The sequence below is a fragment of the Cajanus cajan genome, chromosome 4, assembly GCF_000230855.2.
Source record: "Cajanus cajan strain Asha chromosome 4, NIPB_CcT2T_4, whole genome shotgun sequence".
Taxonomy (NCBI): domain Eukaryota; kingdom Viridiplantae; phylum Streptophyta; class Magnoliopsida; order Fabales; family Fabaceae; genus Cajanus; species Cajanus cajan.
In genome coordinates this window covers 53,700,589-53,772,677 of record NC_138520.1, presented here as the reverse complement: position 1 = coordinate 53,772,677, position 72,089 = coordinate 53,700,589, and the positions used below count along the sequence as shown (strand labels likewise).

The following is a 72,089-nucleotide window of genomic DNA, read 5'->3' as shown; positions in this document are numbered from 1 at the left end:
GGCTTAACTCTAAAGAAAATAATAAGCTAACGCGAAAAATGATTTCCTCACTTTGAATGTACTTGTGCATCAGCCTAAACCACTAGCCTACCTTGACCAGCCATTCTTCTATAAACCATTTTTGAAAAAAATCCTTTCTACCAAAACTTTTACAAAAAATATATATATATCCTCTTCCTTTCTTTCCTCTTGACCTATATGGCATTAAGATAAATTTGAGAGATACACGGAGTATGCACAGTGAACACTCACAAGAAAAAGATGGAGGTGTCCTAGAACAGAGTCTTGGTACACCTAATCTAAGGGCTAACATATCATATCCGGTACAAGCGAGAGGGCTGAACTACACAAACCTTAGGTTAAAGAAGCAACACTGAATTCGACAAGGCTAAAGGATAACAATCCATGTCATTGATCAATGCGCATAGATTAATTTCTTGAAAGTAAAAATAAATTTGCATTTTGAGCATTAGCACAGAAGCATCATTGCATAACATGCATATGGCACAAGCGTGCACAAAAGGGTATAAGTTTTATAAAAAAAATTTGAAAGAAAAAAAATCCAAACCATTCCTGCTTTGCATTTTCTTGTGCATTCTTGCATTCTTTGTGTGTGTTTATCCATCCCTTGTCGGAGGAATCAAGAGGCCAAAGCACTCGTAAAAAAGATCAATAACTAGACAATGCCTTAAAGCCAAGATCATGTAAAAAAAAAACATAGCCCCAACAAGGGCATTCCATATAAGTGGTTTCATATAACCACCAAGAAACAAAAGACATGTCAACAACAAGACGGGATAGAACCGGACGAGGAAGAATGATCAAGTCCACAAGCATGAAGAGGCCATCGCGCCATACTCCTCAACTAAATGAAGGATGATCCAAGAGAATGCCAAGACTAGGAATGGTTTCCTTACCAAAGCCAGGAGTGGCTTCCGAAATAATACTCATTAATAAAGATTCAGCAAATAACATCATCATGGGATGGGATCCCTCCACCAATGATGACAACACAAAATAAAACAGAAAAAAAGGCAAGCTTCGTACATGTAGAAAAAGCCGAAGCATCTAAAAATAGCAGAAAAAGGCAAGCTTCAAATGTGAAAAAGCCGAAGCTAAACAAAGAAATGAAAAGAAAAAAACACCAACAAGAAGACATCAAGTACAAGTACAAAGTGGGTTACCTGACCTTAGTAAAAGGGTTGCTAGATCCCCAAAACTAGTACAAAGTGGGTTACCTGACCTTAGCGAAAGGGTTGCTAGATCCCCAAAACTAGTACAAATTGGGTTACCTGACCTTAGTGAAAGGGTTGCTAGATCCCCAAAACTAGTACAAATTGGGTTACCTGACCTTAGTGAAAGGGTTGCTAGATCCCCAAAACTAGTACAAAGTGGGTTATCTGACCTTAGCGAAAGGGTTGCTAGATCCCCAAAACTAGTACAAAGTGGGTTACCTGACCTTAGTGAAAGGGTTGCTAGATCCCCAAAACTAGTACAAAGAGGGTTACTAGATCCCCAAAACTAGTACAAATTGGGTTACCTGACCTTAGTGAAAGGGTTGCTAGATCCCCAAAACTAGTACAAATTGGGTTACCTGACCTTAGTGAAAGGGTTGCTAGATCCCCAAAACTAGTACAAAGTGGGTTACCTGACCTTAGTGAAAGGGTTGCTAGATCCCAAAAACTAGTACAAATTCTGACCTTAGTGAAAGGGTTACTAGATCCCCAAAACTAGTACAAAGTGGGTTACCTGACCTTAGTTAAAGGGTTGCTAGATCCCAAAAACTAGTACAAATTGGGTTACCTGACCTTAGTGAAAGGGTTGCTAGATCCCCAAAACTAGTACAAAGTGGGTTACCTGACCTTAGAGGAGGCCGGCTGAAGCCTTAAATATCAGTCCAGCTTGGAGAGGCTGAGCTACGAAACTACTTCAACAAAAAAAGTGGGTTACCTGACCTTAGAGTGGGCCGTCTGAAGCCCTAAATATCAGTCCAGCTTGGAGAGGCTGAGCTCAGAATATACTCCCTCGTTAACAAGCCACAAATAAAGAGACACACTACCATGAGACAAGCAGAAGCAGTAAGAAGCGTCTATATCAAGACCAGAAGCCTAGATGTTTCGGTTTACCATCCTTATCACCCGACAGAGCATAAACCAACACTCAGTTACTCTTAGGGACAAGGATACAGGTAAACACCATCTACCCGAAAGGAATGATGTGGGAGCATCTATACTGCTGAAGTAAAGGAGAGGATTCGGACACAGAAAGCGACATGGGGCATTCACATGGATCTTGAAGGCTGGATGTTTCGGTTTACCATCCTTAACTCCCAACGGAGCATACAACCTAACACTTAGTTGCTTCAAGGGGCAGGGATATAGGGAACACCGTCTACCCAAAGGAAACAATGTGAAGGTATCCATTGTCAAAGAAAGAGTGAAGATCCGAATTTTCACCTCACTATCACAAGAAAAACAATGGAGCTTCTACTCGAAGACTGAAGATAAGGTGTACAATTTGTCAGCCTTGTTACCCAAGAGTATGCAACTGCTCTAAAGGGTGATGATACGAGCAAATACATCTATCCAAGGGAAGCAACGTAGAAGCATCACACAAAGAGACAAAGAGAAGACCCGTACGAAATGTCTACGTCTTTACTTGCCTTTGGAAAAGCAACACAATTATTCCAAAAGACAAGTAAAGAGGGGCAGCTGTAGACACCCAATTTCGTCCGGGAGGTACAAAACAACAATATAGGACGTCAGGGACCCAAAAGACAAATTAGGGATTTTTTAGGGGCCCGGAACGGCCCGTTCCGAATTCAGAACGGGCTGTTCTGGTTCCCCCAGAACGGGCCGTTCCGATTTCAGAACGGGCCGTTCTGGTTACCCCGGAACGGGCCGTTCCGATTTTGGAACGGGTCGTTCTGGCCTCGGAACGGGCCGTTCTGAATCCAGAACGGGCCGTTCTGGTTCCCCCCGGAACAGGCCGTTCAGATTTCAGAATGGGCCGTTATGGGGTGCAAAATTTAGGCACAACGGCCATATCCAGAACGGCCGTTCCGGTTTTGGAACGGGCCGTTCTGGACCCCCTTCCTGAAGTCTATAAATAGACAGCTGGGGCTCGTTTCTCCGGACTCCGAAATTTCGTCCAAACTTCCTATAGCTCGAAATTTCTTTCTTTTTCTCTCTTCCCCTCTCTTTTTGTATTCCTTGAGATTTTTGTGAGGCATTGTAGTGTGAAGGGTTGCCAAAAAGCACCCAAATCTCCATCTTTGAAGATTAATAGAGCTCGTTCAAGAGGTATTCAAATCAATTTTCTTCTCTGTATTTTATTTCTTACATTTGATAAATATTGTTTATAATAAGAGCAATCATGTAGATATTTTAGAGTCAATTGTTAATTTAAATTTTAAATCATGTAAATAATCATCAATAAAAGGGGATATAATATTTAATTTATTATTTCTTATCGCATTAACTTCATCATAGGGTACCGATTTAGGGCGTTGTAAGGGTGCTTAATACCTTCCTTACACGTAACCGACCCCCGAACCCAATTCTGGTTATGAAGGCCATTATTGGATCTTTTAAAAATCTTTTCTTTTTCCAATGTTTTGAGTAAAACATTGGTGGCGACTCCATAGAACCTATTTTCAAAACCATTGATTAAGGATTAGTCTGGTGTCCGGGCATTCCTTAATTGATGAGATCTTTAAAAGGATATTTAAACCATTAATCGTAAGATCGGAAATTTTCGGGTTACGACACTCCCCCTTTGGCAACATCAAAAAGAATATAATAACAAAATAATCCAAAGGTAAAGATCAAGCCAAAGGGAAGTCCAAGGAAAAATTTAACTCGCCCATCATGGACATTTCAAAGTCACTTTGCATATCATTAGAAAACTCTTTGCACAAGTGATCATTAGTACTTCCAAAAATAAATCATAAATTTGCACTTTAAGAATATCATTCATTTTTCTTTTGATAAATTAATGTTGTATCAACCTTTCCTTTTGTAAATTCTTTTTCCAAAAGAAATTTACTAAGTCTTTCATACCATGCCATAGGAGCTTGTTTTAATCCATATATAACCTTTTTCAACTTAAAGACATGGTTTGGAAATTATAAGATTTCAAATATAGATGGTTGTTCAACAAATACTTCTTCTTGAATAACATTTATCCAATGTTCATCATTTAAGGCTTCATCAATGATTTTTAAATTCTATTTTAGAAACAAAAACCAAATTATTGCATGCTTCTTTGAGAGAGTATCTAGTAGTTACCTCTTTTGATATGTCTCTAATGATATTTTCAAGAGGATGATTTCTTGAGATTCTCAACTCTCTTTGAGGAATCATGTTTGTTTGATTCTCTTGAATTATAGAATCCTCCATTCCTTAATATTCTTTGTCCTTTTGAGTTTTCTCATGAAAATGAGTGTCTTCAAAACTTTCTAAAATATCATCAATAATATCTTTTCTTGAACAAACAAGGTTAGTTTCATCAAATATAACATGAATTGATTCCTCTATTGTCATGCATCACAAAGTTTATTTTTCTCAAATTTAATTTTTGGTAATCCTATTTCTAAATCTTTTGAGATTAATTTATTTAAGTGTTCCATGTTTATGTGAGCAATTCTTTTATTTCATAACCATGATTCATCATCTTCACTCAAGTCATTGAGAATAACTCATATTTTTCTCTAATTTTATCTTCTACATATTGTTTACTCTAAATCCTATTATTTTAACATGTTCATAATTTTTATGTTCAATAAGACATTTTTGTGAATCAAAAGATACAGGAAAACCTTTATCACATAATTGACTCACTTGATAAACTATGTTTAAGACAATTCATAAGTAAGACAATTTGTATGGAGGTTGAGAAATTTGTACCAATTCTTCCAATGCCAAGTATTTTTCCTTTGTTGTTGTCTCCATAGGTTACATGTCCACTTTTCTTAGGAGTATTGTCAATAAATTTTGAAGTATCTCTTATCATGTTCTTGGAACATCCACTATCAATGTATCAAGTTTGGTCTTTGGAATCCTTCAAGACAAAGAATGAATTGATTTTGGTACCCAAGTTTTCTTTGGGTCCTTAATGTTAGTAATAACAGAATAACCTTTAGGAGTCCAAACCATATTCTTGAGATTGTTAAAATTCTTTCTAATATAGCAAGTTGAAGAATTATGACCTTTCTTTCCACAATAAATGCATGTTGTTAATGGAGAACTAGTAACTTGTGTAGGAACAAAGAAATTTTTGTGTTTCTTTTGTTGTTTTTGTGGATTGTATCCTAATCGTACTTTATCAAAACCACATCTTTGTTTTCCTAACAGTATATCTAAATTATTTCTACCAATGGTAAATTTTGAAAGAGTACTCCTTAAGTTGTTAACTTCTTCTTTAAATTCGTGACATGATGTACATGGATGTGTAATGTTTGTAATTTCCAAGTTACTTGTAGAGCTATGATTTTCATTCTTGGAATTTAGCATTTTAACTTCTGATTTAAGACTATCTAATTCTTCATTTAATTTAGTAATTTCCTTTTCCATATTTGAAATTGTTTTCTTATAGGATGATACTAGTTTTGCAAGTTTAAAAGATTCCTGGTGTAAATCATTAAATGCATCTTGCAATTCATCAAAGGTAATAGAGATATCATTGTTAGACGATGTTACCTGTTCTTCGCTTTCGTAATCTTTGGCCATGAGTCCCAAATTTACAACTTCATTTTCTGAATCACTTGTAGAGTTCATATCATTTTCTTCCCAAGTGATATATACTTTCTTGCTTTTCTTATCCTTGAAGTTTTTGTTGTTTGACTTCTCCATCTTTTTTTTTGTAAATTGGACATTCCAATTTTAAGTGACCCAGTTGATTGCATTCATAGCATCTTGGAGTTGAAGAAGATTCTTCTCCTTTCTTCTTTATGTTGAAATTGAATTTTCTTCTATTTCCTCTATTCTTTAGGAATTTGTGGAATCTTTTTACAAAGAGATTGAAATCATCATCATCATCATCATCATCATCTTCCTCAATGTTGTCATCTTTTTCATTTTCTTCATGAGATGAAGATGCTTTAAGTGCTATACTTTTCTTCTTTTTGTCACTATTTTCATTTTGACTTAGTCTCATCAATTCCATTTCATGCTCTTGAAGTTTTCCAAATAGAGATGCAAGAGACATGGTTGTTAGATCTTTTGATTCCGCAATTGCAGTCACTTTCGGTTGTCATTCCCTACTCAAACATCTCAAAATTTTGTTAATAAGATCTTCGTTAGGAAACACTTTTCCTAGAGATGCAAGATGATTAATTATATGTGTAAATCTCTTTTGCATGTCTTGTATGCTTTCATTTTGATTCATTCTAAATAATTCATATTCATGAGTGAGAGTGTTTATCCTAGATTTTTTCACATCATTAGTGCCTTCATGTGTTACTTCAAGTGTATCCCACATTTCTTTAGCACTTTTGCAATTTGAAATTCTAAAATATTCATCAATTCCTAAAGCAGAAGTAATTATATTTTTGGCTTTCAAATTGTATTGAACTTTTCTTCTATCATCATTACTCCATTGATCTTTGGGTAAATCTTTTATTTCATGGCCTACTACAATAGTGGGAATGAAAGGACCATTTTCAATAGAATCCCATATGTTTAAATCTATGGCTTCTATAAAAATTTGCATCCTAGATTTCCAATAATGATACCCTTCCCCATTGAATATAGGAGGTCTATTAATAGAGTTTCTTTCGGGAAATAACAAATTTGATGAGGCCATTTCAAATCTTGAAGCTTTTAAGCCTTATACAAGAAACCTGCTCTTGATACCACTCGTTAGTCCCTTAGCCTCAATTAACTTAAGAGAGGGGGGGTGAATTAAGTTTTCTAAATTTTCCTCTTATAAAAACTTTTCCGAATTACTTTGTTACCAATTTATTTTCTTAGACAAATTTGTATGTAAATAATGAATGATGATGCAAACTACACAATTACAATTAATAATAAGAAATTAAAAGTGCAGGGAAAGAAGAATTGCAAACTTGATTTTATACTGGTTCGGCCAATCCTGCCTACATCCAGTCCTCAAGTCTCCCACTTGAGATTTTCACTACTCTTGTAAACCTTACAAGAAAATGAATCCTCCAACACCTCGGAACTCCCTTTCCTTGTGTTGAGATTCAAACACCAACAAGGAGAAAAACCCTTTCTCCTTTACAGATCCAATGATCTATTCAGAATTAAAGAATGACTCTCTTGAAGAGTGGATATTACACTTTCATGATCTTTGATGAAATCTTTAGAGATTTTGCAAATGATTTTGGCCAAGTGATTTGTAAAGATAATTTTTCACAATTGAGTTCGTCACCTTTCTCTAAAAAATTATAGGTATTTATAGACAATTGTTTCTTGAGTTATGTCTTTTCATGAAGAGTTGTAACTCTATAATTTTTCAGAAAATAGGCTCTGGTAATCGATTACAACGATTTAAGTTCAAAATGTTTGAAACGTTGTATAGTTCAAATTCAAATTTTGAAAATTTCTCTTCTGGTAATCGATTACAGTCAGTGGTAATCGATTACCAAAGAGCATTTTAACATTTTGAAAGGTTTTCTTTCTCTGGTAATCGATTACATCAAGTGGTAATCGATTACCAGAGAGCATTTTAACATTTTGAAAGATTTTCTTTCTTTGGTAATCGATTACATCAAGTGGTAATCGATTACCAGAAACATGTCACTTGTTTTGGCTTATGAAAACTTAAGATATAAAGAGCTTCTATTTTCCTGTTAAAAATATTTTTGTTTAATCTTTTGAATACTCTTTTTGCTTTCTTTTCAAACAAATTATTCTTATATTCAAAAGTATTAAGTTTAAGTTTTCTTGAAATTATTATTTTAATGGCCAAGTGAAATTTGCAAATTCTAACAGTTCATTTTACATACTAAGCTAAGCAATCAAGACTTATCTAGTTATTACTTGAGATCTTGCTTCTTGATCAGCTTGCTTTAACTTGACCTTTATTTTCTTCAATACTTTGGCATCATCAAAACTTTGTGCATATTTTCTTCCACAAAAACTATTTTTGAAGTAGCAGAACAGGTCGTTCCAAAAGTGAAACGGGCCGTTCCCAATTAGTAAAGAAGCCAATTTTGGTTATTCCAGAATGGGTCGTTCCCAAAGTGAAACGGGCCGTTCCAAGATTCTAAAAATGCCTAAAAATCCAAGTTAGAAACGGGTCGTTCCAATGATGGTCAATGTGTGTAAAAATGAACCTTAGAACGGGTCGTTCTGATTTTAGAACGGGTCGTTCTGATTTGTGAAAACGGGTCGTTCTGATTTTAGAATGGGCCGTTATAGTTGTAGAATTTGCATATAACGAATGGCTCCAGAATGGGCCGTTCCGAATTTAGAACGGGTCGTTCCGGGTAACCCTGAATGCCTATAAATAGGAGGCATGGGCTGTGAAAAAAGATATAGCTGAGAAGGTAAAAAACTTGGAGAGAGAAAGAGAAAGAGAGAGAGAGAGAGAGAAAGAAAGAGAAAGAAAAAGAGAGTCCAGAGGAAGAAGTAACAAGGTCCTGCTCAAGTTTCAGCTCCTACTTATCGAGATAAGGGGGGAGTGAGAAACCTCGGTTGGGGGTGTGGGAATAATTGTTAAATAGTCTGATTGTCAGATTGGCCCCCAATCCCTTGCTTATTGCATGCTTCTAGGAACATGCAAAGTATTAATGTGTTCTGTTTTATTTTTTGTTTGCTCTACTTTGTTCCTTGTTGGAAGTAATAAATGAATATGTAATTAATGTTAAAAATAAATAAGTTTTAATATGAATAAGAATGTTCTCTATGGATTCCTGTGTAGACCTTATGAGGAATAATTATGACATGACTATGTGAAATATGCACCAATGACATGAGACATAAGAATGGACTATTGAGACAAGCTATGATTATGAGAATATGAAAAATGATGACATGATGTATTAAATGAAATTCTGTAATATGTCAAGTGTTGATTCAACGAAATAATGAATGTATGACATGCATCATATACATATATAACTCCAGGTGTGCCGCTGAGGCCGCACACCAATGATGTAACCAGGTGTATCTGAGGGTCACCCATGATGTAACATGCTAACAAGGTGTACCTTAGGGTCACCCATGATGTAACATGCTAACAAGGTGTACCTTAGGGTCACCCATGACGTAACATGCTAACAAGGTGTATCTTAGGGTCACCCACGACGTAACATGCTAACAAGGTGTACCTTAGGGTCACCAGTGATGTAACAAATTTAAACTATGAGAAATGTGAAACTTCCGTATGGTGCCACATGCATGCATTTATGAGTCGAGTCCATGACATCATTGCATGATAAATGAGTGTATATGTGATATTGATTATGTATGTGTATTGTTTACATGTGACTTATATTTGTTGTGTGTGTGTGCTATCTAACCTTTATTTCTGCACCTGAAATCGAGTGAGATATTTCTCACTCCCTTGTTGCTTTTGTATATGTTTAAATTATGTTGCAGGCGATCATCATCATGAGGATGTTGGTGATGAGGCTTAAGGCTTCAGTTAGGCATGCTCTGATAGGATGTGACATCGGGGCATAACTAGGCTTAGTTCAGGATGTTATTGTTTTGAAAGCCTTAGTTTACTTTTCTTTTGTAATTTTGAACGTTCTTGATAAAAGACCAAAATGTGCATCTTTGTCATATTATTTTTATTACATGATTTGAAAGTTATAAATTAATTCCTAACTAGGAGGCACTACCACCTTTGCTAGGGTTAATCTATATTTTCCTTTATATGATTTCTTGAGTTTTGATACTTACATGTTGACTTTTTATTATTTATGAGTTACGAATGTGAATCTTCTACCTTATGATATTTGAGACAATTATTTTATCCATGAAAGATGTTGTCAACTATGAAAGATTTTATTTACTCAAAAAGAAAAAAAAATATTGTTTACACTTATTATGTATTAATGTTGGAGTAGAGGGTGTCACACTAATAACAAGCAATACAATATCCTTTTCATTATAGGCCATGAAATACAAAAGTGAATGAAGCAAACTAAATAAATTTATACAAATCTAATACTAACATCATCAAAACTAAAACTTCTTTAATATTCATAAAGATCTTCATGAGGGACTTTAGTAATTGACTCATTAATTAATTAAAAAATATTTAATAAACTCAACAAAAATATCTCATGTCGAGAATATTATAATTATATCCTTCAGGTACATTACATTTTATTTTTACCATATATTTTAAACATATATTTGTCCAAATTCCATCATGAAGTGTTAAGTGATACCTTTATTGTAGATTTGCCCTAATGATCAATCCACATTCTTAAAGTCTGGTAGACTTTTACAATAATATTTTGTAAACAATTATGTTAAAATTGAATCAGGGAGGTTAAGGTGGATTTGAAACCATCAAAATAATATTCGTGCTAAAGTACACCAAGGCTTGCAAGATGCTTTACATGGAGGAGAAACTATTGCAAGTAATTAACATAACATTTATGAATGTCATAATTCAATAATAATTATCGTGATTCATCAACACTAACAAATTCAAGTTATTATTATAGAAAATGTCAGCCAAAAAACAATATTACTATCATCATTTATTGGTAATCATTATGACTTGACATAACATTATGAAGATGATATGACTATTGTACTTAATGATGATAAACCAAACATTTTCCTCACAATGATATGTAATCCTTTTTGGAGCGAAATATCATCTCAACTTGACCCTCATCAAGCACCACAAGATCATCCAGACTAGCTAACAATAATATTTTGATCAAAATTTGAGCAATTAAAGGAGGATGTGATTAATAAAGGGGTCCTTGGAAAGGTAAATACACGTAGGCATCTTTAGAAAGCTAAATACATGTATGTTACAGATTTCAAAAGCGCAAACTGCCACATGTACATATGTTATTGATCTTAGAAAGTAATGACAAATTACGTGACCTAAAAAATTATGATAGCATGGTGAAGGCAAAAATATAAACAATCCACAATTACATGAGGTTGTACTAAAACACATGATTCATAGGCATTGCGAAACTTTCAATCCAAATTCTCCACATAGGATACAAGGATTTCTAGTTTTTTTTTACTAAAAAAAAGTTTTAACATTAACTCATCTTTCTGGCTTCCATGACCTCATGGTTAACTACTTAAGTCTCAACTCACCTTTCTTTCTTTGACCTCATAATTTAATAGGGAACAATAAAAGGGCAAAACACATGGTATTAACACATGTCAAATAATCATCCATGACTAGGCATGACAATCTAACCCGCCCCCATGGGTACCCGCCCGAACCCACCCCGATTTGGACGGGGAAAACTCGTGTTTATCGGGTTCGGGTTCGAGTTTTCCCTCGATTGATAAAATCGGAGGCAGAGGTGGGGACAAGGATGTTAATACCCACCCCGCTCTCGCCCCGCTTAATAATATAATTAAAAAATTATTTATATATATATAAATCAAAATTAAAAATATTTATATGTAAAAATTTATATTATTTTTCTTTTCTTTTATTTTTTTAAAAATTTTCATATTTATTTTAAAGATAAAAAGAAAAAAAAGAAGAAAAAAAAATAGGAGCGGGGGCAGGGGCGGGGCGGGGAAACCCGAACCCCGTTGGGGCGGAGATTGGGACCTAGATTTTACCCCCAGCGGGTATCGGGGGCGGGGGCGGGGGCGATTTAAATATGCGGGGGCGGGGGCGGAAAACATAAAACCCGCCCCCGCCCTGCCCCGTTGCCATGCCTATCCATGACTCAATCCCGCACAAGCAAGAAAAACCAACGAATTATTTGAAGCAGCACTTAACCATTACATGGCACAAGCACAACATATACAAATCATTGACGGATCTAGAAATTTTAAGTAATGGAGACAATATTCTTATACAAATTTGTAGTAATAAACATATCGTTTCACATTTTTTAGAATAAAAATATTCATTTTAATTGTTCTTTACGAAATTTCATATTCTAAAAATACTACATGATTTTCTAATTTTCGACAGTTTTAAAATTATTTTTCTTTATATAAATTACAAACCAATCATTTAATCATTCATTTCTTACATTAAAACTTTGTCTTTTTAAAAAAAAGTACAACATGATAGATCTAAGCCAAAAGTATAAAATGATACAAAATTACAATGACTTGTTTTTTTAAAAAGTACAACATTTAAGTCAAAAGTACAACATGACACGTCTAAGTCAAAAGTATAAAACGATACAAAATTACAACGACTTGTTTTTTTAAAAAGGAGTAAGTTAGCAAGTTATATGATCTTAGTATGTTTTAAAAAATATTATGATTATAACTTGCTAATATACTCCTTTTAAAAAATATGTATGTTATCAAATATCATATACATTTGATAACTTACACCCATTCATTTTTAAGAAAAATTAAGTTAACAAATTACATTCAGATATATTTTTTTTAAAAAAATATATACTTCAAAAATAATATATTAATTTTTTTTTACAACATAAAACATAAAAGATAATGAAATACTTAATTTTTAACATGATAATATATATATATATATAGAGATTATACATAATACCACAAAAGACATATCCATATATGTGTATTCTGCATGGGATACATTAACCAGTAAAACCCGTGCAAGTTATTTAGTTTTTCCTTTTTCTTTTTCAACAATTATTTAGTTATTAAGATATCACTTAACTCACACTTCACTTGGTGGTAGTGATATCTATGTATGACTTCAACTTTGATCATGGAATAGTGGGGGAATTGGCATGGCCTTCATGATCTGCTTTAGGAACTCCTTTGTAATGCAAGGGGATTTTGTCATTTTTGAGCCACAGCCAAGGACCAAAAAGGTGAAGCAACCAAGGATGAAGAAAAAGAAATGGCCAAAGCCCGAAACGCTGATTCCCGTACACAAGATCATGATCATGACCATGATCATCTTTACCCGGGAAACCTCTCTCTGCACCTGCTGTATCATTCAGAGTTGTCATGATAAAGAGACACAAAACCAGCATGGCTTTGGTTTTGGCCATAGTGCATGTATGAGTTGCTCTTGGTTGTTGAATTGAACTTCGTTTTTCTTGGAGAGAATTGGCTCCAAATTGTGCCAATTTATAAAGCTAGAGGATAGAATGATGGGACCCTTTGGTTACCTCAGATGGGGATTGAATTAAATTTACATTTGCGTGAGGGAATTGAAGTACGAGGAGTTTAAGGTTAACTTGTTGCAAGCTGGCTACCATTGTGTTAAATGTTATGAGACATGGTTTTGTAATTGTGATGTATACAAGGTCCAATTTTTTTTAATAAAAAATATTTAAATCAAAGTAAAACTTACCTTATGTAAAATCAGAGTTAACTACTAATTTTTTTATAGAAATTGTCAGTAAAATATATTATTAAGATTATGGATCGTTTATCTTATTTTTAATCCAAGTTTGCATAAGAGGATATAAAACAAACTTATAATATATACACTTTCTTATATTAATAAGAGTTAATTACTTATACACTGTCAATGTAAATATTTTTTACACTAACAACCAATTATATATTTTTGTGCCATGTTACTGTAAGCACATTTACTTTTAATAGTGACATGACACAATTAAAAGATATAATTGGTTGTCAATGAAAAAAATTTTACACCAACAATGTCTAGGTGATTAATCTATTAATAATACATATTTTTTATATTTTTTTTTCTAAAATAACCTTAATCCTGAATTTTTTATTTTTTTTATTTTTTCAACTATAAGAATCCCTTACTTTCAAGATTTAATTTTTCTTTCCGATCACTTACCCTTTTTTTACACTTTTTTACACGCACTCCCTTCATGCCCTCTTATTTTGAATGTTCAATTTTTTTTTCAAACACTCTTCTCTTTCGCAAGTACTCTCATCCTTTATTTTTTTAGGATTTCAAAATGATTAAAATTTTGTAATTGTAATTTTTTCTTTTAAAACATGGAATTTTAATTCTCGCACACCCTTTTTTTCACATGCATTTAGTTTTGGTAACATTAATTTTTGTGTTTTGGAAAAAAAATATTTCTAGAAAAATATTTTCAAAATTATGAAAAATACTCTTTGGATATGTGTTTTTTATTTTTTTTTATTTTATACATATTTCAAGAAAGTATCTTCGAAAAGACTAAAGAAGAAGGAGGAAGAAGAGGATGGAGGAATAGGTAAATGAAAAAGATAGTTTTAAAAATAAGATTTATTTAAAATAAGAACTTGATTAAATTACTATTATAGGAATTTTTTAAATAAAAAAAGAGAGAAAAGAACATATTTATAAAAAAAAAAAAAAAAAATGTGAATATATCATGAATCAATTATTTATTTATAAAATTAATCTTTAAAATTAAACGTTTGAAATCATGAAAAAAGTGGGAAAAAAAGGAGGTGTGTATAAAGAGAGTACATGTTTAGAAGAAATAAAATGATCATTGTATACAAGGAGATTGGAAGGGGATGCATGTGAAAAAGAAGTGAGTACTTCAAAAAAAAATTAAACATTAAAGGTAAGATAAAAAGAATTTGTAAAGTAAAAAAATAAAAAATAAAAAATAATAACGATATTTAAAAAAAAAAGTATAATAAAAGATATATTATGAATGTGGAGAGGTACATATATTATGACACGAAAGAAACCGGCCTGGCCTGGTTTCAAACGATGATATATAGGCTTTAAAGATATATTATCACCGTTAAGTCAATCTATTTATTTATATAATATAATATAATATAAAATTAATATATTTATATATTATTAAAAATATAAATAAATAAATAAATTTATAAATAAAATAAATTATTAATATTTTAAAAAAAATTATATAAATTTTTTATTATAGGTTTATAAACTTACAATTTACACATAAGAATATATCAACATACATGATTAGACATGAATTATTCTTTCAATAGAAAATAATTTAATTTCTTTCTTATATTTCTTTTAAAAATTAAATTTTAATAATATTGAGTAAATTATATCTTAAAGATAATTTATTGATTTTTAAAAATTAAGTTTATTGGTCTAATTAACATTAATAATTTAAGTAGACTTTTAAATTGGTTAATATGCCAAACCAAATTTTAAAAAGGTCAAGCTAGACCTATAAAAAATGCCTATGATAAATGATAAACCAAATTTAAATTTTAATTTTGTAGAACAAACCCCATCCACATATTCAAAACTTGGTCTAATCTAATTTATTTACATCTTTAATGATATACAAAATTGAGACGTTAATAAAAATATGAATACTAAAATAATAGAAGAAATTAAGTGTACGATTACTGCATCATTAGTTAAAATCATAAGTATCCTTTTGAATGATCAAGTCCATGTTTGATTTATTGTTAAAAATTAATAAAATCATACAAAAAAATTTATTTCTTAATTTAGTGTATAGAAATGTGTGAATCTCTATTTGTATTAATATAAATGGATTCCCAAACACACTCTAATACACATGATATTAAGATTTACATTATATTTTCTTATTTTCATTGGTGTGATTATGAAAAAAAAAACTTAATTGTGTTTGTTTAGTCTTTTAAACTTGGAGTATATTTTTTTTTCATTTCTCATATTTAAATTTGTTCTTTTAGTCTCAAAATATAAAAAAGAAATTATTATTTTGATTCTTCAAATTTAAAATTTATCATTTTATTTTTGTAATTTCAAAAAATATTGATTTAGTTACTAATTTTGTAATTGATAGTGACAAATTAAGAGGAATTAAAATAATAAGATTTTGTATATTTTAGATCTAAAAATATATATTTTAAATTTAAAGGATCAAAACAATAAATTTTAAAATTATAAGACTAAAAATAAATTTTACATTTCAGAGATAAAAAAATCCATACCTCATTTAAGATATTAAAAAAAATTAGACTATTAAAAAAACAATTATTTGAATTAGCATTCTGCTTTATGCATCCCTTTCTAAGTTTCATAAAATGAAGAGGAATATATCAATTATTTTATATTTCGTGAACCAATTAAATGGACTCTTTTTATGTGAGTCGAAAAGATTTTATAATAGGCATGATTTTTATATTATTTTGAAAATTTTAATGAACTCTAAAAAAAATTGGACTAATCTTATATAATTTATTGACGTATTATTTAATAAGGTTGGTCAATCTAATTAATAGTGTCAATACAAATAAAATTAAAATCCACATATCCAAATTAATCTTGTTTTTCTATTATATTAACTTTGAGTGAGACTTTGGTAGCATACTCTATTATTATTTTGTGTGCAGTGTTTGGTAGTTATCATTGAACAAAATAGGACATGGGGTAGTCGATTTGCATTTGGTTTTCGTGCGTGTTTTTTATGATGATTATCATACAATAGTTTTAAAAACTTTCACTATACTAAGATAATAATAGTTTTTTCACACACACTTATATATATATATATATATATATATATATATATATATATATATATAACATGATAGTTTTAAAAAAATAATACAATGATTTTCATATATAATAAAAAAAGGTTAAATAATTTTGGTTCTTATAATATACAATTTTTTTTCCTATTTTAGTTCCTACAGAAAAAAGTATTACCTATTTTAATCTCTGAAAAAATAAAAGGTTGTTTTAGCTTTAGTTCCTTAACTTTAGTCCGTATAATATTCCATTCACATTGAATTAGTGCTTATGTTGACTATATTCATATATTACTATTTTAGAGACTAAATAATATAGTCAACATATTACCAAAACTAATTAAACATGTACCAAATGTTATGGGGGACTAAAGTGGAATAAATAGCAAAAAAAAAAAAGTTATTTATAAGGGATTAATACTAGAAAAATATATTATTGGTGTAAAAAAAAATACTAAAAATATTATTTTTATTTTTATTTTTATTAGAATTCAACTTGGTAAACAGAAATTTACAACAATTCACACACTTTGTTCAACTGACTGAATTATATCATTTTTAAAATTATAAATTAATTAGACTAAAATATTATTTAAAAACAATATAAAAATAATGATCATGGACAAGATCAATAAGTCATATAGCAAAGTAGTACATGTATTCCAATTTGCAGATAAAGTCTTTCATAGGTAAAATCTGCCATGCCATTCGAATTGGTTAAGAACTACAGAAGAAAATGACACATTTCCTTTCCCTTCTCTTTATATGAAATTCTCCTGTCATGATATAGATCACTTACCATTGTAGCACTAGGCCTCTGGTATTAGGTTGCTTGCACCGATGGAAATTGGAGAATAACCTTAGTACCAAATCAAACAATGAGGCCAACATTATGTATTATGTGAAGAACGGTTGTTGAAGTGGCTTTGTCCACATATTTGGCATGAGGAAGAGAGAATGAGCATAAGTACATATATTATGCTTACGGGTGTCTCTTAAAACTTTTCAAATAAAGAAAAGTGAGTTTCATACTCTATTACTTTGGTGTAATTCCACTCAGCTGTTACTGTCGATGAACTGAAAACTCAAACATCTGGTACATTTTGCTGGTAAGTAATGTTTCTCATTAGGCAATAAATAAGTACCTCCTCATTAAGGCTATGCATGGCCTAGCCTTGAAGTGCTTTTGATTTGCCGAAATGTAAAAGACTGAACAGTACATAAATACTTTTTTACATTTTAGAAAAAATTTATGGGCCAGAACAAATTTGAGGCGATCTCATAAACTTGGATTGTACCATTCTGCTAAGGGTGTAAACTGTAAACTTGTATAGCCTGATAAATGCATACAACTATATGCTACTATCACCACCGAAAAATACAGTGAAAAAATGACACATTTTACAGCAACTTTAAAGTAACACTTTGAACAACACAGCTTGTAGTTAAAGATCCTAAATAATTTAAATAAAAAAAAATGTAATTTAAAACTAGCTATTGCAACAGCAACCTTAATTCCCATCACAAATACTACATTCTCCTGATAAACATGCACTGCACTCCGTAATGGTAACAAGCATAAGTTATTTTGATAGTAATATTCACTTTTGACACATACAATCAAAAGGAGAGAGCAACAATATTAAAAGTATACCCGCATCACCCCGGAAATATTAAATATGAAACGGGATAATGAGCAAATTGAATAATTTTCAAATAATTATTTTAAGAACACACATTGTTCAGGTTCCTGGATATAAATTAAAAGCTCCCCTAAGATACAATGATATTCAAGGATTCTGATGCCAATGTATCAGAAAATGATATCAACCTATTCAATCTAACTACAGGATTTGGACAACAATTTAAATTTATGAGCATGACAAGAATGCAGAAACAAAATCTAGCTCTCGGCCCTATCAAGCGTGCAAACTCTAAGCAAAATAATGAAGGAAAATTGATAAGACAACCCTGGAAACATGAAACAACACAAGAAAGATAAAAAAAGCAGAATCATGAATAAGGCTTAGGCGGAAGCACACTTAATGGTTTTCATCTTGGAGCTTTCTTTCTCCATTCGGTCCGTCCTCGGTTTATCTCAAGTCCATCGGTAGACAACCTAAGTAGATGCAGAAACTGCTGGCGTTCTTGTTTGTCATCCCTTGCCATGGCAGATCCATTTGTTCCTTTGAGTTCTGGAACCACCTCGGCACCACCATGGATCATTTCCGCACTAGTGAGGGAATCAACTATGTCATTTTGTCCGCATTCACGTCTGTAATCCAAGGTAATGCTCTGCAGCTCATGACTATCAATGATTTCTTGAGGCATGCTCTGACAAAGTAAGACAGACATTTAGCTAGTATGTGTATTTATGACAAGAAAAATAATAGCATAAGCAAAAATCCAGAAGAAAAAGAAAAAAAGGAACTACAAATCCAATGAAGTGCATAAAAATTCATTTCTATAAACAGTATTTAAAACATCTTCCTGACATTATTTTCAACTTTAATTCACTGATTCTTTTAATATCTTGTAGATAATAATATCATTATATGAACACCATTGTACTTCTAATTACACATCTAAGATCTAAAAACCTGAGTTATAACTTATATCAATGTCAAACTTTAGTTGGGGCTAAAAATAAAAAAAGTTGCTCCAAACATGACCTCAGTTATATTAGTTTCCAGTGGTCCAGCAAAAGATATGTTACTCCAAACATAATCTTGACCATTCATTTGTCAAAATAATGGTACACAGAGCATTTCTTGATACAAGATTTCAATTGGTTGCTTTCATAACAGTTTGTTGAAACTGTTTAAATTATCAGCTAATACTTGAAAGTTGAAACATATTTCTCCTTTATTTTCTTTTTCATTAAGATCTAGAGCAAAAATACAGAATTAAATTGAATTTTTGTTACTTGTTCGAAAAACCTAATCTTAATTTTAGAAATGGGTCAAAACCAAGCTGTTTCTTACTTACTATTTTCTAGGTGTTGAACATAAAGAAAATTTGTAACCAAAAAATTAAAAGCAAAACGGGCATATCTACAAAATTGTGAATATTCTAGAAAAAGAACTGTATATAGGAATCAATATAACTATCCAAGTGATTTATGAAATCCAAGCCCCAGTTACTTTTCATTTTGAAGAAATAACACATACAAGTATAAAAAACATTGCGAAACAGAAAACAAGGATTACATACATAAAAGTGTATAGGAAACATATGAAATGAGAACAATTTAAGTAAATTGTCAGTCCAACTACTGAATTATTAATAATTGTGATTTTGATCATAGATACCAAATAGGATTAAATATTATTTTAGTTCTTGAACTTCTGTCAATTTTCACTTTTAGTCCCCTCAACAAATTTTATTTGGTTTTAGTCCCTAAACTTTTTTTCCATGAACAAAAAACTTGATGTTAGGAGCCAAAAATGTTAATGGGAGAAAAGTTCAGTGACTAAGAGTGAAAAACAGCAAGTGTTGAAAGACTAAACCTAGTAAAAAATTTGTTTAAAAACTAAAAGTGAAAATCAACAAAAGTTTAAAGATTAAAAACATATTCAATCCACCAAATATCATAAAATTTGAACATAATAGTTATGTAATCAAGTAATTGACACTTTCTTAATTTTGAAATAATTGCACCTTGAGATAGATAAATAAAAATTACAAGAAAATTCATGAATGTAAAATGAAATGAGAACATGATATTGACTGTTTATCCAAAAGCTGATTTTGTGATTAATAAACTCACTAAAATGTAAAATAGCATGTATCTCAATAAAATAGAAAAGACAATCTAACAACCTCAAGCACCCATCCAATATAGGTGACATTGTTAACATGCTGGTTCATGTCCAGATCTGCTCTTCTTGGCTGCAAAATTAAAAGGGATAGTCAATAATGAGAAGGCCAGGCTTTAAATATGATGGACTTGCTAACAATTTTCCCACCAATGAAATTCCTTCCTTTGTGCTTGTTCCATAAAAAAAAAAAAAAAAAAAAAAGAACAGAAGAAGGTTCTTTGAGCCAAATGATCATACCACAAGTCCAAGTCTGGAATTCTGAGCAGGGTCTTCCAATTTCGGAATTTTCTTCAAGCTATTACTATCCTCCTCAGGAATTGCTAACCTAAAACCACAGAAAAGAAATTGGAAAGAGAAAACAAAAACTAATTACAAGTTAAGCAGCAATCCAGCCTGGATATTGAAATTTGACACACATCAAGCCACTAACAGTAACAAGACAAGCAATGCAGTATTATCATTGGTCCATAATAATTCAACTAAGCTACTTGTAGCATGCTAACTATGCCAGAAAAAATTGCTCAAAAATCAACTTTTTGTATCAATTACCAAAGAAAACAGATTAATTTTTTATAGCAAGTCTCATCTTTAAAATAATGGAAGTTAGCATGTGTAGTAAAACTGTAAGAGTTTCCACGACTTTATCAGAAATCACTATGAAACTTCCTCACACCCTTTCCTAAAGAAGAGCACCAGAAGAAGCCACTAAAAGTAATACAATCCAAATTTATGCTGTTGACAGAAATTGTATCATAATTTCAATAACCAGTTATGAATAATGATGATGATGCTGGTGATGATAAATCTCTTATTTCTCTGTCAAGAATCTGTTAGGACTTTGGAAAGGAGAGTTAGAATATTAGTTTGTTATAATGGGTTGGTGACATAAATAAATAGGAGGACTAAAACAGAGGGGACTCATTCAGATATTTTCATTTGTAAATTGAGCATGAACTGTTTGTGAATGGAGAAATCCTTTGTGAAGGGTAAACCCTTGGAGGAGAGTTACCTCTCCTATTCTTTGTTCCATTTCAATCAAGAAATACAATCTTTCTTTTCTTTCTTATATTTTTCTAATTTGGGTTCCTAACAGAATCCTAGAGATTAAGAGCAGGGAGTGAAGAAAGTTATTTTTGCAGTTAGAAGTCTATGCGGTCAAAATTAATTGATAAAGAACTAAAAGGTTATTAGGTTCAGAAAAAGGATGATCTTTAAATAGTGGTTCTCCAAATTTTCAGAAGAGTTTTAGTGAGGTAAATTCAGTTAACCTCTAAAGGCTTGTTTTCAGTTTAGAACAAGAATTCTGATACCGATCTATTTAGGTTTCTACCCAAGGAGGTGGACAGACAACACATCCTGTTTCCTTATTTCCTCTCTGGCTCTCTCATTGACATTCAAAATATAAACTACAATCCTAGGCTAAATTATTATTTCAAGAAATATATCACACAGAGAGGGAAGGAATGAAAAAATCATATTTATATTCCTTAATTTTGACTTACTGGTGAAACAAACTTGTGAAACATGTTTGAGTACCAATCAACAAATAATATTGGTGTGTATTAGTCCAAAGGAATTGGAGGCATTTGTTAGGCCTAAGCAACATGGACCTTGTAATGTTGTGACATATCCAAATATGACAAAGGGGATGAGGGTGTATTAAGGAGGAAAAAAAGTATGATCCATATTTGGGGAGAAGTTAGTTAAGATTTGTGACAGCTGTGTGTCTTGGGGAATGTGGGATCTTGGAAAGGAGACACAGATTTAGAGAGGCGACAGTGATTTCTTGAGTCTTAAGAACAGTGAATTGAGAGGCCACTCTGTTTGGGGTGTGTTGGAGTGATATTTTCACTACCCAGTTGTGCCAGAATTGTTCTGGGGTTAATCGAAACCAGAGACTTGTTCTTTCTCCTTTATATCATGCTTCTGTTTTCTGTTTCATAACAGTGCGAGTGTGTGACAAATTACACTCACCACCTGATGTTTAATTATGTTATACTCAGTATCCCTCTATTTTTTCATCTTACACAAACCTCCCTCAATTTATATAACAACATAACACCTGTATCCTTCCCCTTAACATACACCTTTCCTGGTTTTTAATGTTGTTACTTGTTACATGCATTGAGGTGGTGTAATATAAAAAAGCAAGGGATATTGAGTGCAATATTGTTACATCGCATAATTCCAATAAAAACAAATGTGTAGGATAGCATAACATATTCCCCTTCCCCCACTAAAACATAAACATACAATATAGTTGGGCTGAGGGGTGCTCAACCTTTTATCTTCCCTCAACCTATACCTTTCCCCTCAAAAAACCTTTATTTCCCAATTAGTTAAAGTTTGAACCTTGAAATTGGCAAAACTGGAAACTCCTGACTTGATATAGCAAGTATAAGAAGTCTCAAAATTTGATGTGTTAGATTTCAACTCATAAATTCAAGTGATTTTCAATATATAGGATAATACAAATATGATTATGTGTCTCAGTTTATTTGACCATCCAATGACAGCCTCATCAGTGGTGCCTTACTACCTAATCATTGGCTTAACTAACAAATTGAACTGCAGTTTACCACAAATTATTTCAAGCAGGTAAGCTCCTCCTTCCTGCCACCAATTAAAAGTTGTAATGTGTCATTTTGAAATGAACTTTTGATGCATGCAAGATCATATGATATACTTTATTTTGTTCTGGTAAGAACCATAAAGATATAGAATATTGACCAAGTAGGGTAACTTCTTTGCACTAGTGAGGTCAGATGCCCAATAAATTATTATCTCTTCTGCAAATTCTGCTTATCGTCTTGTTATTATTACTATAATGATAGTGATTAAGAACACTGAGCACGTAAATAAAGCAAATCATCTAGCAAACTTTGGATATATTGTAATGCATTAGCAGTATATGATAAAGAAAAGTAACTACCTTGGCTCTCGAGGACAGAAAACCAAATACTCCTCTCGAACATCATCAGAAACTTTCTGGAGTCGTCTGGTGTCCTGATTCATCATTACCCATTTGCTGAAACAATTAAATGTAGATGGTCAGCTATATGAAAGTGTTTAAAAACATATTATTGCACCAGACATTATTGTGTACAACAAAATATAACATGTCAAAATTTATAGATGCATCAATTTTCATGATGCAAAGGAATTAATTTTTAATTATTGCATCTAAGGATAGTTTTCTGTCAGATTTAGATTTTGGGACAGTATTATTTATGTGCTTTTGCCAGCAGCTTAGTCTCCCATCCTTTTGCCACTAAATAGCATAAGGTTATATAGCCATATAGGTAGGCTTACCATCGATGGTTAGGTACCAAAATAAAATATAATGAGCTGAAATGAGGAAAGAGATTCTGCAATAAAAGAGTAGATAAAAAGGAGAAGCAAGTGATGGGTTCTCTACAAGGTTGCCCAGAAATAAAAAAGTTGTTAGATATCCTCCTATACAATGAATGCATATCCTGCGGATGATTAATTCATCTACCATATATGAACTGAAAGGAGCCATGCCAGAAAAAAACTCCGCAGACTATAGTGCAGAAGTATGATATTTACCATTTAATATAGGAAAAATATTTAAAAGCATCACAACCATCCAATTTGAAGGGAAAATCCTTTACCTTGCTTCCCTTCCAATAACTTGATCAGTTACATGGTCTTTCAGTCTAACAAGGGAAAAACATCTAAAAGCATCACAACTATCCAATTTCAAGGGAAAATCCTTACCTTGTTGCCCTTCCAATAACTTGATCAGTTGCAGGGTCTTTCAGTATAAAATCACGCCTTGTTCCAACCCTTCCTTCCCCTTGACACCATGTCTCTATCTCAACAACGTCACTCCTGTTGGAGTCATCTCAGTTAAACTTTTCAAAATAGAGTTTATAATCTGTGTTCTAAAGAACAACAACCCACCATGCAGGGTATTTAAAGATTTCAATGTGCATGCGAGCAGTCACCCATATGAGACGCAGTTTTCTCATTGTAGGGGTGGTTGCAAAACCGTCAGTAGAATATCCAACACTCTGAGCATGATTACATCCAACCTCCTGCAACACAAAGTCACCAGGCATTTCGAAATTCATTTGAGGAATTATATTCAAAAAATTCAGCTCCTCAGATGAGATCTGTCTGCTTTTTGTTTAATCAAACTCTAAAAGACATCCAAATTTATTTGATACTTTAGAAAATAAAAAAATAAAAAATAAAACATTTCTTTTCCAATGGATTTTTATCTTTTTGTTTGGACGAGTTCAGGGACTGCCTTGTCTCCAACATAGGACACAATAATAGTATTACAATAAGCAAACCTTTTTGAGAGCATTAAAAAAATAACAAGAGGATACTATAATCAAAAGAACTTAAATATTTTCACAAGACCAAGACAAGAAATCAGAGTACTAATTCTTAACATGACAATGAGGATTTGTTTAGGTAATCTTCCTCAGAAGCACTTCTATGTGAGAAAAATAGGAAGAAAAAATTAAATAAGTTTCTCTATAAGCTAAAATTAACTTATGTAGAAGTTCTCTCTTATTAGCTTCTCCAAAATTTTATTTTTAACCTATGCATAAATTAGTTTTAGCTTAAGGAGAAACTTATTTCATTTTTTTTTCTCCTAGAAGTATTTATGGAAAACTTTATCCAAAAATACCCTTATTCTTAATCAGGGCGTTAAAATCAAGGAAACAAATTAGTACTAACACGAAAAAGAAACACGGAGAAGAAAACCAAAGCACACATTCCCAAAATCTTATAATCCAATACTCCATGAAAGCAACTCACTAAATCAGTGCCATCCAAATCTGCACTACTAAAATTGGCAAAAAACAAACTACGAAGCATACAGAAAATAACCTCAAATACCACAAATCTTCAATTTGAGCTTTCAAAAAGGCTTCCAGTCTACAGAGGCAAAAAAAAAAAAAAAAAAAAAAACTCAACCAGGAACCAAACAACCCCAAATTGCCAAAAATCTTCATTTTTAACTAAGAAAAACGAAATCATAATTCCCAATCTAAAACACGCACAGATGCACATGACCCAGAAACACCATATGCTCAAAATCTCAAATCAATTAAAAAAAGAGATGAAACAATCCAAGTCCCCACATAAACAAACAAATCAAAATTGAAAATTGAAAATTAAAGATTGAAAATTGAGACTCAAGACCTGTAAGAGATTAGCAATGGTTTCAACAGTTGCAGTCTTATTGATCCCCACTTCATAGCTCCTCACAATGAACTTCTCCTTATAAGACAACCCATCCTCCGTCAAGCTCCCCAGCCTCAGCCGGTCCGCCAGCGTTCCCGCCTCCGCCACCACCTGGTTCACCACCGCGCCGCCCTTGTCCGACACCACCGCCGCCACCACCGGAAACGCCCTGCCGCCCTGATACCGGAACCCGTCGGCGCCGCTCCTCCTCCGGCGAGGGACAACACAAGCGGGCCGGCCCACGAAGCCGCATTGGGCCAGGGAGTGCACCCGGTCCAACCCATTGCACGAAAGCTTCAACATTTTTTTATTTATTGTTTTGAGTAAAAGAAAACAGAAAATATATAAAGGAAATCTGGGCGTGAAGAAACGAGGAATGAGAAGCGAAGTGTCACAACAAGTGGTTTTGAATTGAATGACGTTATTAAAGAGATAGAGATGGGAAGCGACACCGTAGTAGGGAATGCAGCACGTGTTCTCGGTGCCATTTTTTCTTTGCTTTTACCAAACTTCTCTTGTCGTTTTCAACCTTTTAACCGTCCTACAATAAGAACTAATGGACTATCTCCAGATAACAAGTGAAAGTCGAAAGAAAAGATAGGAGTTGTTTTTCATATATTGGGAGTTTGTTTAGAAATAGATAGGAGTTGTTTTTCAGATAAAAAATTATTTTAAAAATTCAATTTAAATAAACACATACAAAAAGTATATAAAAAAAAGAGAGTTTATTTTGTTAAAAATTATTCACTCTCAATTCTTATATATTAAATACAAATTTCTATTTCATGTAAGAATGCTTTTAAGTATCTTGCTTTAATGGGAAGGTTTGTGAAATTTTTTATAATCTTTTATTTAATTCAGTTTTTATTTATTATAATTATTTATTAATATAAATTATTTAATATAAATTTAAAATATAATTTATATATTTAAAAGTATTTATATATTTATTTATTTTAAATATAATTTATATATTTAAAAATAGTAATTCTTTTATATAATTTTTTATAATTGTTAATTATATTATCTATAGTTCATATAAAGGGAATAACTTCTTCCCTCAAAAACCTCCCTTCAATAAACTTCTCTCTAATAATTTTTTTAATAAATTTATTGTAAATATTTATTTCTTTCGATAATTTTCTTCTAAATAATCAGCTATTTAAAATAATTAAAGAAACAAATATATCAAAATTACTACTAAAAATAATTAAAAACAAAAAATATATCAAAATAAAATAAAAAATAAATATTATACAATATTTAAATATTATATCAAAAACAAATATATCAAAAGAAAATAAAAAGATTATGATAAAATATTTTAATAATTGTACTAACCGTACTTCGCACCCGGACTCCTAGCCCGGATTAGCGTTGCAAATAAGTAACCCCGGGCACGCGGTGCATGACGTCAGCCCGACATTTGAGCGAATCATACCTGATTCCGAGGATCTCGTCCAAGACCAGATCCGCCCTTTAATTATATCATATCATATCATGATATATCTTATCTCAAGCCCAAAAGCCCAAGGCAAACCTAGATCACCTCAAGGTACGTGCATTATATATATGAGACTATTACTCATGCAAACCCTAACTTTAGCATCGGAGTCTCTTTTGCAGGTACCTCCCCCATCTCGGAGCACCAATACACCCAGCAAAGGAGGCTCACCGATCTTACTGGACGGATCACTCCCACGACCAAATTCCGGTAAGAACATTTGGCGCCCACCGTGGGGCCGATCAGACCAAGCTCTCATCGGCCACCTGCATGGTTTCTACAAGAAGCCACATTAGACGAGCAACAGATAACACAAGCAATTCAACTACCATGGACAGCGACACCGCGACCCTGAGGCAATTGGTCGAACAAGTCGAGCAGATGTGGCGACAGCACGATGCCGACCTCCAGAATATGCGTGTCCAGCATGAGAATGACCTCGCGGCGATGCGCACCGCTAACGAAGCAAACCTAGCGGCGCTACGCGCCGAGAACGAGCGCATCCGCGCCCAGATCCCCCGGCATCGCCCCGGCCAACCACCGCACGACAACGGTGACCATGAGGAGGAGGCGCATTCAACCTCCCATTCCCAAGCAACCACCAAGGCACCACATTCACGGCCCGCCACGCACCGGTCTCATGCATCAACGCACAGATCAAGGCAGGGCACCAGCAAGGCCCCCACTCATGTCTCCGAGGGCCAAGAGCCTTTCCGCCGTCATCCCTTTGTGGACGGCATCATGGAGACTCCGTTACCCCGCGGGTGGAAGCCCCTCCACCTTGACCGCTACGACGGCACTACGGACCCCGATGAGCACGTCGACGCGTACACGAGTCAGGTAAACCCTTACACTAACAGTGACGCTATACTGTGCAGGGTTTTCCCGACCTCGCTTAAAGGACCCGCGCTCCATTGGTACACCCAACTGCCGGTAGGGTCCATCGACAGTTTCGCCACCCTGGTGCGACGGTTCACGGCACAGTACGCCACTAGCCGACCTCACCACACAACCTCGGCCGCCTTGGCCAACCTCAGACAGAACGACGACGAGCCCCTACGGGCCTTCATGGAGCGCTTCTCTAACATATCATTCCGAATCCGGAATCTAAACCCGGAAGTCGCCCTACACGCCATGCTCATGGCACTGAAACCCGGATCGTTCGTCGATAGCCTGTGTCGCGACGCCCCCCGCGATATGGACGAACTGCGCGCCCACGCCGCCGGCTACATTCAAATGGAGGAGCACGCGGCCTTCCGCGACCAGGTTCGCAGTAAGGGCCCCGCCAAACCAGAACAGGGCCACAAAGACAAGGTTAAAGTCAACAACGACAACCAATTCAAGAAGTCGGCCAGGACAAACAGAGTCGGGAGGTACGACTTCTACACCCCTCTGAACGCCCCAAGAGTCCACATTCTGGAGGAAGCCAGTAACAACAACCTGCTAGACCTCCCACCACCTGGCCACACACCAAACAGTGCTGACAAGTCCAAGCACTGCCGGTACCACAGGAACTATGGCCACACCACGGACGAGTGCCGCACGCTCCGAGACCGCATCGAAGAACTTATCCAGGCAGGCCACCTTGGCCACTACGTCCAGCGATAGCCAGGTCTCCGAGGTGGCTCTGGAGGCCGGGGACGCGGGAGAGGTCGCGGGTCAGGACCTCGCACAGACTTACCCACAGGGTCCCAGCAAAATGCTAACGGCGCAGTACAGGCCGAAATAAGTCAGGAGACAGAAGCAGCCCCTTGCGGGGAATCATTAACACAATCGCAGGCGGCTTCGCCGGAGGAGGCGCTAGCAGCTCGGCCCGGAAAAGACACCTTCGAACCATCAACTGCGCCCACTCCACCACCTCGATCTTGCACCAGAGCTCGCCACCGATCTCTTTTTTCGATGAGGACTATGCGGGAATCAGCCCTAACCAAGATGACCCCATGGTCATCATGGTAGAGATCGCCAACTGGGAAGTACAAAAGACACTCATCGATCAAGGGAGCTCGGTCGACGTCCTGTATTGGCCAACATTCCTCAGGCTCGACGTCCCCCATTCTCTAATCCAGCCACACACCGAGCCCCTAGTCGGCTTTGTCGGCGAACGGGTCCACACCCGCGGATACGTGGACCTGCTGACAATCTTTGGAACACCTCCGGATACAAGGAGGATCTTGGTCCGATACCTCCTCGTGGAGGCCAACACCTCCTACAACATCATCATCGGGAGGCCGACCCTAAACCACCTCGGTGCGGTGGTATCCACTCCGCACCTCACCATGAAGTTCCTAGGGAATGACGGAAAGATCATCTCCGTCAGAGCAAACCAGAAGACAGCTCGGCAATGCTACGCCGAAAGCCTGAGGATTTCCTCATCCGACAAGGAAAGCAAGGGGAGTCCCTCCACCGCTCCCCATTAGATTCTGTTCCCCCACTTGTACAAACGAAACCGTGCACTCTTTTCCCGCCTCAGCTCCCAACTGAGAGGGTTTTTAACGAGGCACGCAAAATCATTTAATAACATTCTCCATTTTGCTCACCTATTCCTTTCTCAACTACTGCTTTCTTACCTACTGTAAAAATCGAAATTGAACCACCATCATTCATGAAAATCCGAGGTCGAGAACGAACCCCGGTATTCTCGTTGAAGGTCGAATACGAACCTTAATCCAATCATTCATGAAAATCCGAGGTCGAGAACGAACCCCGGTATTCTCGTTGAAGGTCGAATACGAACCTTAATCCAATCATTCATGAAAATCCGTGGTCGAGTGCGAACCCCGGTATTCTCGTTGAAGGTCGAGTGCGAACCTCAATCCAATCATTCACGCAGATCCGAGGTCAAGAACGAACCCCGGTATCCTCGTTGAAGGTCGAGTACGAACCTCAAGACAATTAAGTCACATAAATCCGAGGTCGAGAACGAACCCCGACGCTTTCTTTAAAGGTCGAGTCCGAACCTTAATGGAACCAACTCGCAAATTACGAGGTCAAGTACAAACCTCGACGCTCTTGTCAAAGGTCGAGTTCGAACCTTAGTAACTCATTCGGAGGCCGAGTCCCAACCACATATCCGAGATCGAGTTCGATCCATGACGAAACATACATGACCCTAAACTTAAGGGCAGACATGGACCACTTATCCAATTTACTACACTCCGGCTTGAGGTCGGCTCAGAACCTCGACGCTAATAAATCAAGGTCATCGAACCTTCACAGAAACACTCACTCAAACAGAAGTCTGAGGTCGCGCCCGAACCTCCTTTAGCATATAAGGTCGAGTATGAGCCTCGATGTCCCCGCTTAAAGGTCGAGTCCGAACCTAACCAAATCGCCTAATTCAAATCCGTGGTCGAATACGAACCTCAACACAGAATACGAACCTTAATCCAATCATTCACTTAAGGTCGAGTCCAAACCACTAACCTGAGGACAACTCTGAACCCTGGCAAAGCACACCCCACTCTCGATACCAGGGTCGAATTCGAACCCCGGCACGACCGACTTAGGGTCGAATTCTGACCTTGACTACAGCCTAGGGTCATTTATGAACTCTCACAACAATTACTTAGTCAAAATTCGAGATCGAATACGAATCTTAACACATTCATTTACGGCCGAGTTCGAACTCCCACGAAAAACCCTACTAAGCAAAAAACTAAGGCCGGCCTCGAACCTCGACTTCACCAGCTCAAGGTAGAAGTATCACCCGATACAAAAGCATATAACAGACACCAAACATGTGCCTCAAACAGCGCGAACAGCCAAAATTGAACGCAAAAACGAACAAAATAGAGCAACATACATATATGTATACAAACAAAGTTCACAAAATCCAGTACATCAATTCAAGCCAAAGAAAAAGGAAACAAAAATTACAAAGAAAGCCTAGGCGGAGGTATTTTCACTAGAACTGTCGTTAACATCGTCCTCCGAAACAATCCTCCCACGACGGACCACCTTCTCCACATGCATCGAAGAGAAGTCGAACCCGAGAGCAAGAAGTCGTGCCTGACGAGCAGCCTTCTGAAAGCCCCTCTTATGCTCCGCCACGACGGAGCGCTCCACCTCGACGAGCCGTCCTTCCACGACCGCCTTCCCCGCTGCCAGCTCTGCGAGCTCTACTCTCAGCGCAGCAATCTCATCCTCTCGACCGCCCAGAATGGCCTCACTACGGAGATGCTCCTCAGCCGCTGCTGCCAACTCCCCCTTTAGAGAGGCCATAGCATCCTCTAAGACCCGCACCTGGTCACGGGAGGACGTCACCTCGTCCTCCAAAGAGCGGGCCCGCGCCCGGGAGAAGGTGGCGAGTTCCTACAGCTCCCCCACCCGAGAAGCATAAGCCTCATTGGACCGCAATGCAATCTCAAGAGATTTCTGCACCCGCAAAAGGTCGCTACGCGCAGTCCGGAGTTCAGCCTCCCGCCGCTTCGCCTCATCAAGGGCCGCGGTGAGAGTCTTGTTATCCTCCCTCAGGATCTCGTTCGCCTCCTTCCATGGCTGAAGTCGGCCCCTCACCTTAGCCAGCTCCTGCTCTTGCTTGGCCAGCTCCTGCTCCTGCTTAGCCAGCTCCTGCTGCTGCTTGGCCAAGTCTTCTCGCTGTTGGCCCCACTTGGGTTTCTAGTGACTCATTATGCCTATCACCCTCTACAGCATGACCTGGGCAGCATCAAAACTGTTCTCGGGACCGATCCTGTCAATCAATCCCTGGTCCTCGAAGCTCAACGAACCCTGAGGAAAGAACCTCTCCGCGGTCACCCCCGCGCTCCACAATGAATCCATGTCGGCGGACGCGCTCACGTGATCCAGCCGCACCGTATCTATCCCCTTCCCAAAGCGATGGGACAGATATTGGGTCCGGACAGGCCCCTGCGATGAGCCCGCCTGCAGCGCCAAACCCGCGGCAGAGGATGGCCCTCCCCGCTCAACACCTAGAGAGTCCACCTTAGGGACTCCCGACTCCGCCTGCAAAAACCAGTCCCGCATCACAAATAGATAAGGAGACATGTGAGAAAGCCATGAAAACAAAAAAAAAAAACAAAAAAAAAACAAAAAAAAACCAGACTCACCCCAGCAGCCTGGGCGGCCAGCCCGGAAGCCTGCACCTCAGGATCAGCGACATTCCCCGCCTGCACCTCAGGCTCAGCGGCTTTCCCCGCCTGCAGCTCAGGCCAAGAGGTATTTCCTGCCTACAAAAGAAATCACCCAGATCAAACAGCCAGACAACATAACAAAAAGGCAGAGTGAAAAGTCTGAGAAGACAATACTTACCACCTTGGCAACTCGGACGGTCTGCCCGGAAACGCAGACCTCCACCTCAGCAACGCCAACCCCGCCCTGCAAAGGGATCCATAACGCCTCAAAAAACAAAGACGGAACTCACACGGAAAATGCGAGCAAATGATAAGCTACTCACCTCGGCGTTCGGTGCAGTAAGCCCGACACCCTACACCACCTCCGCCGTAGCCACCGGCGAGGCCTCCTTGGCCGGAGGGCTGTCGGTGAGATCCACAGCGTCCACAACCCAAGAGGTCGCCTCCTCGGCATCGCGAGAAGCGGAGGTCCCCCCGACCTCCTCCTGCCCCCTCTTCCTCTTACGGTGGGTCTTCAGGGGGGCAGCATCCTCCTCTGGAGGCTTGGGAACCTCGAGCTTGGAAACATTGTAGCGGTGTTTAAGCTGACGCCACAAGTTTCTGCCCATAATGCCTGCAGAAAAGAAACAGAAACACATCAATAACGGGCAACCACACAAGTCCTAATAACCTACCAGAGCACATAATACTCACTCTCTAGGTCCCTCTCCCTGAAAGGCGAATTCGCAAGCGACAAAACGAGCTTGCAATCCAACGGACGAGGGAGCGCGGCAAGATTCTTGATGGCGGCCGTCCCCGCGGCCGTCACCTTCAGATCCCCCAAACCGTGAAACCTAGACGGCTTGGGACACCAATAGAATGGAAACCTCGGCAAACCGCCGAAGTAGAACACCTCGTCTTCCAAAGGGTCAACACCCACAAGGGCGACCCGAAAAAACTCCTGCTTGAAATTTTTATACGATTGGGAGTAGGGAGTAAACAAGCCCCCATCCCTACTCCCGCTCAGGGACAAAATGCCATAAGGCGGAACGCCCATCTTCAACTGATAAAAATGAAGAAAGACGCGAAGAGACACCTCTATACCTAGAACTGTACACAGGACCTGAAAAGCCCTCAAGAAACACCAACTATTGGGATGCAACTGGCAAGGAGCCGCGTTGATGAAATTCAAAAAATCGCACTCAAACTAGGTAAAAGGAAGACAGACACCCAAATCTCTAAAAAAGCATTGATATACATAGAAATGGGGGGGATCAGTAGACCTCCCCATATACACGCCCTCATCAGCCTGACAGGGCTCAAGCCGAATCATGTGGGAAATGGAGGAATCGCAAACCCTATGCGCTCTCCGAAACGCATTCACTTCGAGGAAAGAGCGAAAAATGCTCTGAGCCTCAGCAACCTCGCGTTTGACCCAGTCGTAACCAGGAACGCCTGGCTCTGGGACCCTAGGTGGCGGCATGTCTTTCTTCTTAACAGTGACCCTTCCGGCGGCCACCACCTTGCCACGCGCCTTGCCCCTGGCAAACGCAGAGGATCCGGCACCACTTCCATCGGCCATGAAAAAAGAGAAGAAGCAAATAAAAAGGAAGTACCTGGTACTCCTCCTCAGAAAACAACCCTAACAAAGAAGGGACTATCGGAAACGACGACGGCAACGGAAGCGCAAAAGAGAAAGGAGGTAAAGGGAAGCAAGAAAAGCTCTCGTACTCGAGAAGTCGGAAGAAAGACAGAGAAGAGGCGCGAGTGGAAGAAAAGGAAAAACTCTCCCCCAAAATTCAAAACCGATGCGACACGTGTCAGCTGAAAAGCACAACTGACAACACATTTATTGCGAAATCATCATCACACAACCGTCACTGCCCTTATTGCGTCACTCAAACGTCTCTAGAACACTAACAGTCGCGACACGTGGCGGACCTCCAGTTAGCGTACGCGCAAAGCCATTTTCCCCTCTAGCAAACCCGGTCTCAACTCCTCGACCTACGGCCTTCAGAGCTCGGGGGGCTAGTGTACTAACCGTACTTCGCACCCGGGCTCCTAGCCCGGATTAGCGTTGCAAATAAGTAACCCCGGGCACGCGGTGCATGACGTCAGCCCGGCATTTGAGCGAATCATACATGATTCCGAGGATCTCGTCCCAGACCAGATCCGCCCTTCAATTATATCATATCATATCATGATATATCTTATCTCAAGCCCAAAAGCCCAAGGCAAACCTAGATTATCTCAAGGTACGTGCATTATACATGAGACTATTACTCATGCAAACCCTAACTTTAGCATCAGAGTCTCTTTTGCAGGTACCTCCCCCATCTCGGAGCACCAATACACCCAGCAAAGGAGGCTCACCGATCTTACTGGACGGATCACTCCCACGACCAAATTCCGGTAAGAACAATAATTAATAACCATTATTAGATTTTCTCAATATTATAAAATAATCTGCTACTAAAAGTAACATATATATAGATATAAATATCAAAACAAATATATGAAAAAAAATTGGATAAAAATATTTTAATAATATATTATAAAATAAAGTGCTACTAAAATTAATTTAAAAAATAAAATATGTCCAAATAAAAGGAAAATTTTGGATAAGAATATTTTAATAATTATTAATTATTATTAAATTTCTGTAATATTATAAGATAAAATGCTACAGAAATTAATTAAAAGAAAAAATATTTGTTTTTCCTTCCCTCTAATTTTTTTCTAATAAAAAATTATAATTACAAAATTTTCCTCCAACATATTTTCATGTACAAATGTTATAAAATAATTTTTTTTATTTTTTATGTAATTATATAATATAATAACATATTAATATAAAATACTTTAACGGTATTATAAAATATTAATTACATTAATTTTAAATTATTACAGTTTTAAAGTGTAAGTAATATATGTATATATATAATTAATTGTGATATTTTAATATTAATATAATAAAATTTAATTGTGCAATAAAATATTAATTACATTAATTTATTAATTATTGAAGGTTTTGAAATAAATTAAAATAAAAAATTTACATAAAAATCAAAATTTATTACAACTTTTGGGATATTACTTTTCCAAAAAAAATTCACCAAAATTTACTACAAAATTCACATAAATATATAAGAAATTATTAATATAAAAAAAAACTATAACCACATGATATGATAAACAATTAGTTATAATAATTATTAATTATGAACAATTTTAAATTAATGCAAATAATTAACTATAATTTTAAAATTTTGGGTCAAATTATTCGGTTAACCATTAAGCCGACTGTCTGCTGAGCTTTGTCACCATGACAAACATTTATGGGAACGTTATCTCTTATTTATTATTTTTATTCATATATATATATATATATATATATATATATATATATATATATATATAATGAGAAGTGATTCATCACTACAATACAAATAATTTTTAGCAATATTTGAAAAATGTTACTTAATTATGTATAAATATTACTAATTTGTTTTAATAATATATTATTAAATGTTATATATAGTCCATGTTGTTAAAGACTTTTAATAACATTTTTATATAATTAGACAACATTTGAAAAATTGTTTCCAAAGTAGTATTTTTGTAATACTTTAATAACGTTGCTAAGATTTTGTTAACTTTATAAAATGATAATTACTTTTAATTTAGATATCACTATCAATTATTATATATTTATATGTCTCCTAAACTCTTAGGACTTCTTTAAGAGAAGATTAAAGACATTATTAATTATTTTTTAGGGGAAGACATTCTTAGTTAGTCACTACTAATTATATGTAAAATATCAAATTTCATTTATCTTAAGTATAACTATGTGATTATATATACTCTTTATGAGTCATTAATTTATTTGATGTGAGACTTTAATCATGGGTAACAATTAGAAATAAGGTAAATATTTTTTTTTACTCAATGTGGAACTTTGATTTTAGAAGCAATTATAGTAACATTTTTTTTAAATGTTGCAAAATAACTTATATGAAATTTTTTTACTCGATATGGGACTTTAATTTTAAAAATAATTGGAAAGAATAATATTAAAATAAAAAATGTTACTTTGTCTATAATGACATTTTTTTAAAAAGTATTGCAAAATAACCTATTTATTTAATATATAGTAACATTTTAATAAATGTAAATATGAAAATGTTGCTAAAAAATTAAAATCTATTAGTGCATTTATTTTATGAATAAGTTTACCTAAACTTATTCTGTTCAATAATTTATGTTCTACATCAAATTTCAACGATTCAACCGTTGAATTTAATGTTCTTAAGGAATAGATCAAATATGTAATTTTTTTAAAAAATTCAAAAATTATTTGATACTTCATTTCATTAATTCAAATCAATATAAAATATATTATCCATCAATTTGAATTAATGAAATGAAATATCAAATGATTTTCAAATTTTCTAAAAATTTGCAAACTTGATCTATGCATTAAGAACTTTAAAATTCAACGGATGGATCATTGAAATTTGATGTAGAACATGAGTTATTGAACGTAGTAAGTATGGGTAAACTTACTTCTAGAGTAAACGGATCCCTCCTATATATATATATATATATATATATATGGCAATGTAATGAAATATTAATTAATAACTATTGAAAGTAATTACTAATTATTATATTTTATTATATTATAAAATAAACTTTTACTCAAAATAATTAAAAGAAAAAGTATTTGCTTTTCCTTCGCTACAAAAAAATGCGCAATTTGTGACGATTATTTTTGCAATTTTTGGCCGTTAAAAACTATCACAAATCACATTTTCAACATCATTAATAACCGTCAAATTCACAATCATCAAAAATAATTCGTGACAGATATTTTCTAAATGCTGGTTTTGGGTGTCAAAAAATTCAATCACTTTGTGGTAGTTTTAAAAGGCCACAAAATGCATTTTAATTTTGATTGATTCAACTTTTGACGATTTTAAACCGCCACAAAATTATGTTTTTGTTTGGAACTTCACATTTTTTGGCGATTTTACACCGTCAAAAAATAAATGGATGTTTGATTTGCTTCACATGGTTTTAATAATAATATTTATGTGTTTTGTATGCTTCTTGTTAAAAAATAATTACATAAAGATACATTAAATTGACAACTTTCAACATTATAAAATAATCAGGACAAAATCTAGCCATAGGTCTAGTATGTCACATATTTCTCATTATTAAGACATTAACATCCATCAACTCTGAAACATATCTAACCTATTAAATAACTCAAAGAAACAAATTCATGATCAATACTCAAAAATAAAATATGTAAATTGTTCCAAAATTAATCTTGCTTCAAATGTAAAAATATAGGTTTAGATTCATGAGTTCATCATGTTTAACAAAAAATAAATAAATATCAAACTCCATGAAAATTACTATCTAATGAAGATCCTCCTTATGGTTTTGGGATGTCATGTCCACTCCTTTTGTCCTATAGAATACAAATTGTTTAATGTTATCCTTATTAATAAAATATGCATAAAATATTAAACTTCAGTTAAGTATTAATATAATTTAATTTAGCACAAAAATATATAAAAAACTTATCACTAAATTACTACTACTACTACTACCAAACATAGCCTCTAACTCAGTAGGAATATGTCCTTCCTTCATTTGTATGTAAGTAAGCATGACATCTTTTTTAATGTTTTGACATTTTCTTGAGAAGTTACCAATTGGCCCTTCTAACTAATTACTTTCTTTTTCAGTTGAGAATTTTTGGTAGAATCAAAATTTGAAGAACAACAGCCTACACCACCAAATCTTGTGAATGATTGAAACGCAACACTATGTAAACCTCTTAATCCTAAGCAACGTACACGTCCAACATGATCCTTTCCTAACACTTTACTAAGACTATCATTAGTTGAAATTTCTATAGAATTGCCACTTTAATTCATTTTTGTTGACACCTTCTCCTAAAAGAAACACGAATGAAATTATTATTTTTTTTTTATATCAATGCTTGCTTGGTCACATGTCCTATCAGAGCAAAGTCCAATACTAAAGCCTAAGGTTTATTACCAACATCCTTAACCTCATGTTGATGATCACTTGCATAAAAACCAAAGGAAAATAATACAAAGAAAAGAGAGTAAGAAACATCTCACTCTGGCTCACGACGTAGGAATGTACATCAGATAACCAAACACAACCAAAACATGTATATGTACATAACATAGATAGATTAATAACAATATCACGCTCCACTCATCCATGACATAAAAACCAATTAACATATAATATTAAAATGCACATGTAATGGACACAGACCACATATCACCATGCATGTGGCACTAGTAAAACATCGCATAATGCATTGCCGCTAGCAACACACCTAGAGTAGTCTAGGAGTACATGTTAGGTTACACCTTCTATGGACTCTCATTAGAAGGACATACTATTAGGATCTGATCGGGATAGCTAAGCCAAACAACATACATCCCATGCACAAAATGGGCAAGATTGGGACTTATAAACCGAACTATCCCCCAGGACTAATCCCCAAGCTTCTACACAAGGGAACCCCCCTGGCGGTGTATTTTGTGACACCCTTACTACCCCCAACACATATATTGTAATAATGTAAATAGACTACGGAAATAAATTTTTCAACGTCGGTAAAAGGATTCACATAAAAACCTTCATAAATATTCTTCAATATCCAAGATAATTGAAAATAGAAAAATTAGAAAATGAAACATAAGAGTTTACAAATTGTTTTTAAAATAATAAGTACAACTCCAAATCCATATAAAAATCCATGTCCTAGAAATCCTCTGCCCCGATGTCACAATATCAGAGCATACCCACAATTCAACCGTTGGCATTCTAGATGTCACTCATAGCCGGATCTTCCTCACCTAAAACATCCACAATTACACGGTGAGAAAAGAAAACATCTATATGTAAAGTACACAAGGAAAATCCAACACATCATTTCATCATAACTCATTACTTTACAATCATCTCTATGCATCAACTTCACATCACAAATTCATAGTCATATCAATCCATTACAATTCTTGCAATTAACACTATCATTTTCACATTCATAATCCACACAAATCTTACAATTAACACTATGCCAAGGCCACGCCACGAACTTGAGTGTTTGTTGTCTATATGGTTGCATCAAAATACATAGAAGCAAAATTAAAAATTTCTTCCACAATATAAGCTTCACAAATTGATCCTTCAACCCTTGCCTTATTTCCAACCTTTTTTTTCAAGTACAACACGCACCTCTCTAATGGATATGTCCATCTATATTGCACAGGTTCTCCAACTAGGCATGGCAATCTAACCCGTCCCCGTGGGTACCCTCCCGAACCCACCCCAATTTGGACAGGGAAAACTCATGTTTATCAGGTTCGGGTTCGAGTTCGGGTTTTTTTCGATTGATAAAATCTGGGGTGGGGGCGAGGGCGGGGACTGGAATGTTAATACCCGCCCCGCCCTCGTACCCGCCCCTGCCCCTACTCCTGCCCCGCTTAATTATATAATTAAAAAATTATTTTTATATATATATAAACCAAAATTAGAAATATTTATATGTAAAATTTTTTATTATTTTACTTTTCTTTTATTTTTTATTAAATTTTTTCATATTTATTTAAAAGAAAAAAAGAAAAAAAAGGTGGGAGCGGGGGCGGGGCAGGAAAACCCAAACCCCACTAGGGACGGGGATGGGTACCTAGATTTTACCCCCAGCGAGTATCAGGGGTAGGGGTGGTTTAAATCTGCGGGGGTGGGGGAGGGTTTTACGTAAAACCCGCCCCCGCCCCGTTGCCATGCCTACCTCCAACCTTAACATCATAAAAAGATGTACAGTTAAATGCTCTATGGAATCATATAATGTTAGTGGAAGAATCTTTTCAAGCTTACAAATTGTTTCAATAATGGAAATCTTAACATTGTGCATGATGGAAACACGTATCTCATGTGTGCAAATTTCTTTGAAGAACAAACTGAGTTCTATTAATACTCCCTATATTGGCTTTGGCAACATATCACAAAATGCCAAAGAAATTAGTCTTTACATAAAAATATTACAATCATGGCTTTTGATTCCATATATCTTCCCTTCAGCTATATTAATACAACTTGATATGTTAGATGCATACCCATCTAGAAATTTTAATTATTTTATCCACTCACACACTTTATTTCTTTGATTATCATTTAAGACATACGTTGTACCATTGTGTGATTTTGAGATTTTTGATTAATTATATGCCATATGTGATTAATTGTGAAAATATTTTTATACTATTATTTTAGAACTCTAAAGGTCAATGGGTCCTTGAAAGTTAAGTTGGTTGAGATAGTTTTTGGTTAGAGTTAAGTTAGTTCGGGTTAATGAAGGGAATATAAGGTTTTTCTTAAGAAGTGAACCTCATAAGTTCAGTTCTTAAGAAAAGTAGTGAGAAGTTAGAGGGAGTATCTCTAGAGCCAGAGAAAATTCTTCCTTCTTTTGTTTCCACTATTTCCTTCTACATCCTTCTAATAGTTGATTCTAGTTGATAGAGTCAGAGGTTTTAGTTTTGAAGGTTGAGAATCCCAAGTTGATGAGTAGGTTGTACAACAACTCTAGAAACTTTGATTTTCTTCCTTTTCCCTTGATTTCTAGGTCATTAAAGGTAGGGGAAGTTTGTGATTGATGAATTGATGAATTGGTGAATTGCATAACTTGTTTATTGTTAAAAATCTCCAAATGGTGGTTGTTTGATTGAATTATATAGAGGTGATGGATTGTTTTGAGTTTTCACTCCTTGGGTTGTTCTGAATAGAAACTTGGCGATTCTGATTCCTATTGATTACATGTTGCTTCTTATGATGAAAATGAGTTATATAAGTTATGTATATGTTAAAATTTGTACTACATGTTGTTTGGGATGTGTGATTTGCACGTTTGAGCCAAGTGCGAAAATCCTCATTGTGTTAAACGCACCTTCATAGCACCAATGTGGCTTAAGATTGGTAGTTCCAAACATGGATCAGTGAGGAGCTCTCTACCTTAGTTTCCCCTAAGTATGGAAATGAGAGGCATCGGGTATGATTGCTCGAGGAGTTCTCTAACTTGGTGACATTAGACGTAGGTGGCAAAACGTCGAGCATGACCAAGACAATGATTCTCTACCTAAACAACGTCAAACACAAGTTTAGTGGTACTAAGCGTGAGTTAGGCAGAGGTTCTTTTCTTGGAATGGGATCGAGCATAGGTTATCTACGTCAAGCATAATTAACTTAAAGGCTCTTTATCTCATCCATGATGGACATAGGTGGATTAACACTAGGCATGATTTGTTGAAGGAAAATTTGCCTATGTGTTGAGAACATATGGAGTTTAATGCTTTCTTACTTGCCATATGATGTTGCATGATTGAACTCATTATGCATTGATCTAGAATAATGTGTAGTGATATTTTAAGTTCCTAAGTTGTAAGTTGATCATTAATTGAAGTTGATTACGTTGCAAGATGTATATTGTTTGAAGTTGTTAAGTTGTTAGACATGTGATGAAGTGATACATGTCTCAATCGAGATACATAAGATCTAGAGGATAGTAAAGTATTTTGGAAAATTAAAATATCCTATTTATAGCTATAAGTTATGATGTTTAGAGAGGTCAAAATTTGAGAAACCTTTAGTGAGTAGTTGGCTCCTGAATGAGAAAATGTTTTAAGTTATCTCCTTTAGGTTTTATGTGGGATCGTATGAAGGCCAAGTCAAGCCATATGTGTATAAAGTGACCAATTGAGTAAGATATGAAGTTAAGGGTTAAAATCCTTCATTGATTATTGGAAAGGTGCTTAGTATTTAGAGGGTAGTCGACAGGTTAATCCCATAGGAGATTTAATTATGCATGTTGAGGTCATGGTGGACTCATACCTAAATTTTTTTATCCTAATAGTAGTACTAGTCTTTCCTACTTTTAGGGTAGAAACTAAGAAATCAATTCTGGCCACCGTGTCAATTGTTGTTTCTAGTTTGATAACTAGTTATCATTTTTGGTTTCATACCAACCATTGTGGTTTAGTATGATCAAGCCACGTAGACTACTACACTTGGTGTGGATGAGGTAGAAAGTCTCTATGTCAATCACACCTACCATGGCTAAATCCAGGCTTGATGTAAGACCCACGACTTATCCCTCTCATTTTCTCATTCTCTTCACTCAGTTTTCCTTGCTCACTCTCACACTCTCCTTTCTTTGTTGTTGATCTCTTCTCCTTTGTGGTGGCTGTGGTGAGCATAGGTGCTGATTAGTGCCGTGTGAAGCTAGCTGGAAGCCGGAAATCCTTTTCTCTTCTTTGTTGAGCTCTTTCTTTTCTCCTTCGCTGTCCCGAAGCTCGAATTTTTGCACCGAGGTAAGGGAAGCTAGGTTTTGTTGATTTTGGTTGTAAATGAGTTCTAGAAGCTCATTAGTTGCTTGATGATGGATGATTTTTGGCTGAGATGGGAGAAATTTTCGTTTTCGGGGTTTCGGGACTTTGGGTGAAAATTTGGGGATTTTGATGATTTGTGGTTGCATGCTGAAAATGAGTTGTTTTTCTTGTTGTATGATGAAAATGTGGAGTTTTGGGCCGATTGCATGTGTTTGGATGACTTTTTTGTGCAGGTTTTGAAGAAATTTTTGAAGTTGGAGGGTTTCTGATTGAGAGCACGCTGGGCGCAGTTCTTGGCGCTGAGGGCATGACCATTAGAGGGATCCATTGGTCGAGCTGTCGGGCGCAAGGTTGTGTGCGCCAGGCGAGCTTGAAGATGGAAGCCCCTGGATGGCTCACGCTGGGCGTGGTTGGACCACGCTGGGCATGTTATCAGTCAGTGACCCACTTTGTTGTGATTCTGGTGTAGCGCCGGGCGTGACTACGTCTCGCCGAGCGTGGAGACTCCTTGGGAGTCTCTGCTAGAGGTGGCGCCAGGCGCAATTGTAATTGCGTCGGGCATGAGACCTTGGGGAGGTCTCTGCCTTCCTTGCACTGAGCGCGGGTTTGGCACGCCGGGCGTGTGAGGCTCTTTGGAGTCTCTGCCTCCTAGCACGCCGGACACAATTAGAATTGCGCCGGGCACGTTTGAGCCCTAGTGCTCTCTAGTTGGGCCACGTTGGGCGCGACCATGAGTGCGCCAAGTGCGGATGTGATATTCACTTATATGTTGTTATATGCTAATTTTAGCTGAAATGTTGATATATGCTGAGCTGAGCTGTGATTGATGAATATTGTTGAGCTGATTTATGTTGTTGCTGTGCTGTAAGTTGTTTAAGCTGTGCTATATAATCTTAAGTTGTGCTGTATGCTGTTATTTCTGTTGTGTTGTGCTGTGCTGCATGCTGATATAAACTGGTGTAGGCCGTAAGGCTGAGCTGTTGTAGGCCGTAAGGCTGAGCTGTTGAAGGTCGAAAGGCTGAGCTATTGTAGGCCATAAGGATGAGCTGTTGTAGGCCGTAAGGCTGAGCTGTTGTAGGCCGAAAGGCTAAGCTGTTGTAGGCCATAAGGCTGAGCTGTTGTAGGCCGTAAGGCTGAGTTGTTGTAGGCCGAAAGGCTGAGTTGTTGTAGGTCGTAAGGCTGAGCTGTTGTAGGCCGTAAGGCTGAGCTGTTGTAGGCCGTAAGGCTGAGCTGTTGTAGGCCGTAAGGCTGAGTTGTTGTAGGCCGAAAAGCTGAGCTGTTGTAGGTCGTAAGGCTGAGCTGTTGTAGGCCGTAAGGCTTAGCTACTGTAGGCCATAAGGCTGAGCTGTTGTAGGAGATCTCCGAGCTGATATGCGTGACGACACATTGTGTGTTTACTGCTGATTTTGCTGAATGATGTGAGTTGTATATGTGATTAGTTGTATGCTGATGATTGCTGAACTAGATGATATGCTGATAAGCTGTAGTTGTTTCTAATTGCTGTACTTATATATCTATATATGCTAATTCTTTTCACTAGCTTACCCTTGTTGTTTCCATGTGGTTTGGACTACAATGATCATACTATGTATGGGAGCAGAGCAGGGTTAGGTTGGTGTCTTGAGGCGGGTCTGTAGCTGACAGATGTAGTGGATGTATTTTTGATGTTTTTGCTGTTTTAGCTACTTAGTGTAGCAATTGGGCTGTATTTTGTACTCTGATTTCTTTAAGCCCCAGATTAGACCTTGTGTATATATTTTAGCTGCTCATATATATGCATGCTCTTTTTTGTGTGGTTTATGGTGTTGTGAGCTGGGTGACGGCCAGGCAGGTCGTTACACTTGACATCATTCAAGTAAAGAGTCTCTACTTGACTCACGTTTGGTGCCACTCAACCTATGCCCAACGTCATTTAGGTAGAGAACCACTGTCTTGGTCATGCCTAATGCCTCTCCACCTATGCCTAATGTTACCAAGCTAGAGAGCTCCTCGAACACTCACGTCCAATGCCTCTCATTACCATGCTTGGTGTGACTAAATCAAATAACTCCTCATTAATCCACACCCAACACTACAAATCTCACACTCGACGTAATCAGGGCAGAGAACCCCTAACTCGAGCCATCTCTAACACTATGAAGGCATGCCCAACTTGATGATGATCGGTACACATAGTAGAATCATCAAATGGCTCAATCCTACAAATTAAACTAGCCCAAACAACATGCAATCCAACATATAACATATATACACCATAAACAACACCAAACCAACTCAAAACAATACATGCAACCATCAAACACCAAATTCAACATCATCTTAAAGCACCTTCAAAAAAACCTTTTAAACAACACCATCAACTCATGGATTCAATTAGTACAACCACCCAAAATAGAAGATTATAAGAAGATTTCAACAATTAGAAATCAACAAGTTCAATCCACAAACTTCCCTTGCCTCTAGTCGCTCCAAAAGAGAAGAGGTGAGGAAGAAGATAATGAACTCCACATGATTCCGACTCGAGATTCCTAACTTTGGAAGCTTGAATCTCCAAATTTGTCGACCGAATTAGCTATAAGGAAGAGTGAAGAAAAGATTCATTAGAAAAAGATGAAGAAGAAATCTCCTGACTCTAGATACCTTCTCTCTAGTTTTTCTTAAAACAAGAACTTATGAGGTTCACGTCTTAAGAAAAACCTTATAAACCCTTCCTTAAGTTGAACCAATTTAACTCTATTTGAGACTACCTCAGAGACAACTTAACTCTCAAGAGTCCTTTGACTTTCAAAGCCTTAAAACAACAATTATAAAAACAAAATAACAATTAATCATATAATTCATACAATCAAATAAAACACCTAAAACATACAATGTTACACACACACACACACACACATATGAGGTGGTATTTACTTACTTAAAGAGTAAGTCTACTAAGATTTACTCCACTCAATAACTCATATTCTACATCAATTTTTAACAATCCAATCATTAAATTAAAAGTCTTAATTCATAGACCAAGTATTCAAAGTTTAAAAAAAAATTGAAAACTATTTGATAATCACACAAAACACACACACACACACACATAAATGAGGGATTTACTTACTCCAAGAGTAAGCTTACCTAAACTTACTTCACTCAATAACTCACGATTCTATATCAAATTTCAAGAGATACAACCATTTAATTAAATGTTATTAATGTATAAATCAAGTCTACAAAATGTTTAAAAAATTTAAAATTATTTGATACTCTGTTTCATTAATACAAATCAATGTATAAAATATTTTTATGATTATCCATCATTTTTAAATTGATGAAATGAAATATTAAAGTTTTCAAAATTTTTAAAAATTTATAAATTTGATCTATGCATTAATAACTTTTAATTTAATGATTAAATTGTTAAAATTTAATGTAGAACATGAATTATTTATTAAAGTAAATGAATCCTTCTTTTATTTATACATACACACACATATATATAGATATAAAAGGGTTCAAACGATACCGATGTAACTTTTATTAAGTATTATACCGCTTAATAACTCTATATTAAATGTGAATTTTATAAATTTAACCATTAGATTAAAAGTTCATATCACTTTATATGTATATATCAAATTTTATTAAAATTGAACAATAACTTAAAGGTAATTAAAGTGTTCATATTTTATTATATTTTGAAATGTATATATTACGTTAATTTTGTTTTATAAGAATGAAGTATCAAATCATCTTGGATTAATATAAAATTTTGTATATATGATCTAAGAGTAAAGAATTTTTAATCTAGCGATTGGATTTATAAAATTCATATTTAATATAAATTTATTAAGTAGTGTAATATTTAGTAAAAGTTACATCAGTGTCGTTTAAATTCTCCTTGTATATATATATATATATATATATAAATTCATGGACATTGCTCTTTGAATGGCAATTTTATAAGCAACTATACCCAGTTGGGAAGGTTTGAGCATAGTTTATTTTTGTCTGCAATGAATAAAAGAACAATAACTCCGTCACTTTTACTTTCATAGGTCCTATGATTTTTTAATATTATATTCTTACAAAAGTATCTCACAAATAATGGTGATATTCTAATGAAGTGTGGGAGTGAATCATGAAGTATATTTAACATACATGTGTTTTAGACAACATGTATTTTAAAAACTTTTAAAATTATTTGATTATAATAAAATATTAAAAATGACTTGATATTATTAAAAAAAAAAAGAACGAAGAAATATATAAAATTTCATTTATCCACTCCTGAGTAGGGATGGCAACGGGGTGGGACGGGTACGGGTTTTATGATACCTGTCTCCGTCCCCGCGAGCCAAACTCATCTACGTTCCCGTACCCGTACTCGTCGGGTATGTGATTTTCATCCCCATCCCGTCCCCGTCGAGTATCGGGTATACCCGTACCCGTACCCGTCAAAATTTTTATTTTTTATTTTTTTTAAATATAATATTTTTAAATTATTTTTTTAATTATATTATAATTATAATTAAGTTATTTTTTTATCTCATATTATAATAAATAATCACATATAAAAAAATATTAAAATTCTTTAATATAATTAAATTGAAAGTGAGTATTAAATTAAAAATGGGAACGAGGACGGTACGGGTATGGGTACGGGGCGGGTACCCGTACCTGTACCCGTACCCAATTTAATATATCAAGTTTTACCCGTACCTGTACCCATACCCGATCAAACTGGGTATTCCCCGTCAAAGTCGAGACGTGTTCGAGTATTACTCGCGGATACGGGTATATTTGCCCGTGCTGAAAGTGGTTTGGTTAAGTTCTTGATCTATTTAAAATTGTTTCTAAGTTAAACATTTAAGCTATTATCAATCACTAACAGCATAATTTCAACCTGATTGAATTGACTTAACCGAACTATAATTATTAAAAAGAATATAACTTAACTTTTTGAATAATTATTTTCATAATCATCCGCCAGCAATGATGTGGAATCCTACAGGCAATATATGATTACAGAATAAAGCTATAAAAGTCAATGAAATTAAATCAAGAGTCCGTCTGTTTGAACATTTCATCTTCCATTTCCCACTCCTTACTCATTTCTTCTAAAGATGCAAAATGACATTACATAATTATAACAATAATAAGGTTTAAATATAATTGATATTTATACTTTTATAAATTTTATTTTTAATTATAAGGTTTAAAACTGGTAAATATTATGTATCAATAATAAAGGTTAGAAAAAAATTATAAAGATAAAAGAATAAAAATAATATGTATAGAAGACTGGTATAACATTTTTAATTACAAAACTAAAAAATAAAGTTTATAAGCAAAACTTATGTTCAAATTGTGTATAAATGAACAAAATTTTATGTTCAAAATTTGATATATGATAAAAACAGACCCCACTTAAAAGAAATCCGAATTCTTCAACAAACAAACATTACTGATCCGTGGTATAACAGTACTTTGGCATAATTCTTTTGTTATCAATTCAAGCTTTAACAAAGCTAAGTTGTTCCACTTGAGCAGACACCAGAATTTTTTCATTTCGAAAAAAAAAAACAAAAAAGACACCGGCATTTTTACAACATCCAAAGACAAAGTCCTAGGATAAGAAGTGGGAAGGGGGGAACTCCAATCTCTTGCATTGCACATTTTTGTTTGTACCTTACTTGTGTCATCTTCATTGTTGCTACCCTACCCATGATCTTGGAACTGAGATGCCACATTGACTAACATTACATTAGATCTCAAGTTGAAGTCTTTGAGGGTACCCATTACTCCCACAATCATGGGTGGTTTGAGTCTGAGGGAATCGTGGTGTTTCTGCAAAGGGGTGAGCAAGTCTGAGAGAATGAAAGCTGCAATCTTTACAGGGAAGGGTCAAGCCATAGCCACAATAACAACCACTGCACCAAATGGGGTTTCCGGCACCGGATTTTTGATCCACCGGAACCTTCTCTTGACCACTCACGCCAACCTCCCCTCGGTGGTCGCCGCCGACAGCTCCGAGATCCGGCTGCATAATGCTGTTGCTGCCACTCTTGTTCCTCAGAGGTAACCCCATTTGAGGATAATGCCGTGATTTTCATCTTACTTGCTGTCAAAATTGGAGGAAAATGTAACCAAACTGTTATTGTCTTTTCTTCTTGTTTCTTAAAACAAAAAAGTTTTTTTTTTGGTGGGGTGGTGGTAGTTAAGATTTTGTGAATTTGGTAGGTAGGGGAGGGAGATAGGTAGGCTAGTGGAGGGTTTCTAAGCTTTCTTGTTAAGATTTGCTTCTAGAAGCTGGTAACCAATGCAGTTAATGTCGTAAACTTGGATTGAAATTCAGTCCCAAAATGTTCTAAACAATTTATTGTTAGAATTGACAAGTGTAGAGTGGTTTTGGTAAGAGATCCTAGTATTTGAAAGCTACTTATGGCTTTGACTAATTGTGGTCGGTGGATTTACTTGTAGAGACAAAAGCTCCTGTTGCTTGATTTTTCTATTTGAGACTCAAACTTGATACATTGCTCGGGGGGAACCGAACTCTTTGACACTTGAACCAGGAAACAATTGAAATGAAATATTAGCTAATCTTGGGTTTTTTAAACTATTTCTGGATGCACAATATGCATCTTTCTAGCTTTATCACCGTACAATATATTCCCCAGCACACCTTTCTTGTCCCTAACTTAATGTTCATTTGATGATTTATTCTTCCTTTGTTGATTTTCCTTATACTTGCAATTCAGTGAAGTTTGAAAGTTTTTGTTGCTTGTTTCTTTTTAAAGCAGTTGTAGCTGTAGCTAACATTAGTTTACTTTAAGGATATTCATGTAGAATATTAATGGTGATTGCTAATATAGTTTATTACTTTTGGAAGGTAATTTCTACACATGTGAACCAGTATCATTTGATTCCATTTCCATGTAGCAATGTATATATATTACATTGTAGTTGCACATTCACATATTTATAAGCTTGACTACTTGGTTTCATGATCACTTGGCCTATCCTCACCAACTTGGCCTACAAGCAGATATATAGAACTACACAACTGCAATGTATGAAATCTTAATATTTATTTGGAAACCTTGATTTTATTTAATTTACGGTTAGATCTAACTGTTTCTACTTCTGGGAACAACAGACCAAAATAGTAATTAAAGCTTAGTGTAAATAATTAATAGTTATTGGCTTATGTTTTGTGTATTGACGTCAATAACTATTAGTAATTGCAATATGTGTTCTAGTTATGATGCTTTGTAGCATTATTCATTTAAATGTGTGAATATGTATTCCTTCAAGACTCTAAAATTTACTTTGTTGACTTATCGTTCTGGCACATGTATACCAAACTAGAGATTGGTATGGTTCTATAGTCAGTAACTAGTTGTTAGCATCTGCATGTGAGGTATTCAGTAGTGTATGGTATTTGAAGTCTTGTTCTTTAGAAGTATTTTATCATTCTTAAGAAGTTGTGTATATGGGATCAAGGTTTTATATAGTGCTATAGCGGTGTAGGGTTGCTGTAGCGGAACGGTTTAGTGTAGCTAACCAAATAGTGGGCTGAATAGCAGCTGTAGCGGGCGCTATAGTGGTGCATTCTTAAAAAAATACTTCTAAGCAGAGATATATTAGGGTTTTGTGGAGGTCTACTTTTGGAATTTTAATCTCCAAAAATGAAATCTATAAATGTTATAGTAGTGAAAAGGATAAAGAAGACTTCGATTTAGAAGATGATGATACTGATGATTCCTATCTTGTATATACTTGTATGTTTTGTTTAAGACAGCTATGACTTTTTATTGTTAATTACTAATGTCATTAATTGAGTAATTTTCATATTTTCAAAATAGCGGCTGTCTTGCCATATGCTATCTTGCTATAGCATTTTTGCTGACCGCTATTCAGGATTTAAAACATTGTGTGGGATATGATAGATCCCAACAGTCAAGATTCAGAATTGAAATAGAAGAGAGATGAGAGAAGGAAGAGAATCAGAGAGAAAATGTATTATTCTGCTTTACAAAGGGAAGAAAGACACCTTCACGCTGTAAAATCAGTTTATTATCAATTACAAAATGAATGTCTCCCTAATTCTATGTACAAGTGTATTTGTAAGTCTCACATAGTCCAAGTCAAAGTGAGCCCTCAATTATTTTAACTACCGCTGCCTAGAATAAACCTTTAATGTTGGAACCTCTTGGTTCCTAACATCTCTCTCCTCCTGTTGAACCTTGTCCTCAAGGTTGAATTGAGGAAGCTGCTTCCTAATCACCTGAATGTCCTCCCAAGTTGCTTTCTCTGCAGTTCTATTCTTCCACTGGACCAAGATTTGTGTTACTTGGTACCCTCGCACATATTCTTCAATTGACACTTCTTGTTTCATTGTTACTAATCTTTCAAACACACTACCCCTTGTTCTATTACCAAACCTCCAAATTAGATCCAAGGTGAAGGAATCCCATGAAGAGTTAGGGTTCTTTTGCTGCCAAAATCAAAACCAGTGGATTGCTGGTCCATCCATACTAACGAATGCAAGTTGGAGTTGTTCAAAATGAGGAATATGTTGAATCTCAAAGAATTTCTCGACTCTCGCAATCCACCCCAAAGGTTTTCTTGACTCTTGCAATCCACCCAATTGGATTGAAGCCTATTCCACTTTCTTGATCCATTTATGACTTTCTTGACTACTCTTGAAAGACCCATTAGTGGATGACATCAGTGTTTTCTGCCCTACACTACTAGCATCCCCATCTTCATCATCGTTTGCAACTGCATCAATACCTTGCTTCTTCATTCACTTTGCCAACATTTCCATGATGTCTCCAGCATTTGCGATCCCCTTCTTCAACCCCCCAAGTTGAGTTGTATGTTGGGCTGCCAACTTTTTGATATATTCAACAGAGGTTTCCAATGCTTCTATTCTTGTGTTCATTGCTATTGTTCACATTGGTGCTTCCTTGAATATCTGATATGTTGGACCTTTTGATAGATCTCAACAATCAAAATTCTGAATTGAAATAAAAGAGAGATGAGAGAAGGAAGAGAATCAGAGAGAAAATGTATTATTCTGCTCTGCCAAGGGAAGAAAGACCCCTTCACACTGTAAAATCAATTTTTTATCAATTACAAAATGAATGCCTTCCTAATTCTATGTACAAATGTATTTATAAGTCTCACATAGTCCAAGTCAAAGTGATCCCTCAATTATTCTAACTACGGCCTAGAATAGACCTTTAATGTAGAAACCTCTTGGTTCCTACAGGATAATACAAGAGTTACATACTAAGAAATCAAATTATAGTCTTGTCTTTCTCGATTTTCATAGGACAAAGGCAAAAATATATAAAAAGAAAGTTTGAAGATCTTTTAGAAAGGCTATCTCATGTTTCAATTGTTTCCGTTGATACCCTAGAACATTAAATAGTTTATTCTCTTTCCATTCACTCCATTGACATGACTATTTGGGCTCGACATTTACATGATTTGCCTCATATTTCAGAAATTGTTGTTTGTAACTTAAAAATATCTCAATAAACCTTGAAATTGAATATATAGAAACTAGTGTATAATCTTTCCATACTTGGCATTTTAAGATTTTAACTTTTAGTTGACTATAACTTTTTAATGGCAAATGTTGAGCGGTAATATATAGAAGATGCATTGCTATCTGAAAAACATCCAAATGTTATGTATAATGTATAAGAAATGAACAGTCCATGAAACATGCAGTGGAATCAAAAACAACCTGAAACAATTTCGAAGTCAAATTCTGGTTTTGATATTTTAGCATCATGTCAAATTGATAATCTAATTCTTAAGAATTTGGTCGAGTTTTCTGCAAAGGGAACATTCAAAAAGACGTGTAGACATAGAACACAATTTTCCGTACTATGTCTAATCTGCCCGTAAGTTTGAATCTTGCATCCTTAAAATGAGAGTTGTATGTACATCTTATTGGTGTATTTGAGGGAGTTCTAATTGCTATTCCATTTTCAAGGAAGTTTCTGCTTATTTTACTGTTAGTAATAATTCTCTCTTTCATATTACTCTCTTTTAGTTGAATTCATTATAGAAAACAGTTACATAGTAACTGACTCTCATGGAGGGCTGATTATGTAGAATTCTCATGTTATTCAATGTGCAATGAAAGTTTGCTCTAGTTTGAGTACTTTGTTTCTGGCATTATATATCCAATATTTAAGCATCTCGGTTCAGATTATGCTTTCTGAAACTTCAGTCAACACTTAGTAGCATGTATGAAGTTCCTCCTAGTGCTCCTTTTGGCATGTAGATACAGATGACATTTCATTTTTTAGACCAGCACCATTTTTCATTCAATATCTTTGCAGAATTTGAAATTTTATGTTTGTGTTTACTTTATAAACATAGATTGAATTACATTATATTTGTATATTGTTTTATGACTTAATTTACACTGTGGTCTTACTGTTTTAATGATTCTAATCATATTACATATATATTATTTTCTCTTAAAAATAGGTGACTGCTTTACTCAACTGCATCAAAATGATGTGAATTTTGGGTTTGCAAATCTCACTCTGCTTCTTGCCTCATTGAGACAACTCCTTCAAAAAAATTCCTTTGGTGGATATTCAAAGAAATTGACAGTTTTAATTTAGTGATTTCTCAACATTTCTTTTTCTTTTTTCTGGGAGGGCAGTGGGTACTTTTTGAGGATATATCTCATGATGCTCTTCGGTAAATTTTTTTATCTTATTATAGAAAGAGAGATCTATAGCAGCCACTGTCACTTAAAGTAGTCCTTAGAGTGATTATTTGTAAAGCAGACCTTATTTTATTTTTCTTACCTGGTTTCAGGTTTTTCATAACAAGTTCTGTATTAGATCTTACAATTGTGGGTTTAGACGACGTGGATGGAGACTCGAATGCACCGGCTCAGTGCCCTCACTACTTGAAGACCAGTTCCAAAGCCAATCTGGATCTGGGAAGTGTAGTTTACCTTCTAGGCTACACAGATAAACATGAGCTCACTGTTGGTGAAGGAAAGGTGGTCATAGCTACAGACAATCTCATTAAACTGTCAACTGATGGAATTCAATGGAGTCCAGGTTCTGCAGGTTTTGATGTGCATGGCAACCTAGCTTTTATGATATGTGATCCTATGAAATTAGCCACATCACCAAACACTAAATCGCCTTCAACTTCTTCATCATCATCATCCTCTTGGAAGAAAGATCTCCCTATGCAATTCGGCATACCGATTCCTGTCATATGTGATTGGTTAAACCAGCATTGGGAAGGCAACCTCGATGAGCTTAATAAGCCAAAACTACCAATCATGCGACTCATGTCCAACGGCCCAAAGAGCGAGCACTCGTGTGCTTCCTTCACCCTGCGGCAGGTTTTCAAGTCAACCGAAGGCAACGAGGATGGCACCCCATCTTCATCAAACAATGCCTCAAAGGCAAGAGATCAGGGACCAAGCTCTTCTGCTGTTACCAACACAGTTGAAGAAGAAAGCTTGACCACTAATCCAAATGCTGCACATGTACAGGGAATTCCCACTCCAGAAATATACGAATCGCCGAGAGTAACTGCGGTGCCACTAAGACGAAAAGAAAACACACCAATGCAGCTTTTGGACATCAATTTTCCTCCGAGGTCTTCCAAGCCTGCAGTTTTTCCACAGTCATCCAAACCAAAGTCTGCTGAAAATCACGCCAGAGAACCTTTGCCTGAAAACCAAGTAGCAGGAGAACAAAACACTCACACAAGGCCAACAACTCCTATCCCAGAAGTTTCCTCAACAGGCTCTGTAAATGGCGCAGCCGAAAGCGAGGTCCAGTCTAGCTCATCTCCCGTGGAAGTAGCTGGGATGATGCAAAACGGATACAGCAGCGAAGGAGAGACCATGTACTCGGCGGAAACTGCCGAGAGCCGCAACTACACGAGCCCCAGGGAGTTGAAATTTCAACAAGTGGGAAGGAGCCAGAGTTGTGTTAGTTACAATAGGTGGGGTGCTGCACCTAGAAGCCAAGTTGCGCGTGGAATGGTGGTGGAAAATCAGAGAAGCTTCATGCATGTGAAGAGAATGTATTCACAAGGTGCAGCAACAACATCTCAGCGAAGCAATGACTATTTCAGCCCCACTGTCTCTTCAATCATGAAACGTAATAGCAGCTCAAGCAAACCACCACCTCGCCAAACTGCTGTTCATTCTCCTTCACCCAGATGGATGTTTTGATTCATTCATACTTTATATATATAATTATATATGATGTTTCTACTTCATAAAGTAAAATTGGAAAAAAAAAAGTTAAAGAAAAAGAGTATAGTGGCTTTATTATGTTTATATTCTTTTCGTTTAACATATTTATATGCTCTTATTTTTTTATGAAACATGTGCAAAAGACTAGTTATGGTGATAAGGAATTTAATCCGAAATGTAGATTTCTTTCAAAATGATTCAAGGTGATTATTAGCTCCATGTTGAGTACAATGTTCTATCCAAAATTTAAGCTAGAATTGAATGTGGAATGTTAGAGCACAGACTTTATCTTCAAGAGTTAAGGCCTGTTTAGGTAAATTCCCTCAAAAGCACATATAGGGGAGAAAAATAAGAAAAAAAACAATTTTTTTTAAATTAGTTTATGTACAAGTTAAGTGTAGAAGTTTTTCTATTAATTTTTTAATTTATGCATAATCTGAAATTAAAAAAATTAACTTCAAATATTTTTCGTATTCTTTTTTCTCTTAAAAGTGTTTTTTAAAAAAATTTATTAAAATGGATTCAAAAGCTAACTATGCATGAATCAAGGAATTACATTTTAAATTGATATTCAATGTAGGTCTAAAGCCAGTATTTCTACATTACATTACATGTAATAGATAAAAATAAGAGGGCTCATATGTTAGGGTCAAAATTATAAAACCGTTATAACGGTTATGAGTTGTAATTAGATAAGAGTGGGAAAAGATCAAAATGAGTGTAAGTATGTATATATAAGGCCTTTTGTGTATGCCATTAATTCTCATGAATAGAATTGTAAATTTCTTTGTTCCTCTTCAACCTTCATTGTTGAGAGTCAGTGAGTACTATTTGGAGAATTGAATTTGTTCGTAATAATTTGGTATCAACTAAGTCGGAAATGATGGTGACACTGAAAGAACTCAAGACACGCATGGACACAATGGAAAAGAAGATGGTAGATTTGCAAGAGTTAACACAAAAGACCTTGGAAGCATTGCAAAAACCGATCGATGGATTAGTTTCCTCAATAACAACCTTGAATGCTGGTTGAAAAATCACGAAGGAGAATGAATCACACAATGAGACGTCGAAAACTCCCTCCTCGATTCTTGATAGAACCCAACTGCACTTTCCATCTTTTGATGGTACCAATTTTCCTGAATGGCGAGCAAAAATAGAACAATTCTTCGAGCTCGAAGGCACATTGGAAAAAAAAAGAGGTTATCTACTTCTTCTCTCCATGGATGGCAAGGCATTCTCATGGCAACATTTCAAACACTTGATTTTCAGAGCAAAACATGGATTCAGATCTTGCAAGATGCTGGAAATAGATTTGGTGATGGAGCATTTGACAACCCAGTTGCAGAACTCGCAAGATTGAAACAAGAAGGTTCTTTAATTCAATATCTAGAAAATTTCGATAATGTTTTGGCCCATGTGACGATCTCCGAGGAGATAGCATTAAGCTTCTTCCTCTCCAAATTACGTTTGGAGTTGGAGAAATCAGTTTGTGTCCATCGACCATCTACAATCCAAGAAGCTATGAGATTGGCACGTTTACAAGAAAAAACGCTTCAAAAAATTACAAAGAAACTCAATGGGAACAAATCGAACAACTTTGAGACACAAGTTAGATATTCAAGATCTTGTTCTGGTGCAAATCAAAACAGAAAAACTCAACCTATGACTATACTACAACAAAATCACACAACATTATCACAAAACTCAACTTCTGTTGCAGACTCAAAATCTACCACTACAAGCTCAATTTCCAGGAAAGAGTTCAGTGAACGTATTTCTAAAGGATTATGTCATTTCTGTGGTGAGAAATGGGATAAGAACCATAGACTTAAGTGTAAAGTTTGGGGAAACTAAATGCCATTTTCTCTACACAAGATGAGTTTGATGAATGTGTTAATTCAGATTCTGAAAAAGAACAAGACAATGAATTGGTGGAACAAAGTCTAGAATTGGTCAAAGATTCAAATGTTCATATCTCTTTACATGCATTACAAGGTGTAGCTGGTGGTAACACATTACAATTGAAAGGACTAATAAAAAAATAAGAGGTTCCCATCTTGATGGATATAGGAAGTACATGTAATTTCATCAGTGAAAAATGGATGAAGCTATTAGGATTAAAAACCATTTTCATTAGGGACTTTCCTGTAATAGTAGCATTAGAAAAACAACTTATGATTACAAGAAAATGTCCTTAAATGACCTGGAAATTCAACAATCATTCATTCATGGCTGATTTCTTGGTTTTGCCTAGTAGCCATTTTGGAGTAATACTTGGCGTGCAATGGTTTAAGACACTAGGTGAAATCTCTTGGAATTGTGCCCAATTGACCATGAAGTTTCAACATCAAGGAGAAGTAGTCACATTACAAGGTGAACAACATCAGAGTGACAATGTACAAGTCTCAGGAAATCTAAAAACAACATAGGTTCAAACCATGTTACTTGCTATACAAGTTGTTGTTTGCTTAAGACCATATATACCTGTTTGTTTAAGACCATACAAGTACCCACATAACCAAAAAGTAGAAATTGAGGGGCAAGTCAAAGCTTTGCTGTCCACTGGCTTTATTAGAGAAAGTTCAAGCTACTATGCATCACCTATAGTCTTGGTCAAGAAGAAAGATGGTTCCTGGAGATACTGCACAAACTTCAAAAAACTTAATGCTCTCACTATCAAAAATAAGTTTCCAATGCCCTTAATTGAAGATCTCTTGGATGAATTACATGGTGCCAATTACTTTTCTAAGTTGGATCTAAGGAGTAGCTACAATCAAGTGAGGATGGTTGAGGAGGATATTTACAAAACAACCTTCAGAGCACATAGTGGACTTTATTAGTGGGTGGTTCTACCCTTTGGCCTCAACAATGCTCCTGCAACTTTCCATAACTTAATGAATGATATATTCAAGGAGCATTTACGAAAATTCATTCTAGTATTTTTTGATGATATTCTAGTCTACAATAAGGCCTAGGAAGATCATCTAAATTGTTTGCAAACAACTCTACAAATCCTACAAGACAACTCTCTAGCACTAAACCAGAAGAAATGCAACTTTGGTAAGTCACAAGTGGATTATTTGGGACATAAAATCTCTGCAATAGGTGTGCAACCAGATCTTGACAAAATTATAGCTGTACAACAATGGCCACAACCTAAAACTCTAAAAGAACTCAGAGGCTTCTTTGGATTATTAGGGTATTACAGAAAGTTTATACAAGGATATGGGAAAATAGCAGCACCTTTAGCTAGTCTTCTACAGAAGGATACAGAATACAAATGTACCGAGGTAGCAAATGAAACATTCAACATGTTAAAATAGGCATTAACTTCAGCACCTGTTTTGATCTTACTTGAATTCAAAAAGCCTTTTGCAATAGAGACAAATGCTTCAGGCATTGGCATAGGAGCAAGATTGATGCAATTAAACCACCCAATTACTTACATAAGCAAAGCTATGGGGCCAAAGTATAAACTTTTATTAGCTTATGAAAAAGAGTTTTTTGCTATTCTATTTGCAGCAAAGAAAGTGGAAACACTACTTCTTAGATCAACATTTTATTATAAAAATAGACTAAAAAGCTCTTAAGCATCTCCTTGAAAAACCTCCTACTACACTTGTGCAAAATTGGGTGTCACACCCTCTACCCCAACATATATATATATATATATATATATATATATATATATAATAATAATAATAATAAAAAGAAATATCTTATTAGATAAAAAAATATTTAAAAATTGAAACGACAATTCCAATAACCATGTGAGTAGAGAATTCACATTCATGTACTTAATCCAAATAGCAAATAAAATGAAAAAGAATAAAAATTGAATTTTCCAAAATATATACTTTAATAAAACATAAACAACATCATATTCTAATTCTATCTATGTCCCAATGTCACATGTCATATCAGAGCAAAATCCCACATAAAAGCCTAAGCTCCATCATCCACATCCTCAACCTCATGCTGCTGATGGTCTCCTGTATATCAAACAAGAGAAACAACACAAAAGAAGGGAGTGAGAAACATCTCACTCTGGCTCACGGTGTAGGAACGCACACTGGATAGCCAAACACAAACAATACAGTTACCTCATAGATCAATCAACAACAATAGCTTATCCAATCATCCAAGTCATACAATTAGTAATTTATCATCATTTAATAATAGGAATGCACATGCATGGACACGGATTTCACATTATCATGCATGTGGCGCCAGTAAAACATCACATGGCATATTGCTGCTAGCAATACACGAATAGTACTCTATGAGTACATGCCGGGTCACACCCTCTGCGCACTCTCACTAGAAGGATATACTACCAGAGTCTCGTCGCGATAGCTAAGGTGCGCAAGATACATCCCATGCACACAATGGGCGGGACTGAGACTTCCAAACCGAGCTATCCCCAAGGACTAATCCCCAAAGCTTTTACACTAGGGGGCCTTCTCTGGCGGTGTATTCCATATCGTACCCTTAAAATATTTATGCAAATGATGCATGTCAATCAAGACTCTATGCATTCTCATATCACATTATCATTTTCCATGGTCATATCGCATCATCACATTTCGTCATCACATTTCATCATCACATTTCATTATCACATTTCATTCACAATCTTCACAGAGCACTTTATTCCGTATTAAAACTCATCTATTTGCATAATTAAATACACATTTATACATCTTATACAACAAGGAGTACATCAGAACAATCAGAAGGTAAAACAGAAATATTCCTATTGTGCCTGCTGCTCATAGGGTTCTCTCAAGAACCCATAGAGCGTTCCAATTTATGCAATAAACATTTAAAAATAAGACAATTCACGTATATAATTATTATCGCAATTAATTTACTCATACAAGCACCAATGCACTCCCTTAGGGTTTCTCGTAGGAACCCATAGGAGCACCAAATTCCACAATCATAGGCTAAACAAAGTTTCTATTCATACACACATATTAATTAAGTAATTGGAACATACAAGAAAAATATGACATACAACAAACACAGGATTGGGGGCCAATCCCACTACCCAGCATACAATCCCACACCTAGAGCGAGGTTTCTCACTCCCCCCTTACCTTGATAAACAGGGGTTGAAACTGAAGCAAGATCTCCTCCTCCGGGTTCCCCTTGGTCTCCAGAAAGTGTAGAAGAAAAAGGTCAAAAGTGAAAAAATGCATTTTTTTGGAGTGTCAGAACGCATTTATAGGCATCAGGATTTGGCCAGAACGGCCCATTCCGAATTCGGAACGGCCCGTTTTGGGCACATAGAACATGTACAAAAGCCTCTCCCAGAACGACCCGTTCCAAAACCAGAACGACCCGTTCTGAGTCAATACTTTGTTCTTTAAAATCACATCTGGAACGACCCGTTCCCAAAGTGGAATGGCCCGTTCTGGGTTGAAATTTTACCCATGCATGATCGAGTTGGAACGACTTGTTCCCAAAGTGGAACGGCCCGTTCTGGGGCTATGAAAATCCAAAATTACTAATTAATAAATAAATAAATAACATATATATATATATATATATATATCAAATTAAAATAAAATATCAATACAATTTAAAACATGATTTTCTTCAAATAATAATTATAACAAAATATCATAATTAATAATATTATACAAAATAATTCTCATAAATGATTATTATTAAAAACCTTTAAAAATTCAATCAAACCCATTTAATTAATCAAAATAATTATAAGGAAATAATCTTCATAAATAAAAAAATAAATAATAATTATTCGTAGTATTAATAGAAAAATTCGGGGTGTTACACTAGGGACTAGAGAAATTAATGGGATTGGATTTCAGTATTGAGTACAAGAAGGGAAAAGAAAATATGGCAGCAAATGCTTTATCCAGAAATAAAGGTAAAGGTAGTTTAGCAACACTTTTCATTTTGATATCTTAGTTGATAGAAGAGGCAAAAGACTCTTGGAAGGCAGATCATAGATTATAGAAGGTAGTGGACAAAATCATAGTGACACAACAGCCTTGCAAGCACTACACTTATGATGGAGAATTTCTCAGGAGAAAAGGCAAGCTTGTGGTAGGAAATGATTTAGGTTTGAAGACTAAAATCCTACAACAATTTCACAACTCAACCATTGGTGGCCATTCAGGTTATGCGCTAACTTACAGGAGAATCAAATAAAAATTTCATTGGAAAGGCATGGAGAATGAGGTAAAATAATGGGTACAAGAATGCAACACTTGCCAATAAAATAAGCCTTTACTACAGTTACCTGCTAGTCTTCTACAATCTTTATCAATTCCTGATAGAGCATGGAAATCTATATCTATGGATTTCATAGTTGGTCTTCCTAAATCCAACTTGATGACTGTTACTTTTGTGGTAATAGATACATTAACTAAGTATGCTCATTTTCTACCTTTGGCTCATCCATTTGGAGCGGCAAAAGTGGCACAAGTCTTTATGGACAATATGGTAAAATTGCATGGATGGCCAATGGAGATCATCTCAGATAGGGACTCAATATTTATGAGTGAATTCTAGTTAGAACTTATGCAAAAACATAGGGTAAAGCTATTGAGGTCTACTATGTTTCATCCTCAATCGGATGGCCAAACTGAGACTTTGAACAAGTCAATAAAAGCGTATCTAAGATGTGTTTCTAGGGAAATGTCGAAGAAATGGACTAATTACTTGTCTTTGGCATAATTGTGGTAAACAGTCACTAGGTTAACCCCATTTGAAGCTTTATATGGGCACCCACCTTCACATCCAACCATGATCATGACTACAGATTCAATGGTGGAAGCAGTGAACAATACAGTAAGAACCAGGGAAGAAATATCTCAACTGCTACAACCAAATTTAATCAAAGCTCAAACAAGAATGAAATGGTATGCTGATCAAAAGAGAGTGGATAAAGAGTATCATTGTGGGGACATGGTGTATTTGAAAATTCAACCTTACAAGCAGCACACATTGGACAATACCTTTTTTCTTTTAAAAGTAGTTTTAAAAAAGTTTATTAAAATGGATTCAAAAACTAACTATACACGAATTGAGGAATTACATTTTAAATTGATATTCAATGTGGGTCAAAAGCCAATATTTCTACATTACATTACATTTAAGCAATTTATCCATATTTTATTCTAGGTTAAAAACCTAATTTGGTCTCTTATAATATTTTGTTGTTTCAATTTAGTCACACTTTAATTTTTGATTTCAATTTGATCCCTAATAATTTAAATTACTGCAATGTCAAACTTCCGTCCAAATTATTTAAACGAAGTTAACTATTGGCCACGTGGATGCCGCGTGGATGCCATGTAGATGCATAGGTGGATGCCAAATTTCTTTAATGCATCTGGAACCAGAACGACCCGTTCTAAAACCAGAACAACCCATTCTGCTTGCACTCTTGGTGTGTTAATTTTGCATATGGAACGAATGCAAAATTAACACACCAAGAGTGCAAGAAGAACGAGCTGTTCTGGTTTTAGAACGGGCTATTCTGGTTTTAGAACGGGCCGTTCTGGTTTCAGAATGCCAAACACAAACAGTCGATATTATAGTTCACCCCGGGATTCAAAATCACGGTTGTGAATCGTGCAAGGAAAAAGACCCAAGGTATAAAGCATTTCAAATACTGGATTTGGTAATATTGTCAATGAGGATTGATAACTTCAATTGATAAACATTTGGGCTATACAGTGTATCACTAAGAACAATGCAGTGTATCACTAAGGACAATGGTGGCAGGTTTTATTTCATTATTAGTCAAACTGGAGTGAACCACTTATTACCAAATCGGTACTATACAGTCAAGGATGAAACAACACGGTATTTTCCGTTGAAGTCATTGACCGATGTACCCCAACAACAACCTGTTCTTAAGGAGGTACAACCTGAAGTAAAGGAAAAGGACACATAGGACCAACATTTTACCACACAACCACATGTACAGGTAGATAATGTTGATATCCTGTCAGGCATTCAGTGTATGGATCGTCGATTGCAAGAGATGGATGAACACCAACAATACTATAATTATATGGTGGATAAGATGTATTATTGGCACCTTCAGCGTTATCCAGATGATTTTCCTTCTTAGTAATTTCTTTGAACTTTCTTAGTATATGTTATGTTATGAAATTTTATTTTTAGTATCTAAACCATATTTCAGTCTTTGAATTTATGTTATGTTATGAATTTTTATTTTCAATTTTTGAACCACATTGCTGCATTTTGTTGAACGTACGTATGTGATTGGCGTTCTGGAACGGCCCGTTTTGAATCCAGAATGGCCCGTTCTAAAACCAAAACGGCCCATTCTAGTTTCAGAATGACCCGTTCTACTTGCACTCGTTGTGTGTTAAATAATGCATCTGGAACAGCCCGTTCTAGGTGCAAAATTAACACACCAAGAGTGCAAGCAGAACGAACCGTTCTGGTTTTAGAACGGCCCGTTCTGATTTTAGAACGGGCTGTTCTGGTTCCAGATGCATTAAAGGAATTTGGCATCCACACCTATGCATCTACGTGGCATCCACGTGACCAATAGTTAACTCCGTTTAAATAATTTGGACGGAAGTCCGACACTGCAGTAATTTAAATTATTAGAGACAAATTAAAACAAAAAATTAAAGTGAGACTAAATTGAAACAAAAAAATATTATAAGAGACCAAATTAGTATTTTAACCTTTATTCTAGTGGTATAACTTCTAATCAATTCACACTTTTATATTTTTTATTTGCATTAAATTTTGATTTACCACTCAAACATTAATTTTAAAAAAAATTCGAATTTTAATTTATAAGAAAGTATTTATTTTATAAGGAACAATGTTTAAATTTAAGCAAGTCATCCTATTAATCAGCTCAAATGAAAAAATAATAGGTCTTTAATTTAAGAAACTATACTGGATTTGCTCAGTCTCATTGAAGTCAACGAAAAGCCTTCTTGGGTATGTAAATGTAAGTCAAAATTACTATTGAAAAAAATAGTGCTCTTTGACTCTATCCGTGCTATAACCAAAAATATTTTATACCTCTTGCGGTGAGAAGATGAAATTAACTTGATACATTTCATTATTCAACTCAATTCAGTCAATCCTCATTAACGACCAGAATACAATAAAAAAATAAAATGGAGTATCACGTTGCACTGTGCCTTTAATGCATCTATGGCGCACTGTCAAAAAAAAAAACTGCATTGAAACTTTGACTCAAAATCACATCTCGCCTGACGTGTGGGTTTAGCTTGGTTTATTTTAAAGAATTCATTTATATACGTTAATGACTTAAACATGTTTTTAAGTATTGTAAAATAAGTAAGTTATGATCTTGTTTTATTGTAATTTTTTATTTATTTTTTATTTCTCTAAAATTTAAGACTATTGTGTTTAGTTTATGTTATTTGTAATATTTCATTTTTTTTTAAATAGAGTAATAAAAGATTTTTTAATTAATTAATGGAGGAATAAAATACTCTCAGTGATTTGATAAGATGATATCTGGTAATTATCTTTTTTAAATTTAAATATGTGAAATTAATTAGTTGGACTTTTTACTGACGAACTATACGTATAGGTGAGAATTAGGGTTACATTAGTAGTATTAGGTTTGTCTCACATGCGATCTAACTGTACTTTGTGATCTAAAGGGGGAGGCCAGGTAGAGGCAATCAGAGAGAAACTCGAAGATTAGAATCTTGAAGATAGTGTCTATCAAGGTAAGGGGACAGTGAAAACATTACTTTAGGGTGTAGGGTAATTGTTAGGTAGCATGATTGACCCTAATTCATAGGTTATATGCATATATATGTGGGTGAGGAATTAAACCCAAACCTAGTGTAATTTGTTATGAAATTAGATGTTTTGAATATGTTATAAGCGAGTATTGATGTGTTAAGTATGAGACTTGTATGTGATTATGAATCTATAAGTGCTTGCGGGTTCTTGGGGAATCCTAAAGATGTATCTAAACCCTTGAATAAGAGTGAATTTGAAATAATTGTAAATTACATGACTAAATTATGGATTAATTAGACTATAGGGACCCCTTTAATGGATTAAAATTGTAGGAATTATATATTTGAAAAATCGTGAATTATGTAGAAAATCTATTTATTGATACTGCTTCAAGCGACAACTTAGGCTTACCAAGCACAAATAACACAAAATGCTTACAACCTCAACCACATCGGGTGTGGGCTTTGCCACGCCAGGCATGGAAACTCGAAATACTTGCAACATTATTGACGTCAGGCATGAGTGTAGTCACGTCGGGCGTAACTGCTTTAGAGATCCTCTAGATTCATCTCGTCAAGTGTGGGGAGGAACATGTCATTATATGGTTTCTTGTTTTTCTAATATACATCTTCACCTATGTAAACTGTAATAGCCCAAACACATTGGAATGAGAGGGATCTAGAGATTGTATAAATATGAGATTGTATAGTTGAGGATGACTTAAAGGAATTAATTTGTACTACCTATACTACCAAGATGCATCTACTTTTTAGTAGCTTATTCCATAAGAACTTCATAGTTAAGCATGCTTGATGTAGAGTAATTTAGGGATGGGTGACCTTCTGGGAAGTTTCTCATAAATTGTGCGAGTGAGAACAAAACACACTGAAAAAGTCTTGTGTTGGTTTGTGGGGTCAGTCGTTAATCCTAAAAGTGGACGAACATTCTCAATACCCACAGAGGGTTCTGACCAATGAGGAGCTGTGTGTAGTGTTACTATGTGACGTGTCATGGAGTGGAGCTGCTGAGACCTCAAATTTGAGGGGTGTTACAAATGGTATCAAAGTAAGTCCTCTCTCCTAGTACGGTGTGGCTTGGGGACGAACCAAGCGAAAGCTGGTGGGCTTGTAACAGCCCGAACACATCGAGATGAGAGAGATCTATGAAACCCTTTACCCCAACATACATATAAAATAATTATAAAAACATATTCTTGGAGTAAATAAAATCTTTTGAATTAAAACAATGGTGCCACTAACATAAGAGTAGAGAATTCACATTCGTAAACGCAAATCATGGTCAAATGCGAAATTTATAAGAAAATGAATGGGTTTTTCCAAAACAAAATAACAATAATGAAATCCTAAACTAAGCTTAGTCATGCCCCGATGTCACATATCCTATTAGAGCACGCCCAACTAAAGGCTATGCCTCATCACCAACATTCTCATGCTGATGATCACCTGCAACACAATTTAAACACATACAAAGAGCAATAGGGGAGTGAGAAACATGTCACTTGGGTTCAGGTGCAGAAATAAATGTTAGACAACACACACACAAACATAATACAAGTCATAAGCACAAATCACATATAAACAATACACATACACAATCAATATCACATGCACATTCATTTATCATGCAATGATGTCATGGACTCGACTTATAAATGCATGCATATGGCGCCAGTCACGTGCCTCATAATCACATATCACGTGGTATGCTACCGAAGCAACATACCTGGAGTAGTCTAGGAGTACATGCCGGCTCAACCGCGCATTCTCAACTAGAAGGATGTACTGCTACGGTCTCGTCGGGATAGCGAAGCCACATAAGATACGTTCCATGCACACAAATGGGCAGAACTGGGCCTTCCAAAATGCGTTAACCCCTAGGACTCCTCCGAAATGTTTCACTCGAAGGGTCTTCCTTAATGGTGTACTCCATATCGTACCCCGTCACATAAATGCATATGATGGATGTCACACATTCCCATTTTCATGGACTCAACATTTCACTTGTCATATCTCATTATGTCACTTGTTCTCATATCACATTATCATACTCATAGTCACAAGGTCACATATAAGAGATTCTCATCCTCATCATGCTCATAAAAACACATCACTTTCATTAACACATCACTTGTATTAACACAATAATAAGACAGTTCTCACAGCATTAGCACCTTCAAACATGGCTTAAAACTTTTCTATTTTCAAAATTAAACACATATTCACACTCACCAAATATCAATGAACACAACAGAAAACTCAAACATCAAAACAGAAAATATTCATATTTTTCTTGTTTCTCATAGGGTTTACCGTAGGAACCCATAGAGCATTCTAATCCATATCAAAACATATCCAATCTTAAAATTAAACATACATTCATGTTTAGTAATCATTAGAAAAGACAATAGAAATCTCAGAAGTTAAAATAGAAAATATTCAAAATTTGTCTGTTTTTCATAGAGTTTTCCATAAGAACCCATAGAGCACTCTAATCCATATCAAAACATATCCAAACTCAAAATTAAACATACATTCATGCTCAGTAATCATCAGAGAACACAATAGAAAATTCAGAAGCCAAAACAGAAAATGTTCAAAATTTATCTGTTTCTCATAGGTTTCCCGCAGGAACTCATAGAACACTCTAATCCATATCAAAACTTGTCTATTCTCAAAATTGAACATATATTCATACTTAGAATCACACAAGGAACACAACAAAACAATTAGAAAGCAAAACAGAAAACTTTTACAAAGTTTCTATTCCTATAAGCATATGTCAGACAAGGGATTAGGACCCAATCTAACTACCCAACAATTATTTCCACACCCCCGAGTGAGGTTTCTCACTCCCCCTTACCTTGATGAGTAGAAGATAAATTGGTTCTCCTTGGTCTTCAGAGTGTAAAAAGAAAATGAGTCATGAAGAAGTGAATATGTGAAATGACTTGATAACTTCTGATAACCTCCCTTAACCCCCTTTTTCTCAATTAATAAAATAAATATTAATAATAAATATCAAAAGACATTCACGTCCTTCCTTCCCTTCTTATCACATAAATAATAACCTAATATAATTAAAATACAACTCTTTCCTTTTAATCAAATAATATAAGCATCATAAAATAAAATACATTTCACAAAATTACTTTCATAATACTAATCAAAATAATAATCATAAAATCATATCTCATGCATAAAATATAATTTATATAACAGATTAAATAATATTCAAAACTCTAAAATAAATACATTAAACACAATCAAAATACGTTTTTTTTATTAAAAATAACATATGCTTAGCCTTTAATAGAATACATTTCATAAAAACCTGTCCCATATCAAATAATCAAATATTAATATAAAATCATGTTTTATATTAAAATAGAGCTCACATAAAATAGGTAAATAATATAAAATATACTTCTCCCTTTTTGTAAAAATAACATATGTTATATATATATATATATATATATATATATATATAAAGCTCATATCAAATATCTAAATAATATTAAAAATCCTTCTAATAAACACATTAAAATATTAAAATAAATACTACATATTATTAATATAATTTTTATGAAAATCGGGGTGTTACAAGATCTAGACACTGTACAAGTGTGAAGGGCTACCCATGGAGGGTTTTGATCAGTGAAGGATTCTGACCAACGAGGAGTTGTGTGTAGTGTCACTATGTAAACTGTCGTGGAGTGGAGTCGTTGAGACATCAAATCTAAAGGGTGTTACAAATGATATCAAAGCAGGTCTTCTCTCCTAATACGATGCGATTCGGGGAAGAACCAAGCGAAAGTTAGTGGGCTTATAACAACCTGAACACATCGAAATGAAAGGGATCTAGAGATTGTACAAGTGAAAAATTGTATAATTGAGGATGACTTAAAGAAATTTATTTGTACTACCTAACTACGTACCCACAGAGGGTTTTGACTGGTGAAGGGTTCAGACCAACGAGGAGTTATTTGTAGTGTTACTATGTAAAGTGTCGTAGAGTGGAGCCGTTGAGACGTGAAATTTGAGTGGTGTTACATAAACCTAAGTACAAATCCACTTCAGAAAAACTAGCCTTTCCTGCACCTCCTAAACAGATTGATAGTCTCACCACTGTCATTACCACACTCAACCTCTTCCTCAATGACATCTTTTTTCCTAATATGATGTCCCTATCCTTCTCTCTTTCATCACCATCACCTTGGCCAAACACGACATCGACATCAACCACTCCATGGCAAGACTGTGCTCGATGAGGGTAAAAGGTCATTCATTTCTATTATGTTTTTTATTTCTCTTTCAAACAGATTAACAACATTACCATTGTCTTTGTCACAGTCCACCCCTTCCACAACGACTACCTCCTCGGCAATATGATGTCCCTATCCTCCTCTTCTCCATCGTATTCACGTTGACCAAATGTGACACCAACGTCAACCTCTTTGTATCAAAATTGTGTTCGATAAGAATAAAAGGTCATCTATTTCTATTATTTTTTTTTATTTCTCTTTTGGGTACATTGACAATTCTACCATTGTCATTATCACGTTTCACCTCTTCCTCAAAGACTACCTCCTCCACAATATGATGCCCTTATCCTCCTCATCTCCACCACCTTCACCTTAACCAAATGTAACATCGACATCAACCTCTTCATATCAAAACTGTGTTCGATAAAGAAAATAAGGTCGTCCATTTTTATTCTATTGATTTCTTTCTGTTTCAATTTTACAAATGACTTATTCCTAAATGTCTTCTTAACTTATTATATGGACAATGCAGCATTGCATATGGGATTTTTGATGGATGAGGCAACCCTACTATGAGATCCCTATGGATGGGTAACATTACGCAAATCTCTCATGGATATGAACTGTGCATTGTTGATGGACGTGTTAAGTTAGACGAAGCAATTCCCAGTAAGGTTTTGAATGAGACAAATATAATGCATATTGTTATCTCTAACAAATATGTTAGTGTTTCAGATAAAAACATAAGTATAGGCAAGTTGAAGAATAGAGAATATGCATGCACCAGAAACAAGACATCAGATGAAGAGATCAAACGAAAACAAGCTCAACATAAGAAGGAAATTATTGAAGCCTCAAATGATACAAAACCATAGACGATGGATGAACCTAAATCAAAGCATCCTAGACGGAGTCAAGAGCTTAGCTGACCAGACGGAGACTCAAATACACAGACGAAAACTAAGAATACTAGATTGCGTCTGAAGTCACAACGAGAAGAACTACCTAGCATTCACAGTCTCAGAAGAACACATGAAGTCATCAAAATAAAAGAAGAGAGAAAAGAAAAATAGACGAGCGCTTATCCACAAGTCAAAGGTCCATGTGTCAGAGCAAGTACACCTGTCAATCAGTAAAAGACAACACCTCTACAGCTACAATGTCAGGAAAGTACAAAGATGTCTAGGTCATGATTGAAGCCAGACATAGGAGTATACAAACGGTACAAGAGACTTCACGTAACCCAAAATCACCGAGCAAACATTTAATGCAAGATCAAATGCACTAAATGCAAGATCTACGGAGCCTGGACAAAATAAACAAGAGAATCAGATGATGGCTAGCCAAGCATCAAGATTAGGTCTGATCACATATGGAAGAACATTCAACAAACACTAGATGAGACCTACTACAAGTCGAGACATTGAAGTATCAGAAGAAAAGCCAAAACGAGACTAAACCTGGAATAAGAAAAGATGTGTTAAACATCAGATGAAACCAGATGGTCAACTCTGATACAAGAACAGTTAAGGCAAGGCACATTATGAGAAACAGACAAATCAAATTGAATAAGACAAAGTACAACATGTGCACTAGACGACTATGAGTCCAATATTAGATGAAAATGTGTCAAGAACAACCTCTAGTCCAACATAAGGAATTAGACGAAGCATGAGACAAAGAACAAAAGAAAGTCAACAACACATAAGACGAAGGACAACACAAACTGAAAGACACTTTAGACAAAAACAAAGTTTGTCCATTCACACTATTGACCAGATCAAAAGAAAAACCAAAGCATTAAACTCAGATGCTAAGACTGATGTCAAGATTGAGATGCACAGGACCAACAAACGCAGACGAAGACTGCCACGCAAGCAATTAAAGAATCAAGTCCCAAAAGACAAACCAAGGCATCGTCTACAATCACTCAAATGCTCTCAACGTAAACGTGTGATCAAATTGAAGAGAAGAAGAAGAAGAAAAGCATGCAAAAGAAAAATAATGCACGTGTCAGAAAAAGTACATCACTTTTTCAGATAAGGACAACACTCTACAACTATGTGACTAGAAAAGAACAAAAAGGTTCTTAGGTCTCTGCTAAATTCAGACATAGCTGCTAACAAGGCAAAGAAGACTACGCGCAATGTCTACTACAGGAAGCAACATTTAATGTAAGAACTCAAGCATTAAATGTGAGATCAAACTAGTCATGAACGACTATATCTACTTCAACGGACACTTGCAACGGGAAAATTCTACAAGACAATATATATCACTATCTTAAACCTTGAAAGGTTGGCTTTTGGATTTTTAGTTGGCCTTTGGCTTTGCATTCTTAACCAAGTGATATTAAGCCCACGAAACAACAAAACCAGAGATAGAGCATATAAAGTCAAATGTACCACAATGTATTCATCTCTGTAAACTAAGGAGTTCCAAGAATGTGTATCTTAGGAACAAAACCTTAGTGAGTGTACCAATTTATGTATCCTCTCTGTGAGAGTAGACCAAACACTCAATCTTTGTAAAGACTAAGGTTGCATACCTTAGTGAGTGTATATTCTTAAGTATCCTCTCTATGAGAGTAACCCAAACACTCAAACCAAACCTGTCTAGTTGATATTTGTAAAGCTTGAAGAGGCTAGAAAAAGAATACTTGTAAAGCATGGAAAGGCTTGTCAAAGAATACTCATTGCGAGCCAGAAGTGGCTGAGTAAAGAATACTAGCGTTGATGAGTGAAGTCAACAGGCCAGGAGTTGGTCGAGAATACTCACTAGGAGCCAGAAGTGGCTGATCAAAGAATACTAGTGCTAGTGAGTGAAGCCGGCAAGCTAGGAGTTGGTCGATAATACTTACTAAGAGTCAGAAGTGGCTGAGTAAAGAATATTAGCATTTGTGAGTGAAGTTGACGAGCCAGATGTGGTTGAGAATACTTGGGACCAGGAGTGGTCGTGACCTAGGTGGTCTATAATACTCACTGCGAGCCTGAAGAGGCTGAACAAAAAATACTTGTACTTCATTGATTATTTAGTAGAACCCTTCATTTGAAGGAGACTAGATGTAGCCCAGTTTGAGTGAACTAGTATAAAAATTGGTTCTACGTTTCAATGTTTCAGACGCACTTTATTTGGTTAATCTAATCGACTGAAAACTTCATCCAATGATTATCATCTATTAGAACTATCTTTAGACGA

At 35.3% G+C, this 72,089-nt stretch overlaps 2 protein-coding genes across 2 annotated transcripts; one reads left to right on the top strand and one right to left on the bottom strand.

Annotated features, from left to right (window-relative positions):
- Positions 1 to 18,219: 18,219 nt before the first annotated feature.
- Positions 18,220 to 25,997, bottom strand: LOC109816385 (oleoyl-acyl carrier protein thioesterase 1, chloroplastic). The gene is made up of 7 exons (XM_020381382.3): positions 25,532 to 25,997; positions 24,275 to 24,408; positions 24,089 to 24,202; positions 23,280 to 23,375; positions 20,585 to 20,672; positions 20,349 to 20,417; positions 18,220 to 18,860 (listed from the first exon to the last, which is right to left on the bottom strand). The coding sequence occupies exons 1-7, from the start codon at positions 25,874 to 25,876 to the stop codon at positions 18,579 to 18,581; spliced, it is 1,128 nt and encodes a 375-aa protein (XP_020236971.1). The 5' UTR covers positions 25,877 to 25,997; the 3' UTR covers positions 18,220 to 18,578.
- A 22,060-nt stretch (positions 25,998 to 48,057) lies between these two features.
- Positions 48,058 to 55,069, top strand: LOC109816387 (uncharacterized). The gene is made up of 2 exons (XM_020381386.3): positions 48,058 to 48,663; positions 53,440 to 55,069. The coding sequence occupies exons 1-2, from the start codon at positions 48,398 to 48,400 to the stop codon at positions 54,824 to 54,826; spliced, it is 1,653 nt and encodes a 550-aa protein (XP_020236975.2). The 5' UTR covers positions 48,058 to 48,397; the 3' UTR covers positions 54,827 to 55,069.
- The last annotated feature ends 17,020 nt before the right edge of the window (positions 55,070 to 72,089 follow it).

Excerpts from the sequence above, each read along its gene's own strand:
- LOC109816385 (XM_020381382.3), bottom strand. The coding sequence starts at position 25,876 with ATGTTGAAGCTTTCGTGCAATGGGTTGGACCGGGTGCACTCCCTGGCC. Across the intron at positions 20,673-23,279 it reads TTCTGTCCTCGAGAGCCAAG|GTTAGCAATTCCTGAGGAGG; the intron begins GTAGTTACTTTT and ends CTGTGGTTTTAG. Across the intron at positions 18,861-20,348 it reads ATATTGGATGGGTGCTTGAG|AGCATGCCTCAAGAAATCAT; the intron begins GTTGTTAGATTG and ends TTACTTTGTCAG.
- LOC109816387 (XM_020381386.3), top strand. The coding sequence starts at position 48,398 with ATGGGTGGTTTGAGTCTGAGGGAATCGTGGTGTTTCTGCAAAGGGGTG. Across the intron at positions 48,664-53,439 it reads GCCACTCTTGTTCCTCAGAG|GTTTTTCATAACAAGTTCTG; the intron begins GTAACCCCATTT and ends ACCTGGTTTCAG.